Here is a 72,089-nt window from a genome sequence, read left to right as displayed (position 1 = left end):
CATAATTCTCAGAAGAAGTCCCCTTGCTGATATCTTAACTTTGAACTTTCAGCCAAAGAACATTAAGATAAATAAAACAGAATTCAATTGTATATTTTTTCTGTGAGGCAGATTAAGATGAATAGAAAACAAATTGTTTATCAAATCAGCCCCTCCTCTAAAATTCACCTGTGTTTTCAATATGATATTATGTTGAATTGCAACCAACACAAAGCTATAAACGGGGGGCGGGGGGGAACTGATCCACACAACTGAGTTGGGGGAGATGTTGAGGATGAAATATTGGGGTCCATGGCAGTGGGAGAAAGGTATACCAGTGGAATTAGGTGCATGAGAAACCATTATTAACAGTATTGTAAACCACAGAATATAAATCAATAAAAATAATTTATTAATGAGATATTTTTCATGCTTTAATCACAATACATTTGGGGAGGCTTCTGTTATGCATTTTACTCTAAAAGCACATCTCTCAATGGATTGGTCACATTTCAAGTGCCCAATAGCAACAATGGCTTCATCTTGTGCTGGGAAGGTCTGTATTTCTAGTTATCTTTTGTCATTAGTGTTCTTAATAGACCCTGCAAGAGCTCTGAGGAGGTGTAACTTTATTAACTCTCACCTGTTTGTGATTGGGGGATTGTGTGTGTGTGGGGGGGGGGGGGATGGAGAGATAGTACAGCCGTAGGGCCTTGCACGCAGCCGATCCAGGATAGACGGTGGTTAGAATCCCGGCATCCCATATGGTCTCCAGAGCCAGCCAGGAGCAATTTCTGAGTGGAGAGTCAGGAGTGCCACGGGGTGTGACTCAAAAACCCAAACAAACAAAACTCATCTTGCAGCTTGAGTCCTTTGAGCTATTTCCCTAGCCTCTGTTATAATTTTTGAAAATCATCCAAAAACTATTAAGTCAGGCATAGAAAAAATATTGTAAAAGTTAGCACTGACTTCACAATAAAAAATGGAGATTGATGACAGCATGATAGTTACAAAATATGAAATTAAAAAATTCAACAAAAACTGTAAATCTAGAATTTTATATCAAGTTATATTTGTGTAACATCTCAAAAATAAAAGCATTTCAGCCAAATAAAGCCTGAGGAATTTGTTTCTAGAAGATTCATACTACAAAATATGGTAACTCTTAAGGTGAGGGAAAATGAAAAGCACAAATAGAATTAAGCCTGTCTTTACATAAGTATTATACTCTATGTATTCTATAATATGCTACAATGTGTATTTTAATATGTTCATATTATTAGCTATACTTTATATTATTTCTTGAAGTGTTTACTATTTTTAGTTTGTTTACTATTTCAAAGCAAAAATGACATTGTATTATATATGTTTATACTCATAAACATATTTTATAATAACAGTTAGATGACAAGTGTATCATGTGCAAGAGGAGAATTAAATTGAATTATATAGCTGTGAAATAGTAAAATATCATTTGAAGGTGTACAGCAATAAATGTAAAATGTACTTTGGTTTTTCATTAACATTTGAAGAGATGGAAAAATACAGTTAAGATACCTGTAAGTAAAGGAAAGAAGAGTAAAAATATAAGAAAGAAACAAAATAGAAAGAGAATAAACAGTCCAACTATGAAAGTAATTTGTCAGACAGAAATGGAAAAGCTCTTGGTGTTGAGTGAGTAGGGCATTTGACTTCCATGGCGCAAATCCAAATTCAATTCCCAGCACTTCATATGGTACCCTTGAAACCATCAAGACTCTGAGTACAGAGTCAGGAATAATCATTGGGTACTGCCAGGACCTTGGTGGTGAGTGTAGTGTTAAAATATTGTTGGTGTGAAATTTATCATTAACAATATTGTAAATCAGGGACCTCACTAAAAATTAGGGAATATTTTTTTTTGTTTGGTTTTTGAGGCCACACCCATTTGATGCTCAGGGGTTACTCCTGGCTACGGGCTCAGAAATTGCCCCTGGCTTGGGAGGACCATATGGGACGCCGGGGGATTGAACCACGGTCCTTCCTTGGCTAGTGCTTGCAAGGCAGCAAGGAAGGCTTCTTACCTCTGCACCACCTAGCCGGCCCCTGGGAAATATTTTTTATAAAGCTTTTGATCATGTAGAAATTCCCAAGTTTTTAAAATTAAACTGTTTTTTAAAATTAAATTTATTTAAAGAAATGCATCACATAGTTGACATAACTGATCATAATACATTTGCTTCAAGATGACCAAAAGCCAACTTATTTAAAAAAAACTAAAGAGTTGAAAGAAAAATGAAAGAAGAAAAAATTCAGTAGCAATTATATTTTTGAAAATTATTGAATCATCAATAAACTCATTAAAGCACTAGCAGAAGGTTTAGTAAGCTCTTTTTCTTAAATTAAACTTTGTTTTTGTTAGCTACCTATACATGCCCTAAAACAGGCAAAAACCTTTTAGCTTGAGGGCTACCATACTTTCATCTAAGACCTTAATATGTCTTACATTGTTCAAGATAGAGACCAAAATTCTCTCTTTAGAGTTTGAACTCTCACCTAGAACAAAATATCTTAATAGACAGTTGTTTAAAAATAAAACTCTGGGACCAGAGAAATAGCACAGTGGTAGGGTGTTTGCCTTGTACACAACTGATCTAAGACAGATGGTGGTTCGAATTTCGGCATCCCATATGGTCCCTGTGGCTGCCAGGAGCGATTTCTGAGCTTACTTTCAGAAGTAACCCCTGAGCACCGCCGAGTGTGACCCAAAAACCAAAAATATAAAAATAAAATAAATCTCAAATTCTGAAACTAGAGATTTTATGATAAATAGCTACTCACAACTCTCACCGTTGGTGACTCTAGGGTTCTCTGGGATGGTGGACTTGACTAGCCCTTTTTTGTTTATAGCTAATCTATCCTTCACTCTTTTGCCCCGTACTATTGTCCATTTGGACAACCATCTGGAGATGTCTCATTTTCACTGCTGACTTCTTAATCTACTTTCTAAGTAGTCAACAGACATGTACACTGGACCCATTCCAAATCAAGAGGAAATTTTGTACTGACTATCAAAAGACAATTTTACTGTTTGTTATCACAGGGCCAAGTTAGTTCTTTGTACACCATCAACCCATCTCTTTGCAATGGGTTTCTTGTTTCAGCCACCAGAGATTTCGTTTCTGAAAGACGAGGTTTATGAAGTTTTATTGGTGAATGCCAGTGTAATGTCTGAGCTTCTGAGAAGTCTTTAGGCAGCACACTCTGAAAGGCTCCTGAGTTCCTCATTTACTTCTCTGTGTGTTTGAAGTGAGGGTGAGGGATGGGAATCCCATCAGAAAGCATATTGATGAGGCCACCACTGACAGATGGCCCTGGCTTACTGAATGTCATACTATCAGTCCTTCTTTAAAGCATATATGTCAATGGTTCCCATTTTCAAAGCTAATGGTCTGACCATTTAATCATCAACTAATGCCTTTCCTGAGAAAGGCAGTAAATACCATATTACCCCCTGTATGTCCAGTGTAAGGAATAAGCTGTGGGTATCTCATTGGATTCTACATAGCACTTAAGGATTTCCTAGAAAGAAACTTCAGAAACATGTTTCTTACTCTAGTCCTGTAGCAAACTCATTGAGTGACCTTGGGCAGACATTATATTTCCACATTTTTATGAACAAAGTCTGGATAGCATGCTGCTCACATTTCTCCCAATATTCTAGGCACCCAAGACTAGGGACTCATCTGATTCTATAGAATCTTTGTCAAAACATTCTTTAGGAATAAAAATTCCAGGGCTGGAGAAATAGTAGGGTTAGGTGCTACTCAATTTCTTGTACCCTTTATGTACCCAATTAGGACAGAAGTGATTTCAAGCACTGAGCCAGGAGTCTGCCCTGAGTGCTACTGCATGTGGCCTAAAGCAAGAAGGAAAGAAAAAGAATCAGAGAGAAAAAGAGGAAAGAAGAAAGGAAATATAAACGAGAGAGAGAAAGGAAGGAAGGGAAAAACATAATTCCATACAAGAAAGCCCATTATGAAAACCCAGTATGTAAGTGAGGAAATAAGTAAGGACTTATCCTGAGGAATGACCATCTGAAATGAGAAGGGCTCTTGCGAAGTTCTGTTTTCCTATGAATGTTTTCATCAACTCTTTATCAATAAACCAAACCCATAGCCAAGCTTGGGGAGTAGTTATATGTTTATTTTATCTCATAAAATTCAATTTTTCCAGGGGCCGAAGAGATGGCATGAAGGTAAGGCATTTGCCTTGCATGCAGAAGGCTGGTGGTTTGAAACCCAGCATCCCATATGGTTCCCAGAGCCTGCCAGGAGCGATTTCTGAGCGTAGAGCCAAGAGTAACCCTTTAGTGCTGCTGGGTGTGACCCAAAAACCAAAAAAAAAAAATTCAGTTTTTCCAGAAACAGATTTGATTAAAATATGATTTTTAAAAAGTTTGCTGACTTTAAGGATAAGGGTTCTTTCACCTAAATGTTGGGTGAGGACAGCCATTGTACCTCCCTACCCCCTCAACCAACCTCCCCTCATCTCCACCACACCCCAGACTTAAAGATGTTGCCTCCATTATTTCCAATGCTGTATTTGCGTAATAAAGTCAGTTAGCTGCCCAGCCAGTGGGTTTGCTCTAGGGGGCTATTCATCAAGTTTGTAATAGAAGAAAGAGCACCTGGTAACATCACAAAAGCAGACTTCATTTCCCTTTGTAATTACAACTGTAAAATAACTTCCAAAAACCCAAATTGCTATTGAGAGCCAGATAAGGCAATTCTCACATCTCCCCCCTCTGTGAGTGACAAGCTCATTTCTGCTTAATTGAGTAGCAGTCAATTGCTTTTCTGTAGCCAAGGAGGGAGTGTTGCCTTGTTTTCACTAGGGCAAACTGGTTATGATGGCAGAAAAGGCTGCGGCCCCCTTCAGCCTGCTGGTGCTTATCTGGTCCTTTCACCCTAACTGCTTCTGCAGAGCTGTCCTTGTGAGCACTGTGGTAACTTGATTTCTCAAGGAAAACAGAAAATCATCACAGGGAATAATCACCTTACGCAGTGGCTGCTCTATTAGCAGCTGATTACTAACAGCAAGAATTCCATACAGGGTACCTCTTGGGCTAATGCAAATAGATTGCCTTTTTTTTTTTTTTTTTGCTGAAAAATCTCAGCATCAGATTTAATCAATATTAGCATATGACAGGGCTAGATTAGATATTGTTGGCCATCACACAAACTATAAAATGCTGTCAATTACCCTCCCACATTCTCCTGCTCATTAAAAAAAAGGCTATTACTACAGAAATAAGTGATTGTAGGGCAAGGGACAACAGCTGTTTAATTTTTGTCTTCATTTAAAAATTCTGGTCAGACTGCCATTTCCAAGTAAAGCATATGTGGAGAACAATTCAAGTTAGAAAAAAACATGGATGTGTGTGTATTTCCTAAATGAAATAACTATGACCTGTTAGTAAATGTTTATTATTCATCTCCTTGATTCTCAGCTGCACCGCCCTTCACCTATATATGAGTTCTTAGGCAAGTTCCTTAGCATCTCTGGATCTCAGTTTTATCTTTAGCAAAGTGGCAACAATGACATATCTCTCTCTCATTGGTGGCTGTGAGAATTGGATAATAGACAGTCATTATCACATAATAGAGGTGATATGCAGTGAGAAAGGAGTCCTCTGGTGAGTATAGTGTGGTTGTTGCAGTGCAAGTGACACCACTTAAGTGGGAGAGCCCACTGTATACTGAGGCTATCTAGCATAGCCTTTTGGACAGCAGTGGCATCTTGATCAAAATGCATGACTGTACATACAGAGAGTACACAGTACAGTGCCTTTCATGACTGCAGTAAGACCCGACTGCCTTTACTCCCATTATTGTGTTGTCATTATACATTTTTACCCATTGAAACTTCTTGAATTGCAAACATTAAATCATGGGATACCCCAGAGATGAAGTGTTTTCTTAACTTTTCCTAATTTGAGTTCACATATAATGTAACTGTTAAGTTATAGACAGTGTCTCTGAGAAGGTGGAGAGAATAAGAAGGAAGAAGAGAACAATTACCAAAATAGTGGTGGGGTCACCCACACTCACCTATGCAGGGTATGGCAGTGGAAAAAGGCAAGTCATTCTCTAAGTATGGGAAGAAGCATCTTCTAAACATGGGCATAGGGAGCAAAAAGGCAAAGGATTGTGCAAAGTGAGAATGGGTAGCATGAACAGAGATCTTGAGCTTATGTCCTCACAGCTTTTTTTTTTCTCTCTAGACACTTATTTTCCCTCAAAGAATTTTGCCTCACAGAATTTTCTCCTTTGGTCATGTCCTCAGACACATCTCTTCATAGAATTATGCACCAACCCCAGAAAGTTGGGTTTTTTTGTTTGTTTGGTTTTTTGGGGGGCCATACCCGGCAGTGTTCAGGGGTTACTCCTAGGTCTGAGCTCAGAAATCAATCCTGGCAGGCTTGCGGACCACATGGGATACCGAGGATTGAAACTTCGTCAGTTCCGGGTCATCTGTGTGCAAGGCAAATGCCCTACCACTGTGTTATTACTCTGGTCCCCAACCCAAGGAAGTTTTAATTTAAAATAACTTCATTAAATGACCCAATGACTCAAACCAAATTTAATGAATTAAACCAAACTATTATAACTAAGCATCGTTATCTGGATGATGCTCCTAACATACCATGAGTAAACTCTCTTTTGTTGTGAGTATTTTGCTCTTTGTGAGACAAAATGGAGAGCCTATTTTCCCTCCACCTGTATTTCTTGGTATGGAGGGAGAGTCTAATCTGATATAAGAGAAATTTTCCAAGATGTTCTTCCCCTCCACAATTTGATGTTCTATTAATGTTGTCCAACTGTTCTCAGAGTAATTCATGGCCAATGAGACTGTGATTTAATTATGCAAAGTATGACAGATCATTTGAAAGTTGCTAGTTGCTGAGGAAGCACATTTGTGATACAGAGGGGGAAAAAAACCTTTGCATTTGGCCAAGTTTCAAGTCTTCCACGAATACTTTTTAGTGGTGGAAAAACTTAAATTCGAAATGATTACACTGCAGATTTATGAAATGCCTTGACTAGAAGTGACAATGAGAATATGCTTCACTGTGGTGGAAAAGAAAAGGTGGGCTTCAAGACCAGAAACACTGACTAGTACCAATGTCCTTTGCAAGGTATACAAATGCATGCCTTACCTGCCAGCAGCATCTCCACTGTATTCACCCTCACATCTCTGCCACTTCAGAGAACAATAAGGTAATCCTTAGTGCTATGAGGTCATCTGGGTAGGGAGGTGTGTACTTTGGGATACAAACAGCTCACTGACACAGATCAGCGAATCCAGCCATGACTCAGTTTGCAGATGGAGCTGTCTTTCCAGGTACCATAGCTTAATCAGATGTGCCCCAATGCTTTGTTTCTCAAAGAGACTACGGACCAAGAGTGAGCATCCCTTGGGGGCATACTAGGAATGCAGAGAAGATCTGCATTTTAACAAGATCTCTGGTGATTTATATGCACATTAAAATCTGAGATGCATTGGCATAATGCAAGATTGGTTGGGAATTCCTTAAAGGCAGCTTCTGTGCCACTTGTCTATTATCTCTGTGCTCAGTCCAGCAGCACAAGGTCAGCTGTAATTTATTAGATTACAGTGCATGGTATTAGATACAAAAGCACATATTGACCAAGATTCTGGGGTTTCTGAAGAATGAGAGTAGCTGGAGTGGCAAAGAAGTCTCTCTTGTTCATTTCTTAACTTGTGTTGTTCATCGCGTACCTACCAAATGCTAAGAAATATTCTAGGAATTTGGGAGATGGTGGTGAGCAAGATCCACTTAGGCCTGCCCTTGAAAAGCATAACTTTCTGGAAACACAATAAACAAGCAGTGATAATCCTCTCTGGTCTAGAGAGAGCTTGAATATTTTGGGTATTAGATGCTGGAAATATACTACTCGTTGCTAAAATGAAGATAATCACTTAGTTTTTTTACTTGCTTTTCCTTATTTCTTTCTCCTCCTAGAAGAATACGCAAAAACATGGTTTCTAGCCATTAGCTTTAGTTTGACAACAATGGCACATTTTACTTGTAAGAAAATTTTAACTTAGGATAATTCTCTTCATATTTGTAATCTTTCCCAGCTTTATCAATCTCTTACAGTTCATTATCTGTCCCAGCTTTGCATCCTGTATAGGCTGATGATAATTTCTATTGTACCATCTCATGAGATTTCTACTCTTGCATTTGGATATCTGACAATCACAAGAAGGTTAAATTTATTTTAAAACATCCTTTTCTTTATTTCCCCATTACTTTTCAAATCTTAAGAATATGAAATGTGACATCTGAATTGAATTCACAAAATTTCATCTTGAAAGTATGTCACATTCTTCTTCACTTTTCACATGCTTTGGACTGTCTACTATGCACTAGGTCCTGTAGATATAATAAGCAAGGGATCAGCTTGTTAGAACTAGGAATGCAGTTAAAAGCTGTTTTTGATGACCCAGGGGCCATTGAAGTGGAAAGATTATGATTATATTCTTAAGAGTAATTTATCATCATTTAGAAAATATTCTAATATTAGAACATTTGAATATACAGCCGTCCAATTAATACCAATATCAAGATATTCTTGATATGTAAGTATTATAAGTATAGTATATATAAGTATAAAATATAACAGAAACTTATAAGTATACATAAGTATAGCATGACATATAAGTATAGCATGAATCTACCAAGTATACCATGAATCTATTTTTATAAGCAATTTTAATTATTTAGAGGTAAGCATGTCAAAATTTTCACAGTATTGATCACTTTATGATGAGGTAAGGAAGGGTGATTTTTATTTTTGTGCGTCTCCATAACTTTTAAATGTTCCTGCTGACACAGTTCTCTTTATTACCATAAAGAAAACAACTGCAAATGTTCTTAAACATACTTTTCTTACCCCTGAGTCCTGGAATGTAAGATCTCAATGAGACAAGCTGGCATAGCTCAGACACCTCTGATGGTAAAAATATTTTAGAGTTTAAAGAATTTAAAATTTAAAGTATTTGAGTGTTGGTTCAGAGGTAGAGTTTAAGTCAGATTGATTGGTTCATTTTTCCCTTTCAGTTTTGTTTTTTGGGAGATGGCGCTCAGAAATCTTACATCTGTGGTCTGAAATCACTCCTGGCAGTGCTCAGGAACTAAAAGAAAGCAAAAAGGATGCTGAAGATAGAACTGGGGTTGGTCACATGCAGGCAAGCATCTTATACCACCTTCATACTCAACTAGCCCCAGGACTAGTTGAGTCTGAATTATGGTTCTTTTACCTAAATTTTGCCTGGAAGAAAATTAAGAACTTTAGCTTTCATTTGTACTTGCCCAGCCTCTTTCAAACACAGTCTCACTTCTGCAAACTAATCATCAGAACTCTACAACCTGCAGAACCAAGTTCTGGCTGTGCTCCCTAGCTATGGGAAGAACTCTGTTGTGGAGGATTTGGAGGAGAGCCATGTAGAAAGCAGGGAGCCATCTCTCCACAAGGGTGCAGAGACCTTTTTACTGGTGCAGCTACATAGAGAACGTCAGTGAATTCCTTCCCTAATAAAACTGTTTAGCTAAAGAGCTGCTATTGTCTATCACTAATACCACTATCCAGATGGTTTTGATTAATATCTGTCAGCAATTTTCAACTTTGATTTCAGGCTCCCTTTACTGGCTGAAAAATTGTTAAGGATTCCAAAGATTTGTTTTGGTTTAACTTTTTTTAAACTAAAAAATGTTAATTGTAGCTGAGTTTCATGTTTACACTAGTATTGATGCTTATGTGATTTTGTTTGTTTGTTTTGGAGCTGATGTCTTATTCTGGTCACGGTGCTCAAGGATCACTTGTGGTTGGGCTCCAGGGACTATATGGGGTGCTTGGGGTTGAACCCAGTTTGGCTGTATTCATAGCATTTTACTCACTAGACTAGCTCTCCAACTTTATAATGTTTATGGTTTTGATATATAGAGGGTCCTTAAGACCCTTCCCCATTATCCTAACTTTTTTTGTTTCATTTGTTTGTTTGTTTGTTTGCTTCTTTGTTTTTGGGCCAAAACCAGTGGGGCTGAGCGATCATTCTTGGTGAGTTCAGGGCACCATATGTGGTGCCAGGGACTGAACTAAGTTAGGTTGGCTGCATGCAAGGCAAGTGTCCTACCCTTTTTACTATGGGTGGAACATCCTCATTAACCTCCCCTCCCCATCTCCACACTATCTGTAGTTTTTATGGAATAAGGGTGAGGAGAAAAAGCCCTGAGAGAAATACCTAAAAAACAATAAAGTATACAAGCTAAACAACAGTTTAGCAAATAATAACAAAATATATAAGCTAAATATATGTGAAAACTGAGAACTAAAGATCTGATCAAAGACAGGAGAGATTAAACAGTTTTGTTCTTAAGAACACAAATTCTGGCTGGAATCTGACCTATTACAGGATTTTAGAGAATGTTTTTCTGACTTTTGACTAATTAAGTGCAAGAAAAAAATCTAAAGTCAATAATAGAATGTTGTAAATGCAGAAGGAAGAAAATCCTTAAAGCCTCTTTGTATGATTTTTGTCCAATTTTCCGTTTCTACCCATTGTTTTCTGTATCTCACTAATCTAAGCAGACTTGTTGTTAGGTGCTTTTTCATAGTCATTCCTCACTCTCTGAATTATGTTTCCATATTTTTGTCACTATTTTTTTACTTACAGCAGTGGTAGGTTGGGTCAATATCATTTTCCTCATTTAAAGAAGAGAAAAGCAAAGCAAACAAAAGGAGGAAATATCAGTGCTCAGGTTGAAAAAGAAATGACCAAGAAAGTATACTGACCGAGCAGCCAATGCCAAAGCACATGTGGAACTTGTGACAATAAATATAAACAAGCCAGTTAGTTCTTCCAATAAATACAAAGCACTAACTTAGAAAATATAAAGCCTTTATAATATTCACTCTGGTGCCCAGAGCGATAGTACAGCAGGTAAGGTACTTACTTGCCTTGGACACAGTCAACCCAAATTCTATCCTCAGTATCCACATGGTTTCCCCGAGCCAGCCAGGAATAACTTATAGAGCAGAGCCAAGAATTGCCAAAACTCTCAAGAATTCCCAGGTTTAAGCCAAAAACAAAAAACAAGTCATGAAAAAACCTCTAAAATAGTTCCAATAATGTAGATTTCGATCAAATCTTCAAGAAGATTCTCCAAGACATTCAGTTTACAAGATTTCCCTCCCTTTTCTGGATCCAAAAACATTTTGTTATAACAAATATTTTATTGTTTGCTGCTTTCTTCTAGTCTCTATATAATTTCTAAGTGATCTCTGCATAATCTCTACAACATAATTGAAACTCAACATCTATTATAAGATGAACAAATATAGTTTTAGGGTATGAGTATAGGTTTGGAAAATGGGTGAGAAAGAATTCATCCACAACCCTACTCTTTTTTTTTTTAACTTGATTGATTGATTGATTGGTTTTGAAGCTACACCAGCGGCACTCAGGGATCATTCCTGGCTCTGTATCTGTACTCAGAAATCACCCCCGGCAGGCTGGAGGACCATATGGGATGCTGGGAGTCGAATTGGGTCCCTCCCAGGTCAGCCGCATGCAAGGCAAACGCCCTCCCATTGTGCTATCTCTCTGGCCCCAACAACCCTGCTCTTAACTAACTGGGAAAGTAGGCAAAACTCTCAGGGACAAATGACTTTGTCATAGAATGTCATTGGGGTACCTACCATCAAAACCATGTCACATGAGATATTTCTTTGAAATTTTGCTTGTTTCTCACTTCTTATAACACTTAAAAATATTGTGACTAAAGGCTGGAGGGTTAGTACAGTGGGTAAAGTGCCTGCCTTGCTCACAGCCAAGCCAGGTCCTCAGCACAGCTTATGTCCCTGAGCCCCACTAGGAGTGATGCTTGAGCACATAGTCAGGATTAAGTCCTGAGCATCTATGAGTGGGATCCCAAAATAGCCGGACAGGGCCCCCACACACTAAAAACTGTCTCACCATACTTCCCAGCTTGCTAGTAGAATTAAGTTATATCAAATAGACTTTTGCACTTTTATTTTCCTAATTATTGGGTCTCCACATAAATGAAAATTCAAAACTGAATGAAAATTCATTCATTTATTCACAGTGACCATGTGCAAGGCATTAAACCAGGACCTAGAATACATATGGTCCATCTGTCTACAGAGCACTAATATTTCAAGTATTCTCCAAAGTTTCAGGTCACTGGTGATGATTTCACTTTTCCAGAGCTACTATTTATTCTTCATGATTAGCTTAGTTATTATTATCAGCAATTATATTGTGCATCAGAAATCTCCTTTGAAAAAAAATTACTCAGTGTCCCTCAAAATCAACTTTCTGTGAATAAACAGAAAATGTATGATCCAACCCTCCCACCGCCATCACTCCAGTGTCCCAGGGGGCAATATTACCCACTTTGATCAACACTGAAGGCTCCCTTGACTGGACTTCATTTTTTTGTGTTATTAGTTATCATTTCTTGTTGCCTTTTAGAAGTGAGACTGAGACACAGCAAAAGCACCCCCTCTAGTCTGAGCCTCAGTTTCCTTCTCTGCCACATGACTGTGCCCCTATTTGACCCACAGAGCCAAGTAGTGCTTCAGCCACTGTGTGCTTCACTCTTAGTCTGGATTCTAGTTTCTTAGAAACTCCTTCCGCTTTTCTCCCCCCACCTGCTCTTCCCTCAGGGGGTCTCCCTCTAATCTTCTAGGCATGCCCAACTGAGTAAGATAAAGAAGTCACTGAGCTTGGGGGTCTCCCCACTGAATGCTTCATTATAGCCCAACAGGAAAGAAGTTGAAATTGAACAAATGCTCACTTTCCTTTTCTTCCCCCCACCCATCAGTCACTGTCAGCTTGATGGAGAAAATATGGCTGTTAATAGCCTGTGGTGGAACAAACATTTGCATAACTGTTACCTCAGAGCCCATAACTCTGAGCTAATTGGCTGATGGTGATTAAAATGATTAAGTGATTGTAATTTATATGATTAACCAATTAAACCATTCTCCAGTGATTGGCTCAGGGTAGGCCCTGAGATGCACTCTTGTCTCCCAGCATGAAGGCCAAGGCTGAACAGTACTAAATGGTTTTTCAAATGCTGAGTGGTTGCTCTGACCAGCAGGTGAAATGTTTGACTCTGGGTGGTTGAATTCTATCTGGCTAAATCAGTGGCTACCAAAAACCTCAGTGCTGCATCAAAGAAGTATTAGGTAGAACAATGATCATTTGAGAAACATGTGAAGGGCCGAGGAGGTTGTGTTGTCTCCCACTTTTAAAGGACTCTAAGACTGGGGACAAATGAGTTAATTCCTGAATCCTATATAGTGTCCTAAGCACTGCCAGGAATGATCTCTAAGCATAGAGTACAACTGACTGTGGTCCCAAAACAAAACAGCAAAAGCAAAAAACAGCATGCCAGAAATGGAATAGAATTAAATCCTACATATATTTTTCTATACATATATACCTATGACAAACTTAAATTTGTTATTAGACAAGAGTAAGAGATGAACAATAACTAATAATCACAGAATAATCAATTACAATTATGTAATTGTAATAAATAATTGTAATAAAAGTTATGTGAATGTGATCTGTAAAATAACCATATTGCATGCAATATTTACAGCTCATCACAGGTCACCAAAAACATGGAAAGCAGAGTTTAAAGAACAGGAAACTACTTCTCTGTTACCCTAGCATGAAAGAAAAGTAGTGGCTAAGATTTAGAACTTGGGAGCCACATCAGTTGCCTCTAACCTTAACTCTGCATTTAATAAACTGGTTAGTGTGACTAAGGGAGGACTTCACCCCTTAAGCTTAAGGCATCCTCTCCTAGATATTATTTTTTTGCCTACCATTTAGGGTTACTGTGAAGATCATATTAGATTATGAATAGTTTTCTCCTGATATATACATATAGATTATTAGCTGCCAAATAATTGCTGTTATTTCTGCTATGATTAGCTGTTGCTCCCATGAAATACAAGCTTCAAATATATTCTTGGTTTTCTGGTTCTTGTGTCCAGCCTAGTGCCTGGTACAAACACATGTTAAAATAGATGTTGATGATTAAAATGAGAAAAGGGCACTTTTCTAAAACCTGACACAAACAGCCCTGGTAATCATGAGGTAGGCACTGTTCCTCTCTGTAACTGGAAGAAGAAGAAACTTAGGTAGACCAGGGGAATAAATTGCCCAAAATCCCAGTACTAGGGGGAAGTGAATGAGGCCTACAACAGGTCACCTCTATAACAACCTTTAGAACTGTCAATGTTTTTCTATATCCAAGGTAATTATGTCATTACAAACAGAAGCAAGATGAAATGAAAAGAATCAATTTCCTCAGTGAAAAATTGCATTCATTTGCTTAGTGACATATTTTAAGGATTTGGCAAGTTTGGCAAATGTAAGGAGCAAGAAGTAACGGGTTCTTAGAAACAACAAAGCAACTGGCAAAAAGAATAAATTGAACATGATTTTTTTCACTTGTTAAGTGGCCTAATTGTGATTTAGCACAGCTGTTTCCCTCGATGTCCTACCCAAACATTTTAAAAATTTTCTTTCTTTTTTTTGGGGGGGAGGGTCACACCTGGTGGTGCTCGGATTGAAAAGGCTCGGTAGTCCAGTTGTTGCTCCGACACAGAGAAATGAAGAGACAGTCACTCAGGCAAAAGCTCAAGTGGGTTCTTTATTCTGGCTGGCCAGGGTCTAGTGCCCGTCCAGAACCGAACAGAGGCAAAGGACCACGTGGCTTTCTTTGTTTATCCTTATATACCATAAGAAGGGGGTAGGGAAAGAGGGGGCAGGGATGATTTCTTTATAAGGGTATAACATCTGCTGAGACATTCTAAGGTAGTACAAGTTCCTTATAAGGGCATAACATCAACTGAGGTAGTACAAGTCTTCCTTTTTCAGAGTTACTCCTAGCTCTGTGCTCAGAAATCTCCCCTACCAGGCTTGGGGGACCATATGGGATGCCAGGGTTTGAATCAAAGTCTGTCCTGAATCGGCTGTGTGCAAGGCAAAAGCCTTACCATTGTGCTATCTCTTCGGCCCCTACCCAAACCTTTAAGTTTTCTACAAACAACCACTTGATTCTCTCTTTGTGCCTTAGACTAAACTCACCACATTCTGCCTCAGAAGGTGCCTCTGACCCAATATTTAGCCCCTGGAAGTCTGGTTTGTTTGAAAGTGCAACAAGAGGTAGGTCATTGGTTTTTCTGTTAAGGGAGTTGACATCAACATGTCAAAGGCAGCTTGTAGAATGTTTCTCCCAGGCTTCTTCTAGTTATTAATGGGTGGCATAATAAATATAGTGTTTTATTTTTATCTAAAGATTCATACACCATTGTTTCAGAAATACTACCAGGAAAGAGGGAGATTAAACAGCTGCTGCTGCCACTTACTGTAATAGGTAGTGGTGTGTGAGAGCTGGATTTTCCCACAATGAAATGAATATCTCATCACCATCATCAGTTCATATTTCCCCTTTTGTAGCTGTACATCTATTTCAAAAATTGAAACAATTTTTCTTCCCAATGGTTAATTAAGATACAGTGATTTATAATATTGTCAATAATATATATTTCTAGGAAGTGTGTATTGTCTGTGTCCACACTAGTGCCTATTTGCCCCCTCAAAGTGTCTAGGGTCTTTCACAGCAACCCCATGATACCACCTTGGCCAACACATTTTTTAGATGTAATTATTATTGTTTGGGTCACCAGTTTACAAGTGTTGATGCTTATGGTTTAATGTACACAGTTACTTCTTCTCACTGCCACCAAAGGCCCTAACTAAGGTCTTTGACTTTTTGTTTTGTTTTGTTTGTTTGGGGGCCACATCCTGTGGTACTCAGGGCTTAGTCCTGAATTTGTATTCAGGAATCACTCCTGACAAGTTCAGGGGACCATTTAAAGTGCCAGGGATCAAACCTGGGTCAAATACCCAAGTACCCTACACATTGTACTATCTCTCTGACCTCAGATCCTTGACTTTTATGTAACATATTACATTTAAAAGCAAATGAAAGGCAGTGCTTTTAACAACTTAAAGAAGACCGAGTAGAGGACCCCCTGGAATCTGTCTTACCCAGAGAAGCACCCACTCTATTCTCTTCCCTTACTTGCTCTTTCACTCACCTTCCGTGTCCTCTCTCAACCCTGAGAGGTGTAGGGAACCAAGTCCTGAATGCTACAGGTGCTGAGCTCAAGACTCCCCAAAGTCAAAGCAGTTTCTTTATCTTACTCTTCACATCCTCTTTTTATTATCTTTCTAGTCCAAAATTATTTGTTCTCTCTGTCCTCTATTTCTCCCTCTATTCACTCTTTAATGCTTAAAATACACTCTTTCTTTCTTTCTTTCTTTCTTTCTTTCTTTCTTTCTTTCTTTCTTTCTTTCTTTCTTTCTTTCTTTCTTTCTTTCTTTCTTTCTTTCTTTCTTTCTTTCTGTCGTTCTTTCTTTCTCTTCTTTCTTTCTTTATCTTTCTTTCTTTCTTTCGTTTCCTTTCTTTCTTTCTTTCTTTCTTTCTTTCTTTCTTTCTTTCTTTCTTTCTTTCTTTCTTTCTTTCTTTCTTTCTTTCTTTCTTTCTTTCTTTCTTTCTGTCACACCCAGCAGTGCTGATGGGTTACTCCAGGCTCTACACTCAGAAATCGCTCCTGGCAGGCTTGGGGGACCATATGAGATGCTGGGATTCAAACCACTGATCTTCTGCATGCAAGGCAAACACCTTACTTCCATGCTATCTCTCCAGCCCCATAAAATACATATTTCTTATTACAGTGTTTCCTGCTTTTTAAATTGTAGTATGTGTATCTTTACTAACTCAACATGCTATGAAAGTTGGAACTTTTGCTGTTTAACTGATGTCTAAATTTCCGTCACTTTAAATTCTTATTGCTGTGTTGATGTGATTATATTAGCTTCTTTTCTGTAAAATTTTTTTAATATAAAAACAATTGAGAGGGTACAATGGATAAGGGGCTTAATTGTATGCGATCAATCCAGATTCAATCCTCAGCACTCCCAATGGTCTCCTGAGTATTTTCTGAGCAGTACCTGAACACAGAGCTAGAAGTAGATCCTGAGCACACCTATGTGTGGCCCCAAAAACACACATAAAGAAGACAATTGAGGCCCGGAGAGATAGCACAGCGGCGTTTGCCTTGCAAGCAGCCGACCCAGGACCAAAGGTGGTTGGTTCGAATCCCGGTGTCCCATATGGTCCCCCGTGCCTGCCAGGAGCTATTTCTGAGAAGACAGCCAGGAGTAACCCCTGAGCACCGCCGGGTGTGTCCAAAAAAACAAAAACAAAACAAAACAAAAGACAATTGAGCAATCAAAAGGAAATATTTACATCACTTACATCTGACATGGGGTTAATATCCAAAATACATAAGAAATTTGTATAACTTAACAACAACTAGAAAAAATCTAATTTTAAAAAAGTGGGTGGGTGTGAATAAAAAAAAAGTGGGTAGGGGCCAGAGTGACAGCACAATAGTAGTGTGTTTGCCTTGCATGAGGCAGATCCAGGACACACCTGGTTCGATTCCTGAGGTCTGAAATGGTCTCCCTAGCCAGGAGTGATTTCTGAGCTCAGAGCCAGGAGTAACCCCTGAGCGTCACCAGGTGTGACGTCAAAGCCAAAAACCAAAAAAAAAAAAAAAAAAAAAAAAAAAAAAGTGAGTAAAAGACCTGAATAGATACTTCTCCTAAGGGAATATACAAATAGTTCATGGCACATGAAAAAATATTGAACAACATTTATTAGCTAAATATAAATAAGAAATTCACACCAATGAGAGGTGGCATAGTCCAATAAATTGGAAATAAGAATTATTGTGAGCATGTTGAGAAAAAGGTTTCTGACTCACTTTTTATGAGAATGTAACTTGGTATGTAAACAGTAAAATGTGTTTTTTTAGTAAAAATTATTTTTTAAAAAGCCAGGAAATTCTGTGTGACTCAACAGTACCAGTCCCAATATTAAGCTGAGAAGCTTCTGCACATCAAAGGAAATAGTGCCTAGGATACAAAAACCACTCACAGAATTGGAGAAACCATTCACCCAGTACTCATCAGATAAGAGGCTAATATTGAAAATACACAAGGTACTGACAGCTTAACAAGAAAAAAAAACATCTAATCCCATCAAAAAATGGGGAGAAGAAATAAACAGACAATTATTTAAAGAAGAAATACAAATGGCCAAAAGGCACATGAAAAATTGCCCAAATCAATAATCATCAGGGAGATGCAAATCTAAACAACAATGAGGTACCATCTCACTCCACAGAGACTGTCACACATCACAAAGAACAAGAAAAATAAGTGCTGGTGGGGATGTGGAGAGAAAAGAACTTTCACTGCTGGTGAGAATGTCATCTATTTCAGTCTTTATGGAAAACAATATGGAGATTCCTCATAAAACTGGAAATTGAGCTCCCATATTATCTAGCTAAACCACTCCTAGGAATATACCCTAGGAACACAAAAACACAATACAAAAATGCCTTCCTCACACCTATATTCATTGCAGCACTATTTACAATAGCCAGACTCTGGAAACAACCAAGATGGCCTTCAACAGATGAATGGCTAAAGAAACAGTGGCATATATACACAATGAAATATTATGCAGCCATCAGGAGACGAAGTCATGAAATTTTTCTATACATGGATGTATGGATGTACATTGAATCTATTATGCTGAGTGAAATAAGTCAGATGGAGAGAGACAGACACAAAATAGTTTCAGTCATTTATGGGTTTTAAGAAAAACAAAATACATTATTGTAACAATGCTCAGAGACAACAGAGATGAGGGCTGGAAGGACTGGCTCTCAATGTGAAGCTCACCACATAAAGTGGGGTTACTCCTGGCTCTGCTCTCAGAAATCTCTTGGCAGACATAGTGGACCATATGGGATGCCGGGATTCAAACTACTGTCCATCCTGAATCAGCTTTGTCAAAGGCAAATGCCCTACCACTGTGCTATCTCTCTGGCTCCTCATTCTTATTTTCCAATTATTGTTTTGAAGTATTGTTTCCACAAAATGTACTAAAAAATAACCATAAAAAACACACACACAATACCAGTCTTAGGTACTTATCTAAAGGATACAAAAATACTATTTCACTAGGATATTTTTACCCCAGTGTTTATAAAAGCTTTATTCTCAACAGCCAACACCTTGACTTCACCAAGATACTCATCAATTCACCAACAGATGCAGAAGTTGCGGTATCTATATTGGATGGAAAAATACTTTGCCATTAAAAATGATATTGTGCCCCTCAAGATAAAATGAAGGAATCTGGGGTGTTTCTGCTGAGTGAAACAAGAAAGGAAGTGACAGTAGATGGTACACTCAGGCATAAAAAATGTGAATAACCAAAGTAAGTTAACTGTGCAAAAGCAAGAAACCAATTCTATATTTAGTGGAAACAATGGTATTCACCAGAAGGAGAAGGAAAGTAGGGTGAAAGCAATACATAAAGAAATTTTTTGAGTGGTGGCTCTAGTAAGATGATATGCTTATGAAGGTATGAAGTTAAATCACTTTTAAATTCTCCCATACTGCTGAAAGTTGCAAAATACTCTTGGGTTTTGGGTTATTGTTGCTCTGGGGCCACATCCAGCAATACTCAGGGGTTATTCTGGCTGGCTCTGTACTCAAGATTCACTCCTGGCAGTGCTTGGGGGACCATCTGAGGTGCTGGAGATTGAATCTGCTGAACTATTGTTCCAGCCCAAGTGGCAAAATATTTTGAAATATAAAAGACTACTATGATCATGTGTGTGTGTGTGTGTGTGTGTGTGTGTGTGTGTGTGCATGGGTTGTGGTTTGGAGATAGCCCTTTGTAATTTATTGGGCTTGAAGAAAATACATTAAAATGTTTGACAAGTTCAAATTATGACTGGGTTCTCACAGTACTAACCTCCGGAGTCTTGATCTTTCCCAAGGGATAGAGAAACCAGTTTCCAGCTATTGCCTGGGATAGAAGGAGAAAGACTAAAGCTTTGGGCTTGGCAGGTCAAAGCTATTCCATTCATCTCTAAATCTTTACAAATCCAAGAATTTCCCTGAAGTCATCATTCACTCTGAATGTGTCTGTTGCTTTTTGTAAAGGACTAAAAGAAACCTTGCTTTGGCTAAACATCGTCTCCTATGAAACCACGCGTTGAAAGAGGGCAGAGTCCATAATTGATTTTCTGACAGGTTATAAAATATTAGAAGATGGGAAAGTTTTAAAACTAATTTTTAGGTATCCGTCTGAAGCCATGTCCAGTTGGCCTGTAAGATCAATGAAACAGCATTACATAGAAATGCTGAATTCATACTCTCTGGCTAATCTATATTTCAAAGATGAGATTGAGCTCTTAAATGACCTACACAGAGTGAGCTGATTCCCAGTTTAAGCCTCCCATTTGGAACCTTGGTTGCCAAGATTAACTATTTACAGGAAAATAGAGTCAATACATCCCTGAAATCTTAGTAAAATGGGGAAATGGGAAAAAATTCAGACAAATAGTGTAGAACAGAGCCAATAAAAGAAAATCCTTCATCCGTTTCTCCTTTCACTCCACCCTCCCTCTTTCTTTCTTACACTCTTTATCTTCTCTTTTCTTTATTTTTTTCTTGCATTCTTTTTTTTTTTTGGTCACACCCTGCAGCGCTCAGGGGTTACTCCTGGCACTAAGCTCAGAAATAGCTCCTGGCAGGCTCGGGGGACCACATGGGATGCCAGGATTCAAACCACTGTCCTTCTGCATGGAAGGCAAATGCTATACCTCCATGCTATCTCTCCGGCCCCTTTCTTGCATTCTTTATCTTCTTTCTTTCTTTCTTTCTTTCTTTCTTTCTTTCTTTCTTTCTTTCTTTCTTTCTTTCTTTCTTTCTTTCTTTCTTTCTTTCTTTCTTTCTTTCTTTCTTTTTCTTTCTTCTTTCTCTTTCTTTCTTTCTTTCTTTCTTCTTCTTTCTTTCCTTCCTTCCTTCCTTCCTTCCTTCCTTCCTTCCTTCCTTCCTTCCTTCCTTCCTTCCTTCCTCCCTCCCTCCCTCCCGCCCCTTTCTTGCATTCTTTATCTTCTTTCTTTCTTTCTTTCTTTCTTTCTTTCTTTCTTTCTTTCTTTCTTTCTTTCTTTCTTTCTTTCTTTCTTTCTTTCTTTCTTTCTTTCTTTCTTTTCTTTCTTTCTTTCTTTCTTCCTTCCTTCCTTCCTTCCTTCCTTCCTTCCTTCCTCCCTCCCTCCCTCCCTCCCTCTCTCCTTCCTTCCTTCCTTCCTTCTTTCCTTCCTTCCTTCCTTCCTTCCTTCTTTCTTTTTCTTCCATTCTTTATCTTTCTTCTTTCTATCTTTTTCTTTCTTTTTCTTCTCCTTTCTGTTTTCTTTGCAATGCTGGGGAAGGAACCTAGGTATAATGTATATATGTCAACCACATGTAAGGCATATGTCTGCCACCAGCCATATCTGCAGTCCCCATGGGTCAATATAAAATCCTTTTTATTTTAATACTTTTTCTCTTTTTTTGTTTGCTAGTTTTTTTGAGCCACACAACAGGGGCGGTCAGAGGTTACTCTTTGCTCTGATCTCAGAAATCAGTCATAGCTCTGGGGACCATATGGGATGCTGGGGATCTAACCTGCGACTGTCCTGGGACAGCCTTTGCAAGGCAAATGCCCTACCGCTGTGCTACCACTCTGGCCTCTACATTTTGCCTTTTTTAAAAAAATGTATCTGTCTCTTAATTGTGAATTCATGGGATATAGATTTTATTACTCTTGCTCAGTGCCGTAAGAGTAGCGGAATGGAAATTTGTCTGACGTTTGTGCAAATGGTGCCTAATTTCTAAGGATAAGGGTTGTCAGTTACTGCTTCCTTCCTTTGTCAACAAAATTTCATCTGCAGGGCACAGATGTTCAGGAAGTCAAGGTTTCAGGAGCATGAGTTAGAAGTATCTTAGGGCCTTGGTTCTATCAAAAACCACCATTTTGTCGGATGTGACCCAACCCCCCCCCCAAAAAAAAACCCAACCCCTCCAAAACCCCAAAACCCCTTTTGTCACATGGACCTTGAAGTATGAGATAAACCTGCAGATTCCTTATGCTTCTAGAAACAGTATCTTTTCCTTACCTCTGAGGCTAGGCTTTCCTGAGATAGATACATTCTTTTAGGTCAGATTTTTCCAAACTGTAGCTCTCAGGCCTCAGGTGTGACTCACTGACTTCCCTGTAACTTGGGATATCCTCACACTTGAGCATAGTATCGAAGCACTCTTTTCCTCCTCTGCAAGGGGGTGGTGGGTCAGGGGAAGGATGGAAGGAAAACTAGGGACATTGGTGGCAGAAAATATGCACAGGTGAAGGGATGGGTGTTGGACATTGTATGATTGAAACTCAATCCTGAACAACTTTGTAAATGTATTTCATAGTGATTCTATTAAACTTATTTTAAAAAAGAAATATCATGATGGGAAATTAGTTAATAAATCTTCAGAACTTAGATTGCAGACTTGTTATCGATTTTTAAAGAGCAGATTTCATTGTGGAAGTGGTGTGAAGGCTAGGTAGAATGTGGGGGAAGACTGATAGTGGGGTGCCCAAAAAAAAAGCCCTGCTGTGTACAGTTTTGAGCTAACTTAGAGCTTTTTCTTATTGTATTTGGAAGATATGGTTGAAGACATATTGCAGAATTAGTGTTGATGTTACTCAAGTTCCTTTTATAAATGTATTTTCAAAGTCAACCCAGTTTACATTCTCTATAACAAGCAAAGTCTGGAGATACCTTTGATGGTCAAGATTTGCTAGGGGTTTTGGAGCTGGCGAGGTGGCGCTAGAGGTAAGGTGTTATCCTTTTGAGCACTAGCCAGGGAAGGACCGCGGTTCAATCCCCCGGTGTCCGATATGGTCTCCCAAGCCAGGGGCGATTTCTGAGCGCTTAGCCAGGAGTAACCCCTAAGCATGAAACAGGTGTGGCCCAAAAAACAAAACAAAAAAAATAGATGTAGTGTTAAATAATTAATGATGGTGCTGGATGGAGATGGATGGATGGAGAGACCTTTCTCTGCCATCCCAGGCCACGTGGCTCTGCAACCCGCTGAAGTCGGTGGGTCTGGAGGTTCATGAGAGCAGCGGGTAGAAATCTCACTCACAGTCAGGCTTCAGGAAGTATCAGTTTTATTCATACCCTATCCACCACATGTGTGGTCAATCTCAACCATTTATGCATGCTATCCTTAGCTTGCCCTGCGTCTTAACTCCTTTCAGCCATCTTCCCTCTGACCTCCATGCTGGCAAAGACCCAAAAGTCCTAATCCCCTGGGTCAGAGGCCTTATTTTACCTTTTTCCCGACCCCTCCCAGGAAATGGGAGGGTTCTAGCAGGTAAAGATAACATAATATCCGCTTCCCAAGACCCCTCCCAGAATGGGCGGGTCTCAGGTAGATACACCTAAATCCAGTGTTACATTGAATTACAAAAGCTTCTTCTATATTTCAGAGTAGGGGGAGATGTAACTCATATGGTCCCCTAAAGACCATCAGGAATATTTCCTGAGTGAAAATTCAGATAGAAGCCCTGAGCATCTCTGAGTGTGCCTTTGCAAAGGATTTGGTAGGGGAAAGTTGTTACTGACATTAACTGAGAAGGGGTCAAGGGAGTGCTGAGAATCTTCTTCTATGTCTTGGACAGACAACCATACAGCAAAGAATGATGCCATTCAAAATAAGTCTAGGGTTCAGAGTAACACAATCAAAAGAAAGGCTAATAGAGGGGAGGTAAGGGACCAGAAAGTGTGTGTTATTTATCACATGCAAGGCCTAAATGCAAAATGAATCCTTTGGGCTAGAGAGATAGCATAGCAGTTAAGGTGTATGTCTTCCATGTAGTAGACACAGGTTTGATCCCAAGTGGTCCCAAGAGCCTGTCAGGAATAATTTCTGAGCACAGAGCCAGGAATAACCCATGAATGCTGCCAGGTGTGGCCAAACAAACAAACAAACAAACAAACAAAAAAAGTGACTCCTTTGAGTTATTAAAACACTGAAAGGACTTTAAAATTAGAGTGATTGGGCCCGGAGAGATAGCACAGCGGCATTTGCCTTGCAAGCAGCCGATCCAGGACCAAAGGTGGTTGGTTCGAATCCCGGTGTCCCATATGGTCCCCTGTGCCTGCCAGGAGCTATTTCTGAGCAGACAGCAAGGAGTAACCCCTGAGCAACGCCGGGTGTGGCCCAAAAACCAATAAATAAATAAATAAATAAATAAATAAATAAATAAATTAGAGTGATTGACACACTGAGGTGCTGACCTTCTGTAACCTGAACCAGGTACTGACCTGGATTGCTAATTTGTGGCAAATAGATATGAAATGAGAAAGATCACATGGGCAAGTGGATGACTTTGCTGTGCCATTCCAGAAATACCAACCTCTCTTTAATAACTTGCCCTGATTTCTGTTGATTCTAATTCAGTTCTTCCAAGAAATGTTTCCTCAGAACTCTGGGGATCCCCTTCTCAATGCAGTAATTTCTGGCTGTCCATCTGAACTTGAATCTCTTTTCTTTCCATACTTCCTGTCCTACTTCCTTTTTTTTTTTTTTTTTTTGGGCCACATCCGGTAACGCTCAGGGGTTACTCCTGGCTATGCGCTCAGAAGTTGCTCCTGGCTTGGGGGACCATATGGGTCACCGGGGGATCGAACCGAGGTCCGTCCAAGGCTAGCGCAGGCAAGCCAGGAACCTTACCTCTAGTGCCACCGCCAGGCCCCTAGTTCCCCTTTTTCTGTCTTCTGTCTGACACTTACAGATTTGGCTTAAACTTGGCTTATGTGGTTCTCTCTCTCTTTTTTTTTTCTTTTCTGTTTAATTTTTTTAGAAAAAAAATTTCTTAATTGATTCACCATGAGATACATAGTTACAAAGTTGTTCATAATTGACTTTCAATCATACAAAATACAACACCCTTCACCAGGGCACATTTCACAACACCAGTGTCCCCAGTTTCCTTCCCCTGCCTGCCTTGGATGTCATGCATATCACTTTACATCCTTTCAGCACCCAGTTCTTGTCCAGAGTGATCATTTTCAGCCAACATTGTCATAATGGTCGCTTCTTTGCTCCAACTATACTCACCTAATCCTCTGTTTTTTGAGACAAGGTTCTGCCTCTCATCTATATATCTTTGGATATGAATATATAAATATGATACTATATATACTTTATTTATATATAATATATATACAATATTTCTGGGGCAGCCTTTCTACTATAACGAAGCTTTAGCAAGTCAAGGACTTTCTTCAGTTTTGCTCTTTTCTGTGTGATTAGCACGCTATACAGAGCCTGGCACACAGCAAATACTCAATAAATGTTTGTTGAGTGAACAAATGAGTGATTGAAACAGACCCCAGAAGCCCAAAGAATTCACTATAATGTGATGTGTGAGCGTTTGCATTTTTTGAGTTTGGGATGCAAGGAAGGCAATTTCATGAGCAAGCAGAAGGAGAAAAAAAAAGTGTCATGAACTGCTGAGGCCAGTTTTCCTCTTGAAAAGAGGCAAATTGGACTGACCCAGAGGGCTCCAAATTTTCCCTTAAGTAAAGCAGATTCTGCACCCTCTCCCAGCTCTCTCACCCGGAAACCCATGGCAGGAAGGTGGGCCATAGGGCCTCTCAGCACTGCAAGCTCATAATCAGATTTTAATGTCTGTCTGCTTTCCTTCCTACATGTTTATAGTCCTCTCCACTCTGATTAGGTTTGGGGTCCCACAAGATAGTTAAAAGCACACAATTTGCGCTGGGTGTTTTATTTTGCTCTGACTGAATAAGTGGAGAAAGGTCCTTTGATCTTCTTGCTGGGATGAGAGCTGTTTGTGTTTTTAAGGCTCTCACCAATTATGGGAAATGGATGCAGGTCCAGGCTGGAGGGTGGCCTTCTGGGGGCTTCAGAAGTCCCTCTGAAGTTTTCATCATTTTTCTTAGGTTTCTTCCACATGCTAAGTGCCTAAAGAACAGTGGGAACACAGGCTACAAGAAACCCTGGAAAGTACAATGATAGAAAGTTAGCTTCCTGGACCCCATGTTTCAGAAGGTAGAAAGTGTTTCTTTTGGAGGAATCCCTCATCTTTGATGGTGTAGGTGGCTTGCGGTGAGGAAAGCACACATTTGCAGTGTCATCCAGAAAGCAGCTCCAGGGAGAAGCCAGGTAGGGAAATGATCCTAAACTGTCTCCTGAGCTGGGTTTGCAGCTGAAATGGGCAGCCAGCAGATTTTCTTGTCATTTGCCTTTATTCTGGAAGTTATGTGTGCTAGATGAATAAGAAAGTATGGGCCTATGAGAGAAGGGAGGGGGACTAAGGAAATCACACACAGGGCCTTGGGGCTTCCCTCTTGTGTCATCAGTGTTGAAATATGAATGATGGGAAGGTTGGGGACTTCCTCTTGGCAATGTATTCATCACCCAACCCATGCCACAGCACTTCACTACTTTAATTAAACTTATTGCAAGAGAAACCATCATTTCCATCAGTGTCTATCATCAATGATTTTTCCCATTATGGCAGTAAGTGGTGACAGTCCACATTGACAATAAATGATAAAGCCGCTGGTCTGAAGTGGAACTTCATTGGACCCTGCAAGGTTACTCCTGGGCTTGCTATGTAAAGAATTATTCATCTTTGACAAAAGCAGGGCCTATTCGATATTTGTTTTTGCTTTCCAAATGGAGAAGTTCATAATATTTGCAAAATTCATCCTTTAGTAGATGACAGCCACGAAGTACAAAACACATTTAGAAGGAAGTTATATGCTCTGAGCTTATGGATGCAGCATTGCAGTCATTCCCCAGCCTGTCCTAAATGTGCATTGCTTGAGTTATGACTCTTTCTTCCAAATGGACTTGGGAAATAAAGTTATTTCTATTGCAGAATAGCTCTTGGCTGTTTCCTATTTCTAAGTGGAAGCAGAGGAAAGGAATTAAGAGGAACAGCTCTACTCCGCTTCTGGCCCTTTCTGGCACCTGGCATGATTGAAATTCTCCAAATAAGACTTCTCCTGAACAACAACAGCCTAGCTGCTTATTATTCTTGTTATTGTATTTCCATGGTTTTAAAGTGTCCCCAGTCTAAGCCATTTGTGCTACAAATAATTTTAATTGAGCCGAGAAACCCTTGACATTTTAGAAATTACCGTCTATTTATAAGACTTTAAGCAGGAGCCATCCTAGCAATCCTGACCTCTGTATGATTTGACCTTTTTTTCCTCCTGCTTTGAGTTTAGTTTTTTTTTTCATTGAACTCAATTACTTTCATTCCTAACTTTTTGCTGCAGCAAATAAAAAGCCAATTTGATATGTCCATAAAAATCCCACACTGACAATGGATCCTTCAACCCAAACGTATAGGGACACTTCTTATCCAAAATCCATTTAAAAAAAAACAAACAAAAGTATGTTTGGTGTTAAATATTGAATGGTAGTAACTGCATTATAACATACTACAGTTATGAAACCAGGACAAGGATTGGGATGATGACCTTTGGAGAGACCCCAAGTAGCTAAGAACAGAATAACTAACCTTTTGAGAAAAGAAGCAGAAATTTTTAATGATTCTGGGACAGGACTAGCTAGGAAGCCAGTTGGTCTGTAGAATACAGTTGGCAAAAGGGGTGGTGGTAAGAGATCAGGTCAGAATGGTATTGAGCAGTTCATTAGAGAGGACCTGAATGTTAGTGTAGGAATTAACACTTATCCTAAGAATTCAGGACCGGCTAGTTCTCTGGCACTGCCGCAATAAGCCCAGGAGAAGAGGAAGGCTATTGTATTCATCATGGAAAATAAAGCAAGGAACTCAAACCAGCACAGTTCCAAAGACAAATGTTTGGGTAAAATAAGTTCCTGGATATTAAAGTAACTAAACAACGAGCTATTCAGGTCCATTTTTAGGTGAGAAAGCTGTCTCAGAATAACTGATTCTCTCAAGAATATGGGGTAAGTGTGTGATAAATGGTTTTTGAAACTAGATCTAGGGATGCAAAGTCCTTCTAACTCACTGCTACTGAGTATGACCCAAAGATTCACTTTGAAGTATCTGCTATGGTCGTGATCTCATGAAACATAGTAATAAAGAATAAGAAAGAGCAAGGGTACTGCAGTACTGCAGTTGATACCCAAACAACTAATGGGACTGAGTAGCACATTGGATGGAGTTCAAAGGCCAGCTGGTGAAGACGGAACATTCTCCTTTATTGTGGCGCCAGGAATTACGCTTGTTGCAGGACCAGGACGACCCAGGGTCTCCCACAAGCAAGGTATGTGCTCTTAAGCTACTGAGTCACTAGCAAGACCCCAAGGAGCAAAATTTTTTACAGGAAGATGAATGTTGATTTGTGGCACAGACGCTTGATACTTGAGTTCTTATTTTAAGCCAGACCCCTGGGCTGCTGGTGTTTTTCTGACAATAAGCAACATTAATATGGCTTTGAAACCTCAAAACTTATATTTATTTGATTGACTTATTTGTGCTTGCGGCCTCACCTGGCACTGTTCAAGTGTTACTTCTGGGCTCTGTACTCAGGGGTGACTTCCTAGTGGGGCTCAGGGCACCTAAGTGTGCCAGAGATTTGAACTAGGGTTAAAGTCATTGAAAAGCAAGTACCTTACCCCCCTGGATGATCTCTCTGTTTCATTAAAACTTTTTTTGTTTGTTTTTGGGTCATACCCAACACTCAGGAGTTATTCCTGGTTCTGTGCTTAGAAGTCGCTCCTGGCAGGCTTGGGGATCATGTGGGATGCCGGGATTCGAACCACAGTCCGTCCTGTGTTGGCCATGTGCAAGGCAATGCCTTACCACTATGCTATCGCTGCTCCGGCCCTCTCTGTTTCATTTTTAATGGACACAAAAGTCATAAAAGTATTTTTTAATTTACCTTGATTTATTTTGTAGCATGGTTTGTTTAGCATTTGACTGATTTTAATTCTTATATATTTATTTTTATTTCGATCAAAGTGGATTAGAAATATTTCACAGTAATATTTTAGGTACATAGTGACATTGAATTAGGGGTGTTCCCACCACCAATGTTGTCCTCTCTCCAACCCTGTTCACAGCGTGCATCTCATATCCCCCTCTTTTACACCCAGGCTGCTAGTATAAGTGGTCCCCTCTGTGTCTAGTATGTTGTAAATTGGGTATTGATTCTGTTGTCGTTGGCTTTGGATTTGGTGTTTAAGTTTGATCATTTTTTTAAATTTCTACTTAATGTTCATACAACTGTTTTGTCTTGGTACTCTCCATTATTTCCCTCTCCATTTGGGAGGTGGAACAAGTTGATTCAAATTGTGTGGTTTTATTTGAACGAAATAAAAAAATAAGTAAATAAAATAGGGCAAAAATCAAACAAGCAAAAAATGGGAGGAGTTCTTCTAGAGGCTATATCTATCAATTTAAGAGAAAAAAGGGAAAAAAGGGAAGAAAAACATAATAACAATACAAAAAATATACAAGATAAAAAAGTCAAACAAAAAACTCGAAAAGCACCACAGCAATATAGACAACAGCCACAGAATAACCACAGTCCTGAAATAAAAACAAAACAAAGCACAAAAAAAACCCAACAAACAACAACAATAACAAAACTAAAAAAAATTAATTTGTGCTCTTTTTTTTTCTTGCATAAGCACAGTAAATATTGGAGAGATTAGAAAGGGAATTCCATTGGCCTAAGAGATACAGTGTTTCTCTGTCCTTGAAGTATACTGTCACGGGAATAACTACAGTCTCAATACATGCTCTTTGACTCTCCCCTAGGTCCTTCTGTGATGTCTGGAAACTTTCTGCTCTGTTGTGGGTGATAAAATCATGACTCTGTAGCTAGAGATCTTGGTAATTGCACAGGTCAAAGGATGGAGTTTAGGATGAAATCTTTATTTACGGTTCTTGGAGTTGTGCTCCATCACTATTGTTTTAATCAGTCTTCTGTAATTGGTGGTCTTGATTTTTGCCCCAATGCCAGGAGAAAGCCTAGAATAGAGTCTCTTGTTATGTTTCCAGAAGATCTGCTCGGTTACAGTTGTTTCAGTCAGACCTCTGGAATTAGAGATCTTGATTGTTGTACATATCATAGACCAAGGCCTAGACAAGGGTCCTGTTTATTGGTCCCAGGATAAGTTCTGCCCAGTCATAGTTGTCACAGTCAGTCTTCTGTATACAGCGAATTTGGCTTTTGTATAGATCAAATGATGGCATGTCTTCTGATTTCATCTTATCGTTAGGAGGTGAGGTAAGACTACCTGTCTTAAACTAAGTTGTTGCCATTTCCTCATTGCCAGGATGTCATATCAAATCTGCACATGTTGGTGTGAGAGCAGTATTAAGAATGTCCCAGGGCCTGGAGAGATAGCACAGCGACGTTTGCCTTGCAAGCAGCCGATCCAGGACCAAAGGTGGTTGGTTCGAATCCCGGTGTCCCATATGGTCCCCCGTGCCTGCCAGGAGCTATTTCTGAGCAGACAGCCAGGAGTAACCCCAGATCACCGCTGGGTGTGGCCCAAAAACAAACAAAAAACAAAACAAAACAAAACAAAAACAAACAAACAAACAAAAAGAATGTCCCAGAGGGAGATTGGTTCCTGGAGCTGTGTCGGAGAACTATGTTGATTCTATGTCTGGGATCTTGAGTTCGGGGTTGAACAGTCGCTATCTAATCACCTGAAATCTAAATTGGATCCATATGACATATGTTCAAGGTGGGAGGTGCCCCTGTATTGTAAAGTGTATAAGTTCTTATTTCTAGTCGATAAGAGCTTGTTTCTATATGTAAAATTTCCCCTTTTTTAGTATGCCTTTGCAAGAAGACATGGTGTTATATTGCTGGTGCAATTGGGAGGGGGTGAGAGTGTCAGGCTCCATATATTTACTTTATTTAAAGAAAATGCATCACACAGTTGACATAGTTGACCATATTGACCATAATACATTTGTTTCCAGATAAATGAAAGCAAACTTATTTAACAAAGAAAAAAATGAAAGAAAAGAAAGATTTTTTTTAAAAGAAAGAAAGAAAGTGCATTTGGGAAAATTATTGTGTCTCCAATGCAATGGCAAAAGATTTAGTAAGCTCTTGTTGTTAGCTGTCCATTCTGTTAAATTGGTGTGTTCCTCCTATAGGGATGACAGCATAAACAAATGAAGTTGCCCACAGATTCAAAGTACTATTATTAGTACTACAACTTTTAGGGACACCCCTACTCAGCTGCTGGGCCTTCTAGAAGAAGGAAGATATAGAGGGAGAGGATGCTTGAATTTGTACTAAGAAGCCCTGATGATATCCGCCCCAAACCAGCATACCTGAAGTTTGGGCAGAGATTGGTGTCCCTGATGGATATTGTAGAGGAGTGATGAGACAGGGCAATTGGAGAAATGGTGATTCTGGGTGATGGAGACAGCAGGTGTGGCTTTGTCAGGGCAGGGGCTTGTCCCACCCTCTTCCCCCAAGATGGCCAGCTTTCTGCTGTGTAGGTCTGTGTAGCTATAATCTTTCATTGTTCAATTTATATCTTGTTCAAGAAAAGAGTGAGTCTATGGAGCTAGCTTGGTTCAAACATCGAAAGTATTTTTAAGAGAGAACTAGTCTGTAGCATTTAAAACTTTAAAATGTTGTGTCTTAAGTTTGGGGTTACCGGAGCATATGGAAAAAGGATGAACAACTTGGGTAAATAGGACCAATTGTTTGGTGAAATTCACTCCAAAATTGTTTTCAGTGAGAAAATTCATATAAATATGGAGATGTTGGTTTATTATAACAAATAATTATTATAACATATAATATGGTTGTTATATTGTATATTATGTTATATTATTATAATACAATATAATATTAGATATGGTTATATAACATTGTTATTATAACATGCACAGGAAGCATAATACTAAAATGCAATATTTTACAGCAATAAAAATTACAGAAAAGAAATATGGGGCTTGAAAGATAGTATAGCAGGTAGTATTGCCTCATACATGGAAGATTAAGCTTTGACTCCTAGCATCTTATATGGTCCCCTGAGCCCACCAGGATAGAAACCTGAGCTTTGAACCAAGCATATGCCCTGCATGCTGCCAGGTATGGCCTAGAAACAAGAAGAAAAATTAAAAAACAGAAATAAATATCAATGGCAAGTGCTATGCAACTACTCCCTCTCTGGAGTAGGAGCCATTTCCTCACATCAAAAGGAAAACCTACAAAGCAGTTTCTCTCCATTTTCCTCTTCCCCAGTCCTTTACTCAGTTCATAAAATTTATAGAAATTGGAGCATATTATATGACCTTTATGTCTGACTTTCTTCACAGAGCATAATGCTTTTGAAGTTTACACATGTTATAGCATGTATCATTATTTATTTTATGCTTGAAAAATATTTGATGAATGTCTATAATATGTGTGGTTATCTGTTCATAAACTGTTGAACTTTTGTCTTATTTCCACCTACTGGCTATTATAAATAGAACTTTTGTGAGCACCTGTGACATATACTTGCTTGAAAATAACTTTTGCAAAGCTTTGAGACTTAGGTCTCTCAAAGCTGGATCAAGTGGTAATTCTTTATTTTTTTGAGACATTACCAAATTGTTTTATGCAGCTGCAGAATTAGTTTACACCCCTACCAAGTGCACAAGGCTTTCAATTTGTCTATATCTTAGGGAATACTTGTTCTTTTCTTTTCTTTCTTTTCTTTTTTTTTTGGTTTTTGGGCCACACCCGGCAGTGCTCAGGAGTTACTCCTGGCTGTCTGCTCAGAAATAGCTCCTGACAGGCACAGGGGACCATATGAGACACCGGGATTCGAACCAACCACCTTTGGTCCTGGATCGGCTGCTTGCAAGGCAAACGCCGCTGTGCTATCTCTCCGGGCCTGTTCTTTTCCTTTTTTAATAACAATTATTATTAATGTAGCCATTCTAGTAGCTGTAAAATAGTATTTCATTGTAGTTTTATTTGCATTGAATTAATAACTAGCTATGCTGAGCATCTTTTCATGTGTTTATTGGTCATTTGTATAGCTTCTTTGAAGAAATAAACATCATTTAAATTCTTCTAGTTGTTTGGTTGTAAAAATTCTCTATATTCTTTGGATACTTTTTAGATAAACCATCTACAAATATTTCCTCCCTTTCTTTAAGTTGTTGTTTTTCTTGATAATATCCTTTTGAACAAACTTAAATTTTTTATGAAGTTCAGTTTATCTATTGTGCTGTTGTTATTCAGATTCCTAGCTTACTTGAAGCAACGTCAATGATAATAATAACAACATCAGTAATAAAAGTGGTAAACACAAAGAAATAAGAAGGCATCAGGGAACATCTGTCGTTTTCCTATTTTAGATCAACCTCTAAGGCAGAAAGAATTTTTCAAAGCTCAAAAAGTATGAAACCATGAACCAATATTACTCTTAAGATATATGCCAAGCTACCATCCCCAAACACCCATAAACATGGTAGCTAAACCAAAGAAAAATTTCTTTCTTTGTCTTCTGTAAAAGATAGAAGGAAAACTTGTAGGGAGATGAAGCAAACCTTGAGATTAAGAAAGGACATCAAGAAAAAAAATGCAGTAAAAAATGCAAGTAAACCCAGGAAAAGAGTAAGAAAGGGATCCATCCATTGGTGTACAGTTTGAAAAGGCACATAGAGGATGAGGTAATGAAGAGAAGTTTTGTGTTTGTATTCATGTTCTTTTCCTTGAAAGATTTTTATGAGCAAAGATTTCTATCTGAAGGATGAACCAATAACAACAAGAATTTAAACAGATGTTTTGGTGCTTTAAAATTTTAAACAGATCTTTCACAAACTTACTCTCTTAGGGTTGTGTATCACAACCTTAAGTAAGAACAGGGGTGATAGAAAATGCTTTTCTCACATAGTTTCCAAGACAACAGGAAATCATCTGAGGTTAGGAGGCTTCCAGCCATTCAGTGGTAGAGGCAAAAATTCAAGTTCAACTCTCTGGGATCAGAGAGGCTTTTACCATAATGCTTTGCTGCCAGCCATGTACATCTGGACATCGAGTGGGAAGCCCTTCTTACTTTCAGGGGTGGCCTGGAACACCTGATTTTAGAAACCCTCCATCATCCAAGCTGAGGTTAAATTCAATATAGACAAGACTGGAAAGATAATATGGTGGATAGGGGCACTTGTCTTGCAGCAACAACCTGGGTTCTATCTCTGGCATCCCATAGGATGCCCCCAGCACCACCAGGTACAAATCCTGAGTGTAAACACCTGAACCCTCCCCCAAACAACAACATCAACAACCAAATTCTTTACAGTCTTGGAAAGTTCTGGAGCATCAGTCCCACTATCCCACCTTTCCTGTCCATTGCAAGAGTGTTATGAACAATGAGAGTGAAAACAGAGGTGTAAACAATGAGAGAGAGGGAGGTTTGAATTGTCGGAGAAGAACAATCTGGATTGAGGGAGGATGGTAAACAGACAGTGGGTCTGACCTCTGAACCTGAAAACAAAGCATGAGTTTATAGTCTGGGATCATGTGAACATTCTATACAGGGTCCAGTGAGGGCTTAGACCAGGAATGCCCAAACTTATTTAGCTTATCATCCCTTTACAGAAAAAATAAATCACTAACTCACTCAGCTCAACTCACAGTCTCTATCCCCCACTCCCCCCTTCCCACATCTACCCCCTACAGTCAGAGCAGTGGCGTTAGAGACAAACACAGCATGTCTTCCCTACCCCACTCCAGCAAGTCTATCTGCCCCCTGCCAGATACCACAGAGGCACACTAGACACTTCATATTGATCACGTGGAAAAAAACAGAGAAATAAAATCCTTGGATAATTTGTATATAAATTGGTGAGGATTTTGATGACAATGACATATTTATTTATCTTGTTTTCGTGCTCAAGGCTTACTCATGATTTTGTACTCAGGAGTCACTCCTAGCAGTGCTGCAGGGACCATTTTTAACTCCAGAGACAATAAATAGGGTGGCTTCATGAAAAGCAAGTGTCTTAATTACTACTCTATATATAATCTTTAGCCCCCGACCTGAGATTTCTTACTTGGAGGCTGATTTATCAGAATTGAAGAAAAAAATGTTTTTTTTTTTTGTTTGTTTTTTTGGTCACACCTGGTGGCACTCAAGGGTTACTCCTGGCTCTGTGCTCAGCAATAGCCCCTAGCAGGCCAGGGAACCATATGGGATGCTGGGAATCAAACTACTGTCTTCTGGGTTGGCCATGTGCAAGGCGTTTGCCCTACAGCTGTGCTATCTGTCCGGCCCCAAGAGTTGAAGAAAAATTAAAAAAAAAAAAAGGCAAACGAATTTTATTTTATTCAAATTTTTATTTGAATTGAGCTAATATTACTATAACAAGAGTAACATGTATGGTATTGATGTACAAAGTTACTGCATCATAACTCTGCCAAAGTGCCCACAAACATTAACCTCTAATCAGAGCTGCATTCCTTAATTCCTCCTTCCACTGCTTGTTAATCAGTTTGCAATCTAAGGTCAACCTTTTCATTATTTGATACTATCACTATCTATATTCATTTGAACATACTCATCTGTATTCCACAGATAAGTGTGGTCATTCAGTATTGCCCTCTTCTCTCTTCCTTACTTCACTTAACATGATGCCCAGTTCCATTCATATTGAAGCAAACTGTGTGAATCCTTCTTTATTTACAGTAGTATCCCATTGTGTTATATGCCACCGTCTTTATTTATTCACCTGCTGTTGGACATTTTGTTTGTTTTTATACCCTTGTATTGGGGGCTGCAATGAATGTAAGTATGTATGTCTTTTTGAAGTAATGCTTCTGTTCTCTGGGTAGATGCTGGAATTGGAATTGTTGGGTTGTACTGGATTTCTATTCCTACTTTTCTGGGAATCCCCAACACTTCCCATGGGATTGGAACCAAACAGCATCTCAACAGTGAAGGAGGGTTCATTTTTCACCCCATCCCCACCAACATTGTTTTATTTTTCTGATTTTTTGATATGTGCCTTTTTCACTGGTTTAAAATGACATTCCATTGTTGTTTTGATTTGCATTTCTTTGATAAGTGAAGATGAGCTCTTCTTATATGCCTACTGACTGTCTATTTGTCCTTTTTTGAGGAAATGTCTATTCATTTCCTTACCCCATTTTTGGTGGTACTACTGTTTTACTTTGTTGAGCATTATGACTGCTTCACATATATGAATATTGGCATATATCTAGCTGATGTGTGTGACTTTTCTTTCATTCAGCAGGGTGTCTTTTTATTTTAGCTTGAGTTTCTTTTGCCATACAAATGTATTTTAATTTGATGTAATCCCAATTTTTTGAATTTTTGTTTTTGCTGTCTTTGGGAAAATCATTACAGCTTACTGAATCTATTTTCTCATATGAAGAACAGGAATTGATATCACTACAAGAGCACATCATTAGGGATGGTCAAAAAATAAAATAAGGGGGCCGGAGAGATAGCATGGAGGTAAGGCGTTTGCCTTTCATGCAGGAGGTCATCGGTTCGAATCCCGGCGCCCCATATGGTCCCCTGTGCCTGCCAGGAGCAATTTCTGAGCCTGGAGCCAGGAATAACCCCTGAGCACTGCCAGGTGTGACCCAAAAACCAAAAAAAAAAAAAAAAATAAGAGGGAATTTCAATGTAAACTGTCAAGGTATATACAAATAAAAAAGTATTATTATTATTATTATTACTATTAACAATAATATTATAGTAAAGGCCTAGTCTTTAAATGTCATCTTTTAAATAATGTTATGAGGGAATACAAGCAAGAGAGAAGTTCAAGGCCAATTACGAGATGTTGACTTTATTTCAGTCCTGATTTCCTTTCATCTCTTTCATGGAAGTTGGGAAAAAGTGGGTGGGAGGGCATTTAATGTCAATCTTGAATGAGAATCTTTGTATAATACAAAGATTGATCCTTTTACATTTTACAAACACGTTTTCCAAAGTATCTTATTCAAATTTTCACCGAAGTATCTTATGTTGAGAAATGTATTCTCTTTCACTTTCTCTCTTTTCTCTCTCTCTTTCTTTCTCTCTCTCCTTCCCTCTCACTAGTATTTGTGGCATATTTGTTAATTCTCAGGCAAATAAACTTGGGGTTTTAATTTCATGATACAAAAAAATGCAAATGGACAAAAAGATAGAGCATGGGAAAAACAGCAATTGTACAAATCACAGCAATTTAAGAACTGATTTTTCCCATCTGTGAAATTCTGTTCTATGGTTGTCTTTTAAATTATTTTTAGCATGTTTTTAAACTGTTTTCCCAGCAACTTTAGATTATACCAAGGTCTAGGCCTATACTTATTTTAAGCAATTTTGAAAATGAGGCATCCATTAAGATGTTTTAAGGGTGTAGGATATAGACCAAATTTCACGGTGGCTACCTCTAGTAGGGGGTGTGGATGGGAATCTGTTGCTTCTCAGCTCTACTACAGTGAGCGTGTAATGCAATCAAATGACAAAGAGGGGCATTTAAAAATAAAAATAGACATGCTTTAGAAAAAAAATCTTCTTCTAGATTAGTCCTCATTTATATAACAGAAAGAATCCCAGACTTAGAACTCTATTTAATTTCCCCATTTCTTCTCCATGCCTTGGTCTCTCATCTTCCAAACCATATCGACTGGATAAATCTTTGCCAGTTATTGGGGGATTTTTGAGAAGAAAAGTGAACTTATGTTGGTATAAGTGACTGTATTGACAAATCTAAAACTAGAATCCACTAGGCTGAAGAATGGGTGCTTTCGTTTCATTCTCTAAATCATTAATCCACTTGCATCATTTTTTTCACCCATCCAATGATATTATCAATGATATTATCACATCCTGTACTAATCACCATAAAAGAGTAAATAAAAAACAGATAAGGGGCTGGAGAGATAGCATGGAGGTAAGGCATTTACCTTGCATGCAGAAGGTCGATGGTTTGAATCGCGGCATCCCATATGGTCCCCTGAGCCTGCCAGGAGCAATTTCTGAGCACAGAGCCAGGAGTAACCCCTGAGTACTGCCGGGTGTGACCCCCCCCAAAAAAAAAACCCAGATAAAGTTCTTTACCTAAAATTAACTATTTTCTAGTATCCTTAACAAAAACTTGTTGAATAAGTAAAATTATTTATAAAATGTTTTAAGGGGCTGTAGAGACAGCACTAAGATAAGGCTGATTCCTGTTTGATACAGGTACCACATATGGTCCCCAAAATACCACTAGGGGTCACTCATGAGCATAGAGCCAGAATTGCCCCTGAAAATGCCTGGGTATGACCATATTTTCCCTACACACAAATTTTTCCAAGCACTTATTATGACCCAAGGATTATTTTAAACATTGAAGCAATAGCAGCAGACCTGGAAAAACTTGTATTCTGCTAAGGGAAAGACAGAAAGACATCACCAAACCTTACCACTGAGCCATCTAGTCAGCTTAGCTGACCAAGTATCTTTAAGAGTGGCTGCAGGAAACCCTGAGCACTGCTTTCAGGACACCCTAAGATTAGAGTGATTCCCAACCAAAATAACAGTTATACTACCAACGTCAACCTATATCCTTGAGATCCACTTGCAATGATTTGTGACTGCAAAACCAGCCACCCCAAAATTCTGTAGCTTAAGACAAGGATCAGTTTAATCACTATAATTTGTAATCTGGATAGCTGAATGAATTTAGCCCTGTTAGTGGTTACACACACACACACACACACACACACGCACGCACGCACGCACGCGTGCGCGTGCATGTGCGAGCATGTGTGTGTGAATGCATAGAAAATCCAGGGCATTTTGGTATTATTATAAAAATATTTTCAACATTATAAACCATCTAGAAGGGTCTTAAGAAGGTCCTCAGCAATACTCGATCAGGGACCTGGAACATACTTAGAGGATGGATCATAGTTCTATCTAACTTTGCTTTTCTGTTTTCACATTGGAGCTTGACTTCGCTAGGAGAAGACATACCAGTTACCACAGGGGAAACTGTAAAGCCCCACTAATGGGAACTTTACTCATTGTCAAATGTGTGCAGAAGTGAACAGTTTTCAGTCCATATGACATCACTAAATTCAATTTCCAACTGCAAGCACTAATGCCCTGTCACAGAGCTCTCCAGTTATGAGTCTATGGCCCAGGCAAAATTCCTCTTACTTTGTTACAATAGAGTCCATATTTTTGTTCTTCAGAATTTCACATCCCCACCCTCATCCTGCACCTTTCTGTGTTATATGTTCCATGCCATTTGCCACATTTTCCAAACATCTCTCCGTGGCATCGCCATCACAGTTGCTAAGGGAAGGAGGGAGTGAACAAGGCTGAGCTTATTAAAACCCAAGGCAGCCACATTGCTTTGAAAATTTAGTGGTTAGCTAATATAAAAGTCATAAAAGGTTTGGGGTTCTGGGGACTTCCTTAAACTTACAATTTTAGGTGCCCGGAGATGCAATTTCTGAGTAATTTCTTTGATCTCTGACTGCCCTTGTAAATCATTTATTAGAGTACTCTTTTTAAGCAGAATCCTCTCAACCTCTCCCACAAGATATATAAAATACTGTACTCTGTAAACAGTTATCAGCCCCCTGCCCTTACTGTAGTCACTAATTACAAACTGATGGAAGGCTTAGGAGAGAGGTTTCAGGCAAGTTTCTTTAGTCTCAGAAATTTGTCCAAGACATGGTGATAATGTGCCATGTGACACCAAATTACAATTGCCTACAATTTCCAGAATGGGACATGCCACACTAAGACATCTTTGGCACTAAATTTTTTTCTAAAAATTTATATTCACAGCTAACTGAGTTCTAAGCTTGTCTGGGACCATTTCCAAATCAACCGACTCACACTGGTATTTTATGATGCCCTCTTATTTCTTTCCCCCTCCTCCCCTTGCCTGAGTGCTCATTTCTATCTGCCATGCTTTAGAAGGACTTCAAGTGGAAAGGGAAATATTATGGTAGCTCTACAGCCACCTTATAGTCCTCTCTCTGTCTCTCTCTGTGTCTCTCTCTCTTTCTCTCTCTCTTCACTCACCTACTCCTACTTCTACTCCTTCTCTTCCTCCTTCCTCTCCTCTTTCAGTCACTATGGCCAACTCATACAAAGTAAGCACTTTAACATTTGTACTATCTCACCAGCCCTAGATAATTTTTTTTTTTTTTTTGGTCTTTGAGTCACACCCGGCAGCGCTCAGGGATTACTCCTGCCTCTATGCTCAGAAATCGCTCCTGGCAGGCTCAGGGAATGCCGGGATTTGAACCACCATCCTTCTGCATGCAAGGCAAACACCCTACCTCCATGCTATCTCTCCAGCCCCCCTACATAAATATTTTGAATGCTTACTGATGGAGCAGGGAGCTAGCACAGTGTCAGGGGTGCCAGCCTTATATGCTCAGTACCCCAACTTCTACTCACAGCACTAGCAGCACTAGCAGCATCATCTTGGCCCACAGGCCCCTGATCCCCACCCCCATTTAAAAATGTTCCTGCAAATGTACTTTCATTCTTTACTATCAATTTCACAATTTAATAAACATTATTGAAATAATAGAATTGTTAGAAATCCTTAGAAGGAGCTTAACCACTCCTCTTAACTCACTGATACAATATCTAAAGCAGAGGTCTCAAACTCAATTTACCTGGGGGCCGCCGGAGGCAAAGTCAGGGTGAGGCAGGGCCGCATAAGGAATTTCACACACACAAAAAAGTCCTCAAACGTCATTATTAACAGTTTTAATTATTTCTTCTGAACATGAATACAACATTGAGTGAAGATCATGAGCAGTTTTTCTGAACATGGCATCATTTGCCTATTCCTTGCTGCCAGAGACTTGACAGCGCTTCTTCTCACAAATCTGAACCACATTTGGCTTTAGAGAGGAAGCAGTTGAGACCCTCAGTATGGCTTGAAGATGATCATCATTAAGTCTAGACCTGTACTTTGACTTATTGAAGTTCAATGTGGAGAATAACTTTTCACACAAATATGTGCTCCCAAAAAGGCACATGGTGCGCTTGAACATTCAGGAAAGCTCAGGGAAGCTGGGGGCAATTCTCTCAAAAATTGCCCATGCATGTCTGCTTTTCCACTAATCTCCCTGAACTTGGCTTTGAGATCAGAGTTGCATTGCAGGCCAATGAGCTCCATTTGAAGCACAGGAGGGGCATCTTGCACATCAAAGGAAAAGGGGTCCACAAAAATTTGGGAAGTGGCTCTGTGCTTTTTGTTTGTTTTTGGGCCACACCGTTTGACTCTCAGGGGTTACTCCTGGCTATGCGCTCAGAAATCGCCCCTGGCTTGGGGGGACCATATGGGACGCCGGGGGATTGAACCGCGCTTGCAAGGTAGACACCTTACCTCTAGCGCCACCTTCCTGGCCCCGGCTCTGTGCTTTTTGAAGTCTGCAAATTTGTGATCAAATTCCTTCTCTAGCTTAAAAATAGCATCAACATATTTCTCACCACTGAATGGTATGCCTGCATCCACAAGTTCCTTGTATGCTGGGAAATGGCAAAGGTTTGTCTAAGAGAGCTGGAATTTCCATCACACAAGTTTTGGGGAGAATTGCTCTCATGTTATCATAGGCAGCACTGATAAGCTGCCCTGGGCCTTGTAACATCTTGTTTAGCACATTCAGCTTATGTGTGATATCAACAAGAAAAGCTAAGTTCATGAGCCATTTGTGATCACTCAACTCAGAAACAGCATTCCCATCCTTCTCCATGAAGGCTTTGACTCTTCTCTCAACTCAAAAATCTTTTCAGGATATTTCCCCTGCTGAGCCAATGTACCTCGGTGAAATAGAGCACATCTCATATTCTGACTCCATTTCCTCTAAAAAAAACACGGAACCTCCTGTGCTTTAAGCCCATGGATCTGATTTGGTTGATGCATTTCACAACAACAGACATCACATTGTCACACGGCAGGCATTTACTGCAAAGGGCCTGATGATGGACAATGCAGTGAAGAGCAATGGCCTTCTCTACACCCTCCTCTTCAAGTTTTTTTTGAACAAGTGCCACCAGTCCATTTTTTCTCCCTGTCTTAGATGGCGCTCCATTGATTATTATTCCAACAAACCTCTTCCATGGCAAACCTGCATTCTCAATGGCATCACACAGATGCCGAAATATCTCATTAGCGGTGGTCTGGCCATGCATTGGAATTATTGTGAGCAGCTCCTCTGTCAATTCAAAATTGCAATCAACACCACAGACATAGATTGTGAGCTGTGCAGTGTTTGTTATATCTGTGCCCTCGTCAAGAGCAACTGAGTATGCATCAAAACATTTGGCTTTCTCACACAGTTGATGATAAATGTCATTTGACATGTCAGAAAAGCACTCTGCCACAATGTTGGCAGAAAGGCTGATTTTGCTAAACTGACCTTTCTTTTCTGGACAAATAATACTTGCAGCCTGTAACATGCATTTTTTTTTTAACAAACTCTCCTTCTGTGAATGGTTTCCTGCTTTAGCAATCATCTCACTAACCATGTAACTAGCTTCGACTGATGCAACATTCTCTTTGGTTGCTTTCTTGAAGAAATCTTGTTGCCTCATTAGACATGCTTTAAGACTGGCAACCCACTTGGCTCTCTCATTTCCTTGATATTTTGCACATTCCTCAGCATGGTTAGTTGAGTAATGGCATTTCAATTTGTATTCCTTGTGCACTGCAACTTTCTCTGAGCAAATAAGACATGTGGGGATGCCCCTGTGCTCAACAAGGAAATACTGCGTCTCCCACTTTTCCTGAAATTGTCTGTGCTTATCATCAATCTTTCTCTTCACTGCAGGCTTTGATGAAGTCATGATGAAGGTATGACAAAATCTAATTCTGTAATAAACTTCTCTTCCTTAGGCCGCCGATAATGCAAGGGACAGCAGGCAGGAGCAGCAGAAATGACGTCTGCACTAGGCGCAAACTATTCGCGATTATTCGCTTACCAAATATTCACAATAAAAAAATCGCATTAGTAAGAAAAAAATCACAAAAAAATTGCATTAAACATCTGCATACCCTGAAGGGAACTGCTCGGGGTATGCGAATGTTTAATGCGATTTTTTTCTCACTAATGCGATTTTTATTGCAATTATTCGGTAAGCAAATAATCGTGAATACTGCGATATTTGAAGGCCAGCCACGGGCCACAAAATGTTGTATGGAGGGCCACAAACGGCCTGCGGGCCGCGAGTTTGAGACCCCTGATCTAAAGCATATTCCCCACTGCTATAGGCCAGGTCTGTTCTGGGAGTTTTATGGGCCATCTTCTTGCCAAATTCTTGATTTCTGCTGGTGTTTACGTTTGGGTTATTTCTTCATAAACTGTTTGATAAAAGAGATGTCAATCTCCCTGGGCTATCCAAACAATCCACTCTAGTTTTAAAAAGGAAAGAAAAAGAAAAGAAAAACTTCGAGTTCACTTCTTTGCATATGCCCAGCCCTTCCTTTGGATATGATAACTTTTTTCCCTGCAGAAAACATGTTAACATGGAACATGCTTTCTGAAACTTTCTTCAGGAGGAGTCGCCAAGCTTTTCCACCGGACAGGAAAGTTAGAGATGCTTCTGTGAATTACTAGGCCCACAAGAGTGACTTGAGGACTGAGAATGCATGAAGACTCAGCATGTCATGGAGGAGAAGAAAGACATGTCACTGCTCTTTCCCAGAGTTTGTAGAGGGCCTATTGTCCATATATCACTTGATGATTTTTATCATGAATAAACCATGTGAAATGCTTTCTTAGATTTTAGTCTGTATCTTTCTATTTAAGGAATTATATGCTTTCTTTATGAGATTAAAAGTAAAAGTTTGGTAATTCAAAGCCAAATGTTAAAGTTATTTAATAAAAGACTCATGTTTTTTATTTTATTTTATTTTATTTTATTTTTTTTTGGTTTTTGGGCCACACCGGTAACGCTCAGGAGTTACTCCTGGCTATGCGCTCAGAAGTTGCTCCTGGCTTGGGGGACCATATGGGACGCTGGGGGATCGAACCGCGGTTCGTCCAAGGCTAGCGCAGGCAAGGCAGGCACCTTACTTCTAGTGCCACCGCCCAGCCCCGTGATATTTTTTTTCTTCCTTTTCTCCCTCCTGATTTTCTAATTTGTCTTTGATTTCACTAACGATATTGCATAGGTGCCTTTTAATACAGTTGGTTTTGATTTTATAGAGGGACATAACACAGAAATAAGGCATCTGCTAAGGTTAATGTACAGCTTTAAGTTTGTATCTGCCTTGGGGGTCCATGCATTTACAGCATGCTGAGTAGCTTACTTCCTCTTCATCCCATTCATGCAGTTAAGAGAGGTTTATAAACAAGAGAATGGGGGGTGGGCAAGAGTGGGAGGGACACATGTCCCAGACTCAAACAGATTCTACCACTTATAATTTGTGATCACCAGCAGGTGAGCTAATTTTTTGATCCTTGGATTTCTTATCTGGAAATAAAACCAATAATGGTGAGGGAAGGAGGAGATTGTGAGGATTAACTAAAACAATACAGGACTAACCTTTGCAGCAGCAGCATTATGACTTTGTGTTAGACATTGTTATGTTCAAAACTGATGCTTCTCACCCACCCCCTAACTCTCATATGTTGCCCAAACTGCCAATACTTCAAAGTATGACAGCATTTAGACACAGATTTGAAGAAGTGATTTAATTAACATAGGCCATTCAATTTCATCATTGTCCATATAAAAAAGAATTTGAGGGCCAGAGAGATGCACAGGAGGTAAGGTTCTTGGTTTGCATGTGGCCAACCCCATATCGATTCCCAGCACAGCATATGGTCCCTCTCCCAGCACCTTCAAATTTATCCTTGAGCACAGAGTTAGGATTAAGTCCTGGCCCTTCCCAGGTGTAGCCTCACTCATATTCCCCTTTAACCTCCTAAAGGAAGAATTTGGGGCACAGACTTTTATAAAGGGACAGCCACATGAGAATACAAGCTTTGTTTATATATTGGATACAGGGTTAAGACAGACACCTGAGAAGGGTGAAAAGGGCACTAGGTTTTTGTTTGTTTGTTTGTTTGTTTTGTTTTTGGGTCACACCCGGCAGTGCTCAGGGGTTACTCCTGACTCTAGGCTCAGAAATCGCCCCTGAAAGGCACAGGGGACCATATGGGATGCTGGGATTCGAACCACCGTCCTTCTGCATGAAAGGCAAACGCCTTACCTCCATGCTATCTTTGTGATCCCAAAAAAGGGCACTATTTTTTTTAAATGAGCAATTCACTGAAGGTGAGGACTGTTGCTGTTTAGGAGAAATGAGCTCAGGGAGTGATAGAGGATGGGAATCAGGGTGGAAATTGGAGCTACTTTGTGGCCAAACCTATTCATTACATATCCACGTGGGAATTTCCAGGAGCCTGATCCCAAGAGCTCAGGGGATTGAGAGTCAGGGATTATATTTGCAAGGCAGCATGAGAATGATGGGTCCTCTAGAAAGATGTTAGAATAGAAAATCTGGGACAAGCACGGTTGTCTAGTATACTTCCACTGTATACCAGAAGGGAAAAAAAGAGAGAGACAGGAGCCAGAGATGAGGTATAGTAAGGCACTTGCCTTGCATGTAGCTGACCTGGGTTCAGTCTCGAGTCCCATCAGGAATAATCCTGAAGCACAGAGCCAGGAGTAAATTCTGAGCACAGCAGCGTGTGGCCCAAAAGCCAAATACAGAAGAAGGGAAGAAGAAAGAAGAAGAGGAGGAGGAGGAAGAAAAAGAGGAGAAGGAGAGGAAAGGAGGAGGAAGAAGAGGAGGAGGAGGGGAGAAAGAGAAGAAGGAAGAAGAAGACAAAAGAAGAGAAGGAAGAAGGAAGAATAGGAAGAAGAGAAAGAAGTTGATCTCAGAGCAAAGAGTCTTAAGCAAAGTAATCCCTAAGCTGAGCCAGGTTTGGCCCAAAAGTCAAATGCCAAAACATAAATATATAAAGAAGCAACGAAGAAAGTGAGGAATAAAGTAAAACAGGGAAGTGGAAAGGAAATGAACAGCAATAATGATACACTTAGACATCGTGGCGCATGCTCACGTGATAATTAGTATGTCTGAGAAGCAGAGTGTCTTCTCCAGGACTTTTCTTACTCAAGTGTGTACACCACAAGAGCTGTCAGTGCATATAGTTATAGAAACCAGTGCTTCTAGGGTTCGGAACTCTTTCTAAAATTACATTTTACACATCAGTAAACTTGTAATGCAGGAACTGCTTCCTTCGGGTTATTTATGCCCCTGGGTTGCAGAAGGATTTGTCAGGAAATAATATGAATGTTATTTATCTGACTGTTCAGCTTTATTGACTGCTACATTTCACATCCTTCAGTTCTTTCTGGCAGAGGAGTAAATAACACTGCTATTAACCTCTAACACCTATATAAAAATAGGCAGTTATTAAGGGGTAAATATTACTTTGACGATTATTGCCCCAGTCTGCTTTCTCTGGGAGATGTAATAAATAAGACTTCTCCTGGGGTCCACAAAGTTCCCAATTTTGTTGAGAGAGCTGGCAGCTGCCCTGGCCACTGTGATTTGGAGTCATGTGGAGCCAATAGAAAGCACTCAATGAGCTATTGCTTGTTCCTGGAGGAAATCAAGGCAAAGTTAAAGCCCTACCATGGCTGAGTATGGGGGAATTGAAGGCATCAGGTATGAAGGTTTCTGTTAGGGGAGATTAGAAAGCTAAGAGCCCTGTTAAGGGAGACAAGAGCAGAAGACTATGTTGTAGATAAAAGTCTAATCCATCAACTTAATGACAAATGCAGGTCCAGAAAAGATTGTAGCTATTCTTTATTAATAAACAGATAATTGGTGGGCTCCCTACATGGAGTCTCCAATTCTGCAGCTAAGGAGATGAAGAGTTATTAGAACAGATATAGAATCTAGAAGTAGAGGCCAAGAGCATTCAATGATTGTCTCTACCCCAGCTTGTACAATCTTTTTTTTTTTTTAATTTTATTGTGACCAGTGTGAATTACAAGTTTTCACAGTTTTATTTAAGGTACATAAATAGTGACAGTGAATTAGGGCCATTCCCACCACCAGTATTTTCCTCCTTCCACCCTTGTTCCCAGCATGCATCCCATACCTCCCCTCTTTGCCCCCTGGACTGCTAGTGTAACAGGTCCCCTTTGTATATAACTTATTGTAGATCTTGATACTGTTGTCGTTGACTTTGGGTTTGGTATTTAGGCCTGATCATTATTTATTTCCACTCAATGTTCATGTGACTGTTTGCAATCTTATGCAAATAATTTGCCTTTTTCTCTCTGAAAGGAGTTATACGTGGGAGAATGAGTCATCCAGATGTAAGAGGACAACACATTGAGCAGTGAGCCATTACCTAACGATATGCACTTACAGAGGACAGGCCAATGCCACTCCTATTCACCCCCTTCATCACAGTGCAGAATCCCTGCGCCTGGTGCCTGAGGATTCAGGCTGACCCCAGTGGTAGATTGAACCCATAGCTGCTTGATTTTGCCATTCTGCCAAGGATGACTGGAATGTTGGCAGGCAATGGTTATGTCCTTTGTTTGCTCTCCAGCACTAACTTTCCTTGGCTTCAAGAATGTTTTATTTTAAAACCTTGTTTTAGCCTCTATTTACAAGTGTCATTGTGTGGTCTTTTACTTCTCCTTGAAACATGTTTAAAACCAGGGGCTACAAAGATAGTACAAGAGTATGGCACTTGCCTTTCGTGTAGCTGATTCAGTTTGATCCTTAGTACTACTACATATGGTCTCCCAAATCAGCCAGGAATGATTCCTGAGCACAGAAATAGGAACTAGTCCTGAGCTCTACTGGGTGTGACACAAAAACAAAACAAAACAAAACAAAATGCGTTGGTGGTATAGTGGTGAGCATAGCTGCCTTCCAAAACAAAACAAAACAAAACAAAATAACAATCCAGATAGTACAGTGGATAAACACTTGCCACACATTTGCTACCCTTATTCTAATCCAGGTACCACTAAGCACCCTGAGCCCCATCTGGAGTGATCTCTGAATAAGACCTGAGCACTGCTGGGTGTCAACCCCTCAAATAACCAAACAAAAAGTAACAATGATCTTAAAATTAAAAATTTAAACCTAGGTTGCCAGATTAAAATTATTGGGGGGGGGGGCAAAGCAATAGCACAGTAGGTAGGGTGTTTGCCTTGCATGCAACTGATCCGGGTTTAATCCCTGGATCCCAATGGTCCCCTAAACCTGCCAGGAGTAATTTCTAAGCAAAGAGCCAGGAGTAACCCCTGAGTGCTGCTGGGTGTGACCTAAAATCTAAAATTAAATTTCAATGGACTATTTCACAAAGAAAGGTCTTTAAGTAGAGAAGTCTGTGTGCTTCATATTATGCAGAAAATTGGCTTATGAAAAGTTATCTTCAAGTAAACATATTTTAGGAACCCACTATGAAAGGGGAAAGTAGTCAATTGCGGAGTCCAATTTAATTGGTTTTCTTTCAGAGTTTAGGTATTCACAAATCAGCAAGGGAGGTGGTGATTTGCAGTAAGATACATTTCTGCTTTCTATCTTTGCACTATGCTAAAATAATGAATATTGTATCTCGAACTGCTTGGGTCTGTAAGAAGGTTTGTTTGTTTGTTTTGTTTTTGGAAGGGCCAGACCCCGTTGGTGCAAAGCATCTGATCCTAGCTCTCTGCTCAGAAATTACTCTTGGCAGGCTCGGGGAACCAACGGTATATTGGGGATCCAACCCTTTTCAGCCATGTGTAAGGGAAATGCCCTACCTAAGAAGTAAAAAGCCCCAATGTGATTTTTAAGGAAGTGACCATATCTGTATCTCATTCCTCTTAGAAAGCAGGTGAAGCTTTTCCAAGGAATTTTTATTTATATAATAATAAAAATAGGTGCAGAGTGAAATCTATTATGTTAATGATTCTTTTGGTATGAATGTTAGCAGAGGCATTTAGGTTTAAAATTCACTCCAGAGACCAGAGAAATAGAATAGAGCTTAAGGGCTCTTGTTTTGAACTTGACTGACACAGTCTTATCTACCATATTTTTCTCTTCATACTATGCACATGACCATAAGATGCACATAATTTTTAGATGCTCCCCTTCCCTGAATTCAGGCTTTAGCTCCAGGAGGTATTCGCTCCATAAGATGCAATTTTGGGGGGGAAAGATGAATATTATGGTATAAAAATATGGTATATATCTATACTCTATGAGGGGACACAGCACCACATATAGTCTAGTCAGCTGCTGAGTGATTTTTCTGCCCTAATCCCTGTTCATCTTCAAGCTAGATCCAGGCCACCATGGATGTTGGTTGCTTGAAAGAACCGAAGTCTGAGTGAGAAATAGGTGTGGAGATAGAGGGAAGCATAGTGATGCCAAAGTACTATAAATTATAACCTCCTAGAATATAGAGATAAATAATTTCACATCATTTCCCCAGAATGTAGTGTTTTACAGTACTGTAGTGTTGACATTGGGCCAAAATTTCCTGAAGTTTGTACTTTGTTGCAAGGAGAGAGAGATGATGGGTTAATTGCCCATCAAATTAACAACAACCAAAATATTGCCTGTTGGCAACTGGAATTATATTTTTGAGCTCAATAATAACATAGGTAGTAGGTCCACATCTTAAACACAAGATAATATTTTTTAAGATCAATCAGAGATAGAAAAATACAACTTGAAGAATGGGGAAGAGGGAACCATGCAGGATGATACAGTTGTTGAAGGGAGGCATTGATCCCCTAGTCACAGAATTCGGCACTGAGGAGGACCCCACCTCCCTCCATCCAAGCACTACTAGGCCCACAAGTCCACTCTGTGATGAGATGCCCAGTTTGTGAAAGGTTCCACTCTAACATATGCCCAGGAGTCCCATCCTCCCCACACAGAGAAGCCTAATGGTCAGCTCCTACAGGAAGTGGTCCTATTATCATGGAGACTGTGGCTATTGGTGCTCCTAGACATTAATTCCTTAAAAGACCACTTGCTTCCCTCCATCTTCACACCCATTTCTCACCCAGACTTGTTTGGTTCTATCAAGGAACCAACATACATGGTGGCCTGGATCCCACTTGAAGATGAACAGGGATTAATTAGGGCAGAAAAATCTTGAGACTTTGTTGGTGTGGTCTAGCTCTGGAAGTTTTGTTTTCTTTTTTTTTTTTAACTTCCTGGATGTTTTTAATGCACATTTAGAAAGGAGAACGAGAGCAGAACTTTTTCAGTATCCATGCCAATGACTTTTGACCAAAAAATACAATGTGAATAGTGTGAGTGCTTCTTGGCTAATGGGCCTGTGCTGAAGACCTGCTGCCCTCCTCTGAGTTAGTTGGGTATTTTCATAGTAACACATTTGCAGTTATGATCACACTTAGTGGGGCATTTCGGCTTAAGCAACAGAGTTACTTAAAAATATATTTTTAAATGTTTTAAGTTATTTTTCATCCAAATCATGTCTGAAAAATGTATGTAAATCTGTATGCTTTCCACTTTTTAAGTAGTTATAGTAACAAGTTGCTCATTTTTGAAAGGACTTGGAGGGAGCTTGGGTCACACCCAGCAGTACTCAGGGCTACTGCAGGTTCTTTGCTCAGGTATCATCATTGGTGGTGCTAAGGGGGACCATATGTAGTTCTAGAAGCAAAATGAAGTCAGTTGCCTGCATAATAAATACTTTAACCCCTGTACTATCTCTCATCAGCCCCTTCAAAGGATGTTTTGGTAAAGTATTTATAATGTCCAACCTTAGATTGGGTTTTCATAGGATAGGCATGTTTTATCTAAAACCTTATCAGTACACCTCACATTACTCCTAAATGTGGGAGAGGGCTGTATCATGGCAGTGTCCTTTCCATATGAGGTGCTCAATAACTGTTTTCATGTGTATGCTGGGTGAATACTGTGTGTCTGGTTTAAGCCTGCCATGTGTCTTCTTTTCTCCATGGCAGGTTATGATTCATTCTCTGGAGCACTTGTTCTCTCTCATTTCTTTGAGTGCTGTTGTAGACCACTGTATGGTGACTTTGCAAATTTTTAGCCCCCCAAATAGATTCTTTCTGTCTATCAAACCATCAATCTTTATTTTTATACGTGTCCAAAGAAAGGGCACATAAAGGGATAATGACCAACTGAGCCAAACTAAACATGCTAAACAGGACCTAAAGTCACAAACCCACTGTGGCCACAACTTTATGTGGTTGAAGCAGAAAATATTGTCATTTTCACAGAGAGGGAATCATTTTAGAAACTGGAATTGCATCAAAATTATTTATTTTTTTCATTTATATGTGTCCTTTGAATGCCTTAGACTTAGGAGGAGGAAAAGTAGAAGAAAATAAAGGAAGAACAAAAAGTAAAGAACCAAGGAGAAAATTATTGGTTTTTAGAAGGCATTTTTGCCTGGTGAAACCAAGTGCAGAAGTACAAGGAAAATACTTTGAGACCGAAAGTTATACATGGGATGATAACAAGTTATTTTCCTCATAGTTGACAACAATAACCAAAAAAAAAAAAATCACAAAATAATGTTGCTTCCAGAAAGAACACATGTTTATTGAGTTGAAGAGCAGAGTCGAGGGTCATCCTAACCTTCTGGCTTGACTGTTGAAATTTTAAAGCAAAGTAAATACAACTGCTTTCCAAAGGGGAACATAGAAACTTGGGTATTTGCATTTACTTTCAATGCTCATCCTGTGATGGACTCTCTTTTGTTAGATAATTTTTGAAATGGTATAAATAGATTTTTCAAATGCCACATACTCGTCATTCACTTTCCTTTTAAATCTATGTCACAATCCTCACTCTGAACCAGAGTAAACTCCCATCTACCTTTGCTGTGATAGAATTCCTGTGTTTTTCCCCCCACACACACACAAACACACACAGGGCATCCAAGTGTGCCCCTCTTTAGGAAAATAGGGGCAAGATTTAACAATCATTGGTTGACTATTGAGAAATGATCCATATATCCAAAGAAAATCTAGACTGTTAAATAAAAGCCTAATGTGTTAGTTGAGGAGAGCTAGTCAAGGTGGCAGGCATGTCTGAAATCTATGCTTCTCACTACACAGGTTTCCCAGTGACACATGGACAAGAACTGGGGTAGGTACCTCTCATCCATATTTAGGACCTATGCTTTCAGCACATCAGTACATCATTTTGTTAGAGTGCAACTGTGATTCCAATAGGCTTCTAGGTCTACCCCTCACCCTTCTGGATCCAGCTTAGGTCACCTGCCTCTTCTGCCTGCTCTAGCCTCAGCCTGCCTCTGTTCTGTTTCTTGATCAGACCTTGCTTTTCCCCTCTTGCTTCAGAACCTCCTTTTTTGTTTGTTTGTTTGTTTGTTTGTTTGGGGGTCACACAGGGCAGCCCTCAGAAGTCGCTCCTGGCAGTCTCAGGGGACCATTGGGATGCTGGGATTCAAACTGTGGTCTGTCCCGTGTTGGCCTCATGCAAAGCAAATGCCCTACCCCTAAGCTATCTCGCTGGCCCCAGAACCTCCTTTTAATCATAAGGTACCTTCTGTAGAGAATGCTCTACTCTCCCCTTCATTGACTCTTACTTTTTGTGTGGTAGACTGTAGGTGCCTCGCTGGTCTTTGCAGACGAAGCGGCTACTTTCAGTGTCACTCATCTGTGCTGAGCTGTGGAGGCATCACCCACTTATTGAGGGGTCATAGGATACAAGTCACTCAACATGGGGCCTTCGTGTATATTTTGCTCATACTGGGAGTTTCCTAAGAACAAAGCATATGTCTATCGTGTTAAATTCATAAACCTAGCACAGTTTCTGCTACGTAATAGGTATTATTAAATTAGGTATTAAAAAGCAAGAGTTAAGTTTGTTGTTTAATAAAGTGTGATTTTAATCTCAATGCTAGTCTCCAAGAGAACTGAAACCTACCAGGGGCAGATTATGCATTTGGGGAGCAAAAGACAACTATGAATGGAAGGGGAAAAATAGAACCATGAAGATACGTTAAAGCTTTTTATATAACACAAATACATGATATTATAGAAAAAAACTGGGGAAATAAAGGCATTCTAAAAAGACATGGGGATTGGAGTTAGAGTGGATTGATTGTTTTTGGGCCACACCCAGTGAAGCTCACGATATAGCACAGTGGGTAGGTCATTTGCCTTGTACAAGATGACACAGATTCAATCCCCGGCATCCCATATGGTCTTCAGATCCTGCCAGGAGTAATTTCTAAGTGCAGAACCAGGAGTAATCCCTAAGTGCTGCCAAGTTTCCTGCAAAAAAAAAAAAAAAAAAAAAAAGGCAAAGGGATGGCATAGAACAGCAAGTAAGGTAATGTCCTTGCATGCAGACAACCTGCGTTTTATCCCTGGGATTTATTATGGCACCCCAAGCACCACCACTAATTCAGGACTAATTCCTGAGCACAGAGCCAAGTAAGCCCTGAGCACTATTGGATATAGCCCCCTCAAAAACTAAAATTAAATTAAGACAAATTAAAAGATGAAAGATAGAACCAGAAAATTAGTACAGGCATTAAGGCCCTTGCCTTGCTTATGGACAACATGGTTGCCCACATGGTTATTCAGACCACATTCAGTATCATGAACCCTGAGCACAGAGACAGGAGTAAGTCCTGAGTACCACCATATATGTACTGCTGGCCTACTGAATTCCTGCTCCTAGAGGCCAAGACGTCTATTTAAATAAATAAAAAGATGAAAGGAAGAATAAGAGAAATAGTGAAGTAGAATTTGACAGGAAGAAAACACCCTCCATTTGTTGATGGAGCTAAATTTCTGAGAGCTGAAAAGTTGAATGGGGGGAGGTTCGTGGGGGAGATGCTGACAACAGAGAGGATCCTTACCTGCCTCTTATGTTGGCACCAAAAATTCATCCGAGATAGCACAGATGAAACCCAGAACCATGTTCCTAAGGTAGAGAATGGGAGACTTTCAAGCACCAGGAAAAATGAACTGGCAGAAGAAAGGATAAAGAAGAAAGAGAATGAATTGTAGAGATACCCAATTTTTGAAAATCAAGTCATAAACGCGATTGATTTATTTGACCTAAAACCTAGTCGAAGAGTGAATGTTCAAAATGTCGCTCATTTTTCCATATCCCAAAATGCGACTCACTAAATGTGCAATGTGAATGCTTTATTGTACTTTAAAAATTCTGAATTCTTTAGGCCTGCTCTTTTTCTGTTCCAAAAAAGCTATTTTAAAAGCTCACATTAGAATATTTTACAACTCTTTTATCCCTCCTGAACATCTGTGAACTGGAAAGAATATAGTATATTACAGAAACAATCCATTTAAAGAAAAACAATTAAAATGAAAACTACTTCCATTTCTGTGACATAAAACTCTAATTCTCTCCCCTTTGCAATTTTATTACCGCTCTGACATGATATAGTCACGGCTTCACTTATACACAATGTTAATTTCACTCATCCTCTACTTAATCTTCACAACATTGCAGAACAACATTTTTCTTTAGTAATTTATCATTTGCTATGATAAGGCAATGTGTTTAGAGGATGTTGAAATTTTTTTAAGTTTGCATTTATCTCAATGCTGAAATGTGCTCTGAATGCTATTAAAATAGATCATTTATACACTTTCACATTTAACTATATTAACTATACCTTAACTAGACATTTATTAAGAGCAGCATATTTATTTCCCATTCAGGAATTTTTAAATCTGTGGAGTCAGCTCTATGGAAATGAGCAATTTTTGCCAGCCTTACATTGTATAATAAGGTTAAACTGAGCAGAAACCCCAGGGCTCCATTGTGGTGGGGTACACACTTGCTCGACTTTTCTGGGCTCCCTTAAATTGTTTCCTGATGCAGAACCTTTCATCATTCCACCTGCTCCCAGCAATTTGTTCTGAATTCTAAATTAGCTCAGGACAGCTCTCACTCATTTCTTCATCATCCATTCATCCCCCAGCAAATATCTTCTATAGTTGGATATGCCAACATAAACGCACCTAGTTTTAAATCTTTCTTTTGGTATGAAAGAACAAATTTTTATCTTTCATCATAGAAGAACAAGTTCCTCTTGTTTATGTCTCATGTTCTTATCAAAATGTAGCATAGAAAGTTGAGATTTGTAAAGCTTATAATAAAAACGCTCCATTTCAGTTCTGCTGCTCCCCATGCTGAATCCTGTTTCCTAGTGACCACTGGTTTAATGTTTTTTATCCATTTCTTTTCGTTAGTTCTAAATAACTTTTATGCTGGTTGTTTGTTGTAGCTTCAGTTTTAAATATCAACTTCCAACTATGGAACATAATAGGTTCTTTCTCTTCTTAACGATCTTCTCCCCACACATATCAAACCTTTTCCCTCCCGCCTAGGCTCTTTATGACATTCTATGATGGATAAGCACATAATACTCACAGTTGAGTTATAGGCGTGGAATAGAATACTATTTTTTTCTGTATAGAATTTTTTTCTGGAGTTAATACCTGCTTTCCTCATGTATTTTCTTACATGTTTCCACAACTAATTGAGCCCTAAGTCCTCTGGTAGAACTATAAAATCTTTCATATATGCAAATACCAGCTTGCCTATTGTTTTTTATTTATTAATTTTGAGGGGGGCACATCCAGTAGTACTCAGGGCTTACTCCTAGCTCTGCTCAGGAACAATTCCTGGCTGGGTTTAGGAAATCTTGCTTTTTGTTTGTTTTTGCTTTTTGGTTCACACCCGGCAGCACTCAGGGATACTCCTGGATCTACACTCAGAAATCGCTCCTGGCAGGCTCGGGGGACCATATGGGATGCTGGAATTCAAACCACTGCCCTTCTGCATGCAAGGCAAAAGCGCTACCTCCATGCTATCTCTCCGGCCCTATGGGTTTGGGAAATCTTATGTGTTGCCAGGGATCAAACCAGGGCTGATTGCATGGAAAGTAAGTCCCTTAATCCCTATACTATTTCTCTAGTCCCTCTTTTTTCACCCTCTAAGGATCAACCTTATATTCTTTTGTCCTCCCCTCTGATCTGAACTGGTTGTCTGAGTCTGCTCACCATCTGTCAGACTGGGACTTCCTTTCACTCTCATTCTGAAAATTTCCTTTACCTCTTTCCTGTCTTAAATCTCTGCTTTTTCCCGTCACACTTCTTCCTCTTTCTCAATATTTTCACTGTTTTTGGTGAAGCATATCTTTACTGAGCTCCCTGAAATGAGGGTTTGGGTGGTACAAGATGTCTCCAAATCTTAAATTCTTGCTAAGTCTCCATGGTCCAAATAGCTTATATCTAATTGGCTTCTCCCTGCTGGCTTATGTTTCAGCTTTCTCCAACCTGCTAAGACTTACCCTCAACATTTTAATAAAATTTCTTTTTTTGCTACTGTTTCCTCCCTTGTTCTATTAACCTTTATAAGTTTCTAACTTTTATATTCTTTTAGAGGGCTTTAAGAAGAGACAGAGATAAACCCAGGTGTTTTACTAATCATATTGTGGCTTTTAATATATTAGGGATTTCTTTTTAAAAATATTCCCACTAATTTTTTCATGGCACTGGGGATACATAAAGCAAAATTTCCTGCCCTCATCAAGTGTACATTCTCGTGAAGGGAGAGATGTACAATAACAAAACAGTAAGTAAAATATGTATGATGATGGTGGTTTTATAGGGTTAAATAAAGCCTGGATGCAAGAAAGACATACACAATGACCAAACAAAGCCTTTGTGATATTTTTCCCCCAAAGATGCAAAAGAAAGTGAGGGAGTAAATCTATTTTTTTGAATAACCCAACCAAGGAATAACAAATATGAAAGCTTGGGGGTGACAATAAGCTTTCAATGTTCAAGAAAGAATGAGGAAGATAGAAGGGCTGGCAAGAATAGAGAAGAGAGGAGATCAGTGAGGTTAAGTGGAGGATCAGGCCTGGATTATATCTGCCTTTAGGTTTTACCCCTCTCCACTGCTTCTTGTTAACAGAACTGCCTCCTGATTGGCCATTTCTTGCCTCATCTTCTTAAAATCTTTTCAGAAGACATGTTCTAGGGTAGGAATTCTTTTTTCCTTTAATGAATATAAATATTCTCTGATACTTGAAAACAAATAGTACTTTGTTCAAAGACCTGCATGATCGGCTCCTTCCCATCATTGGATCTCCTCCCAAGGCCCCTTGCTCAGATGGCAGTAATTAGATGTGCTTCCTGGCCTTTGCTCATCATCTTCATAGAACTGATCATATTTTGAACTAATTACATTCATTCAGTTACTTTATTTTGGTTTTTTTTGCAATTTTTATTTAAATAACTTTATTACATACATGATTGTGTTTGGGTTTCAGTCATGTAAAGAACACCACCCATCACCAGTGCAACATTTCCATCACCAATGTCCCAAATCTCCCTCCTCTCCACCTAATCCCCCGCCTGTACTTTAGACAGGCTTTCTATTTCCCTCGTACATTCTCTTTATTAGGATAGTTCAAAACATTGTTATTTCTCTAACTAAACTCATCCCTGTTTGTGGTGAGCTTCATGAGGTGAGCTGGAACTTTCAGCTCTTTTCTCTTTTGTGTCTGAAAGTTATTATTGCAAGAATGCCTTTTAATTTTTTTAAAACCCATAGATGAGTGAGACCATTCTGCGTCTTTCTCTCTCTTTCTCTCTGACTTATTTCACTCAGCATAATAGATTCCGTATACATCCATGCATAGGAAAATTTTATGACTTCATCTCTCCTGACAGCTGCACAATATTCCATTGTGTATATGTACCACAGTTTCTTTAGCCATTCGTCTGTTGAAGGGTATCTTGGCTGTTTCCATAGTCTTTCTCTGGTAAATAGTGCTGCAATGAATATAGGTGTAAGGAAGGGATTTTTGTATTGTATTTTTGTGTTCCTAGGGTATATTCCTAGGAGTGGTATAGCTGGGTCGTATGGGAGCTGGATTTCCAGTTTTTGGAGGAATCTCCATATTGTTTTCCATAAAGGTTGAACTAGACAGCATTCCCACCAGCAGTGGATAAGAGTTCCTGTCTCTCCATATCCCCGCCAACACTGCTTATTTTTATTCTTTGTGATGTGTGCCAATCTCTGGGGTGTGAGGTGGTACCTCATAGTTGTTTTGATTTGCATCTGCCTGATGATTAGTGATCTGGAGCATTTTTTTTTTTCACGTGTCTTTTGGCCATTTGTATTTCTTCTTTGTCAAAGTGTCTATCTATTTCTTCTCCCCATTTTTTGATGGGATTAGATGTTTTTTTCTTGTAAATTTCTGTCAGTGCCTTGTATATTTTGGAGATTAGCCCCTTGTCTGATGGGTATTGGGTGAATAGTTTCTCCCACTCAGTGGGGGGCTCTTGTATCCTGTATTTCTTTTGAGGTGCAGAAGCTTCTCAGTTTAATATATTCCCATCTGTTAATCTCTGCTTTCACTTGCTTGGAGAGTGCAGTTTCCTCTTTGAAGATGCCTTGTTATTTCCTTCTGTCTCCCTATTTTTGGGTCCTTTTGTTGAGCACTTTCTAGTTCTATGAGCTGCATCATAAGCTACTCAGGTAAGCCCCTTCTTCCTTCCTGATGTGTGCTTGCAAAGCTATAAATTTTCCTCTCAGTACTGCTTTTGCTGTGTCCCATAAGTTCTGAGAGTTTATGTCTTTATTATCATTTGTTTCCAGGAACTGTTTGATTTCCTCCTTGATTTTATCTTGGACCCACTTGTTATTCAGTATGAGGCTGTTTAACTTCCAGGTGTTAAAGTTTTTCTTCTGTGTCCCTTTGGAATTCACAAATAATTTCAGAGCCTTGTGGTCAGTGAGGGTAGCCTGCAAATTTCTATCCTCTTGATGTTTTGGAGGTATGTTTTATGTGCCAGCATGTAGTCTATCCTGGAGAATGTCCCATGTACATTGGAGAAGAATGGGTATCCCAGGTTTCTGGGGATGAAGTGCCCTATATATATATCCACTAGGTCTCTTTCTTCCATTTCTCTCCTCAGGTCTAGTATATTCTTGTTGGGTTTCAGTCTGGTTGACCTATCCAGTGTTGACAAAGTCATGTTGAGGTCCCCCACAATTATTGTGTTGTTATTGATATTATTTTTCAGATTTGTCAACAATTGTATTAAATACTTTGCTAGACCCTCATTCGGTGCATATATGTTTAGGAGAGTGATTTCTTCCTGCTCTACATACCCCTTGATTAATATAAAATGTCCATCTTTGTCCCTTACAACCTTCCTGAGTATAAAATTTGCATTCTCTGATATTAGTATGGGCACTCCAGCTTTTTTATGGGTGTTGTTTGCTAGGATAATTTTTCTTCAGCCTTTTATTTTGAGTCCATGTTTGTTCTGACTATTCAGGTGTGTTTCTTGTAGGCAGCAGAAGGTTGGATTGAGTTTTTTGATCTATTTAGCCACTCTGTGTCTCTTAACTTGTGCATTTAGTCCATTGACATTGAGAGAAAGAATTGTCCTGGGATTTAATGCCATCTTTATATCGAAATTTGGTGGGGATTTTTTTTTTGGGTTAGTCTTGTCTTAAATTAGGTCTTTCAGTTTTTCTCTTAAGACTGGTTTTGAGTCTGTAAAGTTTCTGAGCTGTTTTTTGTCTGTGAAACCATGTATTCTTCCGTCAAACCGGAAAGTAAGTTTTGCTGGGTACAGTATTCTAGGCGAAGCATTCATTTCATTCAGTCTTGTCACAATATCCCACCACTGCTTTCTGGCCTTGAGTGTTTCTGGTGACAGGTCTGCTGTAAATTTCAAGGATGCTCCCTTGAATGCAATTTTTCTTTTTGATCTTGCTGTTTTCAGAATTCTGTCTCTCTCTGTGGGATTCGTCATTGTGACTAGGATGTGTCTTGGGGTATTTTTTTCTGGGGTCTCTTTTGGTTGGTACTCTTCGAGCATGCAGGATTTGATCACATATATTCTTTAGCTCTGGAAGTTTCTCTTTAATGATGTTCTTGACCGTTGATTCTTCCTGGAAATTTTCTTCCTGGGTCTCTGGGACTCCAATGATTCTTAAGTTGTTTCTGTTGAGCTTATCATAGACTTCTATTTTCATCTGTTCCCATTGTTTGACTAATTTTTCCATTGTCTGTTCATTTGCTTTAAGTTTTTTTTTTTCTAATCTCTACTGCTGTCTGGAGTTGTTATTTATCTCATCTTCCACAGCACCAAGTCGATTCTCAGCTTCTGATACCCTGTCCCAGAGCTTATTCATTTTGTCATTCACTTCGTTTACTGAGTTTTTCAGGCCTGTTAGTTGACATGCTATTTCAGTTTGAAGTTCTGTGATTTCTGTCTTCATATTTTCTTGGTTCTTATTAGTGTTTTGTTCAACTCGATCCATGGATTCTTTGAGTTCTTTGAGCATCTTCCATATTGCTTGTCTAAAGTCCTTATCTGAGAGGTTGATTAGTTGGTTGGTCATTATCTGGTCATCAGAATTGTCATCTTTATTCTCTATGTCTGATGCTGGCCTGCATTGTTTCCTCATTGTCACACTTGTATTGTGGGTTTTTCTACGTGTTGTGGTGGTATTCATTGGCTAAATAATGTACGCAGCCACACTCCTCTGGCTCCACCCTTTCTGGGTAGGTCGACTTGCCTCCAAGGGAGGGGAGTCCTCCGTGGATGAAGCCTCTCACAGGATCAAATCTTAGGCCCGAACACGCAGCAGAGAAGACAGTCTGGAAAGAAATGCTGGGCTTCAGTGATCCAGCACAGTTTTTAGTGTGATTTTTTCTTCTTGTTGCGATGGTGTTCTTTCCTTAGAAAGAGCGCACGGCCGCGAAGCGAAGCGGAGCCAAAGTGCTCTTCTGGAGCCTCTTTTTGGCCCACTCCCAAGAGTTTCACGCGACAGGACAGGAGACAGACACACACAGGCAGCACTCACAATTTTTCACAGTCGGGCCCCACTGGGCAGGTGTAGTTTCATAGATTTTCCCAGCCTGACGTCACAAACAGGGGACCTGGCTTCTGCAAAGTACTGCTTATAGCTGGTTTTTACTCATTTTGGTTTTTTGGTGTCTGTCCATTAGAATTCTTGGACCAAAGGGATAATAAATAGGTAAATTGTTTGTTGCATCGTCCATAGCCTCACTCATTTCCTCTAGTGCACAGCTTTTGAATGAATTGATAGACAGATGGATTGAGATAACTCTGGGCAAATCTAGGACTGTCAGGTAACTGCATTCAACTGAATCTTTTAAAAAAATTATCCTTCCTTCGTCTTATTCACTAGTTTAATTTAGTTTGTGCTTTTAATTACGAAGAACTTAATGAAAAAAATGGAAATGTCTTGACTGAACACTTCCGACCTTCTCAAATTGCATTCCCCTCCTCCCTGTGTTTTATCATCTTTATTTCATCTGCTAATTATAACAATATAAACGCATAGGCTGTGAGCTCACATACAACTTAATGGAATGTAATTGTTTTCAAAAGAAAAATTCCAATTCATTATGATTTGAAAGCTCCTTTCTTAATGAGCAAATCCCTAATTTTCCTAGCACAAGAGCATCTACTACCTGATCACTTGACTCAGTTTTGAAAGCAAATATCTGCCTGATGACAAGGTAGGGGGATATAGTGGTGGCTGAAGCAAGATCTCTAAATGCTAATATCGCCTTTGTATGGAACGAGGGCCAGAAGAGGAGGGGCATGAAACTGCAGCAAGAGTTACAAAATTTTGGCCAGATATCGATGGAAGCTACTGAGCCCTTTACTACAACAATGATATACTAATGGCCATGTGAGAATTTGATGGATGATGCGAGGGGTCAAATAAAAGTGAATTTACACGGGCAATAAAAACAACATGGAGGAAGTGACAGGCTATCAGAAAAGGATGGAATTGACATGAGCAGCAGCTGACCAGATAGAGCAGAAAGAAAGGAAGAAAAGTGCACCTGAGACTCTTGTGGCTTTTACACAATGACTCCTAAACTGTTGAGCTCAAATGGCCTTTTGGATAAAACCTTAATTATTGGCCCATGATAAGTCTTTTTAGAGAAATTAGAACGCAAAATCACCTCAAAATGCTTGTGTTTCTTGACTATCTCTGTCTATCATTGGGCTCAAGCTCCCATTTTTTTATACATTAGGAAACCAATACTATCAAGGTTAGCACAACAGTCTGTTCTGGTTATTTGCAGTTCTACTCTGACAAATTGAGTCTGATTTGTTTATAGGGTTCCTCACAGAGTTTCCCACTGTAAGCACTCAATACTTTAGTGGAATGAGTGAGAGATGGTAACTCACTACTTCTGCTTTGGGTTCTGCCTCATGGGCCTGTCTTTGGAAAGACTACCCCAATCCTCAAATACATATTCAAGTACACAAATTAATAATAGAGATGGGATTGCATATTTGCAATATAATAACTAGAAATTTAAGGAAATTTGTTACATGAGTCAGAGACTTAAGAGCTCTCCAGAACATAGGACTCCAAAAACACATAACATTGCCACCCTATTCATTCACACAGCTGGCCCCTATCTACTACACTATCCCACCAGAGCTATTTCTTCACAGAGCTGACCAATGAATCACACAGCCTGAAGTTTGTAATCTTATTTATTGATGACTCTAGTTTTCCTTCTGTTAACTAGAAATCCATGTTTCTCATACCTAAGGAGGTGCTGCACTTAATATTGAGTTATGATGGTAAGAGATATAGCACAGCAGCAGGGCATTTGCCTTGTACACGGCCTACCCAGGACAGATGGTGGTTCGAATCCCGTCATCCCACATGGTCCCCTGTACCTGCCAGAAGGGATTTCCAAACACAGAACCACGAGTAACCCTAGAGCACCGTCTCTGAGTGTGACCCAAAAACAAAGAAACAAACAACAACAACAATATATATATATATTGAGAGAGAGTTTTGAGAGCTGACACAAGTTCCTATTTGAGCAAAACTGATGAACTACATTAGTTAGGCTTCGTATATCAGTGGTCCTCAAACTTTTTAAACCGGGGCCAGTTCACTGTCCCTCAGACCATTGGAGGGCCAGACTATAGTAAAAAGTAAAACTATGAACAAATTTCTATGCACATTGCATATATCTTATTTTGAAGTGAAGAAACAAAACAGGAACAAATAAAATATGTGGCCCGTGGGCCATAGTTTGAGGACCACTGGACACACTATGCTAATCTTTGACAACCAATGATACAATGTGGTTAGGTGAAGAGTTAATTAACCACATATCAAATGGCAGATTTCCATATAATGTTACTAAAGAGTTACATCAATAGTCTGAAATAGAATTATTTCACTGTGTTCACATCTATAGAAATCAATGTGACAAAGTCCAGTTTCTTTTACAAGGGCTTAAAGGACCTCAGATTCAAACCAAGAACAGTTAAACTACCATACTCCTCTCTACCCCATTCATTTCCAGCAAGCAAGACTGTAGTCAAACTTAAGAAAACAATACTAGGACCAAGCAGATGGCATTGAGGTCGGAGGAGAGATTTACTGTTCTATTGTACAAACTGATGTTTGATATTGGCAAGATCTGCACTGAGCCTTTTCTTGGCTGTCTCTCTAATCATATATATCACTATGCAATCCATACAGTAGTGTTTTAACGGGCAGAGCTCTTACCTGTAATAATTTTCTTTGAATTCATATGCTCTAAGAAATGCCAATAAGCTTCTTTGAAGCAATTTCTTACCCATATATGCATTTGCACAGAAGGACCCTAGATCTTTTGAACAAGAGAACATCCCATAAAGTCCGCACAGAGCAACCATTACATGCAAAATGGGTGTTTGAAAAAAAGAAAACGTTTGACCCTTTCATTGATTGAACTTTTCTCAAAGTGCTCTTTAGGGAGTACTGAACTGGTTGCCAGGAAACAGAATCTTTTGTAGAATCAAGTCTTGCCATCTAAATGTCTCTAGAATGTGTCACTTAGTAGAATTTTATTTCCAGACTTAGAATTGGCAGGAGATGGTGGGGGTCAGGATGCCATTGGTAGCAATTCCTCCTCTGATTTCTGCAATCAAGAACTGCCATGAGAGGCCAGAGAGTGGGTAAGGTATGTGCTTTGCACACACTCAATGTGGGTTCAATCCCTTATATCCAATATAGTCTCCCTGAGCTCATCAAGAGTGATTTTTGAGGGCAGAGTCAGAAGTAAGCCCTAAGCACCACCAGGTGTGGCCCCCAAACAAACAAGAGCAAGCAAACAAAAACAACAAAAGAACTGCCAGGAGATTTTAATATCTGTGTAGAGTTATGACATATGAACACATGATTCCTTAGGGCTAGAGCACTATTGTACAGGAGGTAGGGCACTTACCTTGTATGCAACCAACCTGGGTTCAATCTCCAGCATCGATATGGTCCTTTGAGCACCACCAGGAGTTGATTCCTAAGGGCAGAGCCAGGAGTAATCCCTAAGCACCACTGGGTATATCCCCCAAAAAGAAAGAAAGATTCCTTCACAATCAGGGGTCCTCAAACTTTTTAAACAGGGGGCCAGTTCACTGTCCCTCAGACCATTGGAGGGCCAGACTATAGTAAAAAGTAAAACTTATGAACGAATTCTTATGCACACTACATATATCTTACTTTGCAATGAAGAAACAAAACAGATACAAATACAATATGTGGCCTGCGGGCCATAGTTTAAGGACCACTGCTACATTGTGCATTATAATGAAGCTATTTTTCAAATGTCATTTAGAAGGCACTGAGTAATAATAATGAGATAAGTAAAAATATTTTCTACACTTAGTCTGTGTTGAACACTCCACTACCACCTCCAGAGCTCAGTGTTCCAGAGGTGCTCCTGGGATTTCTCAAGAGATCATATCTCTCTGTCAGAAACAGATTCAGTTCTCCTATGTACCAATCTTTTGCCCTAATTTGTTGAGTCATTTTCCATGCCCTGTATGATGCACCTTGAAGGAGCATGGAGTTTCCTGTTCTTCACTAGTTCTTCCAACTAAGATGAGTATCTCCACCTCATGGGTCTTGGTTCAAGATAACACAATACAATGTTTTGACCACTAAACATCATATTTAGTGAGCAATATAATAAATACCATTGCTTTCAAATGCATACAAAAAATTGTGGTAAATATAAAGATACAGATAAAAACACAATTGTTTTAGAAAAAGTCTCTTTAGCAACCAACAAATCAATAGAAATATAAGTACAGTTACTAAAAATCTGAATTCCACAGCCATATGCACACGTGTATCTGTGCCCATATATAGCTGTTTCTATTTTTAATTTAAACTTTGAATAAAGTGGATAATTCTATTAGTGAGCTGTCCTTGAAATATTGGTTAACAGAACTATATGTAAGTTGAGTCACAAAGAAAAATATTTCTATAATCCCCAAAATATATATACATTGCATATTACTATTTCTGATATAGTATAATTAAACTGGAAAATTTTAATCAAAGTCAGAAATAAACCAATGAAAAATAATTGAAAAATCACTAGTAATGTAAAATTATATAAACTCATAAGTAACCATAGGTATAGTGGGAAATGACATAATAGATTTGGGAACCAGAAAATCTAAGAATAGTTCACTGAAAATAAAACAGCAAAGAAAAACAACACATCTATTGTTTAATAAACTTAATAAAGGATTAACAAACAAAGCAAAACAGTAAGTCTGGAAACTTTAAGACACAAAAATAGTTCTGAAGGACTGTAGCAATAGTACATAGAGCAAGCGAACTTTGCCTTACATGTGGCCAACCCAGGTTTGAACCCCTGCATACCATATGGTCCCGCAAGCCCACCAGGAGTGATTCCTGAGTGTAGAGCCAGAAATAACCCTTGAACACCACCAAATGTGGCCCCAAAACTTTAAAAAAAATCTTATTTTTAAGTTCTGAAATAATCATTTGCTCAATTCTATTGTAATAGAGCTGAAATAAAATCATCTGAATGAAACTGAATGTTTTCTAAAGATATTTAGCTGCTAAAACCAATAGAAGTTGTGGAAGATCTAAATAACTTAGAAAACAATACTACTTATATTGCATCCAAAAGAAGCAAATACTTAGGATTAAAGTCAACCAATAAAGTGAAAGAAAGTTATTATGAAAACTACACTTTCAAAAGAATATAATAGGACAGGACAGTAAGAGAGGGGGAGACACTTATAAATAAATGGTAGAGACATAATATAGTCAAAATGTCCATTTATCAAAAACATTTGTAAGTTTATTGTAATCTCAATCAAAATATGATGTTATATTTTGAAAGAAAATATAATTAAAATGTTAAGATTTTTATGGAAGCATAAACCGCTAGAGCAATCCTGGGAGAAGGGAAAAAAAATGGAAGCATGGTATAACCTGGCTTCAAATTAGATTACATAGTGATAGTAACTTAAATGGTGTGGTATTGGAATTAAACTACGAGTCCTTGGCATGAACTTTAATGCCCAGAAATAAATCTGCATGCATTTTTGGCATTTAATCAATGACAATGAAGCTATAAAGACAATAGACGAAGGAAAATCTCTTTAACAAGAGAAAACTGGATCATTTTTATAAGCAAAAGACTGAAATCGGGGCCGGGAAGGTGGCGCTAGAGGTAAGGTGTCTGCCTTACAAGCGCTAGCCAAGGAACAGACCGCGGTTCGATCCCCCGGCGTCCCATATGGTCCCCCGAAGCCAGGGCGATTTCTGAGCACATAGCCAGGAGTAACCCCTGAGCGTCAAACGGGTGTGGCCCAAAAACCAAAAAAAAAAAAAAAAAAAAAAAAGACTGAAATCGAACTACTCTCTAAACCTACACTCTCTCTCTCTCTCTCTCTCTCTCTCTCTCTCTCTCTCTCTCTCTCTCTCTCTCTCTCTCTCTCTCTCTCTCTTAAAAACGGACTAAAAACCTCCATGTAAACCTCAAACCATAAATTAGATATAAAAAAGCATAGGTGAAATATCCTAAGATACAAGTGTTAGAGATATCTTTAGAGACTTAGAGACTGGCCCCACCTACAAGGGAAAAATAAAAGCAAAGACAAGCATTCAAAAATGTTTAACTGGGGCTAGAAGCATCAGCGCAGCAAGTAGGGCATTTACCTTGCATGTGATTAACGAAGGTTTGAGGCCCACAGGAATAATTCTGAGTGCAGAGCTAGGAGTAACCAATAAGCAACACCATGTGTGGCCCAAATCCTCCCTCTCCTGACCCCCCAAAAAAATCCTAAGTTAAACTGACTTTTTTGGTTGACAAAATTTTAAACAGAACAAAAAATTTTCTATTAAATAGAAGATATTTTTACATCAAATATCTAATAAGGCTTTATGTGAAGACTTATAAAGATATATAGGTTTAAAAAGATATGAAAAGACTTATACTACTCAACAACAAAAACAAACAATCCAAATAAAAAGATGGAAAAAGATTGAAATAGACACTTTTTTAAAGAGGACTTATATGACTTATAGGCATATGAAACATTCTCATCATCACTGATCATTGGGAAAATGCTACTAAAAATACAATGAGATATCACCACACACCTTACACCAAAGGCCTACATCAAAAGAAGCATTAACAAGTGTTGGAGAAGGTGTGGAGAGGAAGCTTTATGTATTATTGGTGGGAATGTAAATTGGGACAACCTCTTAATAGTATAGTGTTTTCCAGAAGCTGAAGACAAGCAATTTAACTTTGGGTTCTCTATTTGAAGAATATATATAAACACTAACTAAAGATTATAATACCAGCTATTTGTTTTAGCATTATTTGTAATAGCTGAAAATTAGAGGGTCCATTCATGTGATTGAATTCAAAATATGTAATATATATACATAGGTATACACACTAGAATGTTATTCAGTTATAAAATTATTAAATTTAAGTAGCAATTCTCCCTGAACTAATCTATCAATTTAATGCTGCCTCAATAAAATTGTCAAAGGGATAATTCTCAATAGCAGAAAAATAATCATATTTCTATGAAAAAGTAAATATGAAAATATCACTAGAAAAATTTTAATAAAAGAGTAATAAGGGATACAAGTGTTACCAAATATTAAAATGAATTAAAACATCAGGCTCTTCACAAACGAATTTACCCACTAGAGGAATAAAGATAGATTCCACATCTAAGATAAATGCTTAAATGAAAATGTATACTATTATGACAATGATGTTGAATACTAGTAAAGAAAAAAGAGTATTCAGAAAGTAGTATTGAGAAACAAAATTTAGTTAAATCAATATTTCTCACCAGTCCTTAAACCAAAATAAATATTAAAATGCTAGAAAAATAGTACAGAGAATGGCACTTGCCATTGCAATGAGCAAATCTCGTTTTTCCCTTGGCACTCCATATGGTTTCCCTGAGTACCACCAGGAGGAACCCCTAAAGCACAGAGATAGGAGCAATCTCTGAACAATGCTGGATGCATCTCAAAATATAGAACAACAAAATCACAAAACCATAAACCACAAATAAGTAGAAGAAAAGTAGAAATAATTTTTTAAAAAATAATAAGCCTTGGGCCCGGAGAGATAGCACAGCGGCGTTTGCCTTGCAAGCAGCCGATCCAGGACCAAAGGTGGTTGGTTCGAATCCCGGTGTCCCATATGGTCCCCCGTGCCTGCCAGGAGCTATTTCTGAGCAGAGAGCCAGGAGTAACCCCGGAGCACCGCCGGGTGTGACCCAAAAACCAAAAAAAAAAAAAAAAAAAAATAAGTCTTGAATTGGTGAATCTCTTTTGTTTTTAAGAGGGGCCATATCCAATGGTACTAGGGAGAGGAAGCATGAACCACTCTCTGAGATGTTGGGCCACCAGGGATAGGGGACATGAGTGTTGGGATTCTAGCTCAGGTCCAGCACATGCTAGACTTGTGCTCTTACCACAAAAAAAAAATCTCAAGACTGTTTTTGTTTTGAAGAATATCCAAAAATGCTGTGTTTACTCCTATTTCTGCTAAGGCATCACTCCTGGAAGATTCAGAGGGTCATATGGGATGTTGGGGCCGTCAAATTGGGTCAGTTGAATGCATATCAAGTGTCCTACCTACTGAACTATTGCCCTAGCACCAAGTCCTTTATCTTTCAAGCATGACAAAAATCCCAAAAGTTGCTAATAAAAAATTGTTATAAAAATTAGAAGTTGTCCTAGGACAGTGAGTATATTAGAGTAAATCAGAAAAAGGAATGTCAAACCGAGGTAACACTTAAAATTTGCACAACAGGATTTACATTATGTATGTCAAAGTCCAATTCCTAATAATTGAGAGTTGCCTAAAAACTATAAGAAAAATTCAACTACTAACAGACATAAGCAAGCTTCAGAGAAATACAAATTGGAAAATACATAGGGAAAACTCAAATATAAAGAAACACATATGAAAATATATTAGATGACAGTCCTTGTAAGAGAGATGCAAATTCCAGTCTGAAATAGCATTATTTTGGCTCATTAAGCAAAAAAATTTAAGTTTGTCAATATGCAGTGGAGCTTAGAATAAAATATTGGTGCTTTTAAAGCTGACAGAAAATGAGAATTCATATAACCTCTTTGGGATGGAATCTATCAAAGTTAAAAGTGCAAAAATGTTGATCCAGTAACTCTGCTGTTGGAAATATTTTGTCTATTACATATAAGGTGTATATATATATATATATATATATATATATATATATATATATTGTGTGTGTGTGTGTGTGAAAATACATGTTCTGAAAACTTTAGCTATGAAGCTGGTGAGACAGTATAGCATGAGGCTGACATAGATTCTATCTCTGAGATCCATATCGTCCACTGAGCACTGCCAGGAGACATCCCTAAGTTCAGAGCCAGAAGTAAGTCTTAAGCACCATAAGGTATTACCCTCCCCCCCCCCCACATTTTGTAAATGGGCAAGATCCATAGGAAAATGTGGTTAGAGATTAATTACAAGGACCAACCCAGGGGAGGAAATTAATTTTTATTACATACCACTCTGTGCAATATACATATATTTTTTTAAAAAAAGAGCAAGTATAAAAATATTATTTGAGTAAAAATAATGTTTTTTTTTTCTAATGTTGAAACAGGAAAATAAAGACTCGGGAGTGATTTTAAAAGTATACAAGGAACTTTTACCATGAACAATGGCTGATAGTTCTCACTTTTCATACAATATCCCTACAAAAATAGCCTCCATCATATGCATCTGTATTTTGGATTGGAGAAAACAAATAATTTCCTGATGGATATGGAGGGAAGTTGTAAAATCTCACTGTAGGACTTTTGACAGTACATTGAAGTCTGGGGTGATGCTGAATGATAGAAACTCTGGAAAGGGAACCTGGTGGCCTGGGAAGGCTCCTCTCTACCTCGAGATGCTGTGACCCTTGTCACCATTACCAAAGCAACACCTTTCTGCTAGCTGACAGTTTAATGAGAGTTTCACCCAAGGCATTCACACGTGTAGGAAATCCTGGTAGATTTACAAGTGCCTATTAGGTCCAAGTTCTCAGAGCCCCTGATTTGGGTATCACCTGCATTTTGGAATTCCTCCATCTTCCCAGTGTTGAATGTCTAGTGCAAAGAGGTGAACTCGATTCATGACAAGCATGGGTAAGGAAAGATGAAAGTGGATGAGCAATAAACCCTATCCATCTTCAACAAAAAGCTCCGGAGAGAATAGGACTCCTTTTAAGAATTCCTTTTAAGAACGGGTCCAGGATGTGTCAATAAAGGGCCTAGTGCACTGAGCATGAATGAGCTTATCCAGACAGAGCAGGAGGCAGGTAGACAAGTGGGGGCAAAGTGGCAGCTTCTCTTTGCTGGGAAACACAGCATCATCCTGCCCCTCAGTGGGTGAGTATCAAAGTGTGGCAGGGAACACGGTCATAATATCAATTATCCCAGACTTCAGAAACCCCTGGGGTTTGGGTGTAACAGTCCGAGGTGTCAGAGAGAAGACAGCCAGAAAAGAACCCCTGTAGATAGAGGAAGCCCTGATTTGCCCACTTCTCCCCTCCCAGGGAAGCAGGCCACCCATGGGCCATCTCTGGATAGTCTTTCATTTTGCTTTATTTTCTTTCATTTTATTTTGATTGGGGGCAAACTTGGGAGTTCTCCAGAGTCCAACCCTCTGGTGAGTCTCACCAACTGGGCTGGATCTTCAATACAAGGGCCCAAGGATTTGAGGATGCTATCAGGCCCTAGATCCTCAAGGCCTGTACCCAGTAATGTTTTGCGGGACCATGTAGGGATCAATCTGGGATTTGTGGGCATGTGAGGCATATGCCTTAACCCTATCCTATTTTTTTTTTTTTTTTTTTTTTTAGTTTTTGGGCCACACACACAGCACTCAGGGGTTACTCCCGGCTCTGCAATCAGAAATTACTCCTGGCAGGCTCAGGGACCATATGGGATGCTGGGGATTGAACCAGGGTGGGGCGCATGCAAGGCAAATGCCCTACCTGCAGTGCTACCGCTCTGTCCCAACTCTGTCCTGTTTTTCCAGTCTCGATCTTTGATTTCAATTCACTTATTACGTTGGGCTACAGCCATCGGCAGTGATCAAGAAGGTCAGGTTCTCTTCCCAACCATGCTAGGGATCAAATATCAAACCTCCTACATGCAAAATATTAGCTCAGACATGAGCCTGAAAATCTAATTTTCCACCTAACACCTTCCCTTTCCCCTGCAGTACTGATTTCTTAAGGGAAACTCAGTGCCCCAGTTAAGGGGAGACAGGAGGGTGGAGAAGAGATCCCAACCACCAGGTTCAGGACACCAGTGTCAGGACACCAATGTCAACCACCAGTGTCAGGACACTGGCTTCTGCCCAGGCTCTTAAGTGGAGATTCTAGACCAGTTTCCCCTGCACTGCAGGGAAATTTCTTCTCTTATTTCTCCAAGAAAGCTTCTGGTTTCTCTCTCTGTTTTTCACCAGGGGGCTTTCATGCCCCTATATCAGGCAGGAAATTATTGGCCCCCTCCTCTGCTGGGCTCAGGGTATGGATGCTACAGGAAGGGCAGCAGAGCTCTGGGCACAGACACTGGATCCCAGGGCTCCCTGCTCTTCCTCTGGGCTTTCTGTTCTGAAGTCCAG

The sequence above is a fragment of the Suncus etruscus genome, chromosome 10 (genome assembly GCF_024139225.1).
Source record: "Suncus etruscus isolate mSunEtr1 chromosome 10, mSunEtr1.pri.cur, whole genome shotgun sequence".
Taxonomy (NCBI): Eukaryota; Metazoa; Chordata; class Mammalia; order Eulipotyphla; family Soricidae; genus Suncus; species Suncus etruscus.
This window is presented reverse-complemented; position numbering follows the sequence as displayed.